A 69,708-nucleotide genomic window follows, 5' to 3' on the forward strand; every position below is an offset into this window, starting at 1 on the left:
AAAGGTTATGAAGTTACAAATATTGCACCGTAAGAGATAGTTCTAATTGGCCTGTCCCTCCCTGAGGACAAATTTACATGGAAATTTCTCAGAATTAACCCTTACAAATTAACCTCTTACAGGAGTCACAGTGGCCAGATGAAAGATTATGACCACACACATAAGTGAATATGAAAGCCATAAATGGCAGAGGCTAATTCCTAATAAAAAGTTATGGACTTTTTAGCTTCTCTAACATCTCCTGTCTCAGTGCATTGACCCTTTTTTATAGATATGGACAACCTCAGCACAGTGGCATGATACCATAACTCTGCTTTTACAGGTTGGAATGTCATAGTATCTGCTCCAGAGAGATAAACTTACTTCTTCAAGGTCAGGGGTAGGTGTTGTTATACCTAGATCATCTTCCTTCCATGTCTAGATTTTAGTCTGAAAGCTACTTTGGTGCCTGCAGAGGCACTGGAGCAGACACAAGTGTCCCAGAACACAAATCCTGCTCCATTTCTGCTGTTTTCCCCTTCTGCTTACAAAGGAGGCTTGACATTGGCAGAGAAAGTTAAAATGTTTCCAGTACACAAGTGCCCAAACTAAGGGCCAGAACATTTGGGATCAACAAACCTGTGCCAATTTACATGAGCTGTGGATTTGGCACCTACTGTCTACCAACACAAAAGGTGCAGAGATATTCCATGGCACCTCTGATCACTGGACTGATTGCTTAATTGTCATGTTCCTCTCTCTGGTAAGGGCCCCTGTGCCAATTAAGGAGACTCAACTGTGTTCTTCAGAAATTATTAAAATAAAAACCCAAAAAAAAAAAAAAACAAAACCCAAATCAAAACCTAAAACTCGGGCAAAACATCAGTGTGCCTCCTATGTGTTTATTTATTCATTAAATGTATCTCTTTGTTAGATATAGTATTTGCTAATGGAAGCAGATAAAACTTTACATTCCCTTTTTATACTTTCAGTTTGATTTGCAGTCAATGGGGGAATGGCAAACTTGGATTGAGAGGGGATATCGGAAGCCAAGGAAACAACTTGCACACAGTTCATTTTATTCCATTGCTTAAAGCAACTCTGTTTGATAAAAGAGCCATTAAATATGGAAAACTGCACACAACATGCTCAGTGCATTGTGCTGAATAAAAGAGCAACACGGTGCCTCTCACATAGATCCAAACTGGGTTTTTTTTTTCTCTGGCTCTGTCAAAAGAGCAAAAGATCAGCACATTTCAGGATCAGTCCAGACACCAGAGTCAAGCCCAATCATAACTCTAACTACTAATAAACCTGAACTGCCTGTAAAATTGCTGATCAGAATTCCTCTCAAATCTGTAGATGCTCAGTCTGGGATTAACCCCAACTTCAGACCAAAACCTACAGATAGGTTGACTTAAGATCAAACACTTAGGCAAGTAGTGATATTTTCATTGCTGTAATAATATACTGAGGGAGTTCATGCTGGGAAGACTAATTAGTATCCAGTGCCATAAACCTCCAATGAGCACTGAAAACACGAGGGAGCTCAGCAGAAGATGCTCACAAAGAGCAGAGGGGCTGAGGGAAGGGTGTGGTGGCTGCTCAGAAGAAATGCACACTGCAAAAAATCCACAAGCCAAATGCTGCAGGAGTGGGAGCAGGAGGCTACAACAACACCCCATGACAGAGGCCAAAACACCAGATCATGCTCACTGAGAACCACATTTATGCTCTCCAGGATTCTGGTTCTGTACCCTTCCCTGGTACAGAATTAATTCCCTGGGTTATTTGAATTAATGCTTTGTTTCCCAGGACTTTGTTCCACAATGTTACTCAGCTCACATTTGAAATGTAACTTGGAAGACAATACAGATCATAGAATGTACCATGAAAAGAGAACTCAGGCATGCTTAATTTGCCCAGCCAGAGCATCTGTATTTTCATTCTTTCCCTTTTTTCACCCTGCCTCCTGCTCATCCTCCTCCTTTAATGCACCTCTCATCATCTGGGTCACCAGAAAAATTCATATTCACTATTTGCTGTCTTCTTCAAGGCTTGAATCAAGCAGCTAATGCTGTAGCTCCTAAGAAAACTTAGGTTCCTTGCCACCAAGAGCCTAGCCTAGAGTTGCTTTACTCTACAGTTAACACACAGAAAAAGCTAAATCTTGAGTAAAATAAAGCTGCAGGCCTGCAGTCCCAGCTATGGACAATTGAATTGCTGAGGATTTTTCCAGCCAAAAAAATGACATCTGACTTTTTTTGCCACCAACTACTTTTATGCCAATAGTCATTGTACTTTGTTCAGTCAGCAATGGGAGGAAAATGCAAGTTCTCTTAATATTTCATGGACTCTACACTAAAGGAATTCAGTTACTTTGCATCTTATTTTGAAGGTAGTGTTTTTGAAAACTGCTGCCTTCCTTAGGCAATATTATTTTCCCACAAATCCAGCCATATGAGAAGATATTCAAATTTTGTACTTTCTGGCTGTAATAAATTCATTGTAAATATATTGTACAGAAGTTACTCTGGATCATTTAATTAAGATAAATCTGTTAATTCTTATAATAAAACTTAACACAGAAATTCTACTGGATTTTTTAAATCCTTACCAAGACTGATACAACTGTAAGAGCTTTTTGGAACAGATGGTTGGTTCTTGTGTGTGGTGCTTTACTTTCCTTTTTTACTTTTTAAATTTACAGCACATACTGTTAACACTTGACCTGACATATTCCTTTGAATAATTATTCTGGTATCCTTAAAGCAAAGGAAAAAAAAAAAAATCTGAGATTTTTATCCCTCTTAACAAGCTAAATGTAATTTAAGAAAATAAGAAATGTCAAACTTGCTTGTAAATAACATTAAGCATGATAAGCTTGGGTGTTTTCCTCCAAAAGCTCTGGTTCTGCCTTCTGTACGTGTTACCTCTTTAGGTGGGTGACTTTAGCAAATAAAGAGCTGAACCCATGTGGCACAGAGCAATCTCAGTAACCCTGAGCAATTTAATTCCTTCGTGGAGTTTCTCAGTGCATCACAGGACTGGATCCTCAGTTCTGTTTCAGCTGCTACCCAAGGGAGTAAGTGATGGCACTCCCTGACTGAGGGACAACTACTGAAGTGTGCAAGTATTACAAGGTACAGAATGCAAAAGACATTTTTAAGCAATGTTGTGAAATGTTTATAGCTGCACTTCCTGCCCTGAAGTATTTCAGGACTTGGTGTTACCAACAGAGAGTCCAATGGAGGGGGGGAAAAAAAAGGGAAAGGACAATGTCATGTACATCTCCAACATTTAACAAAGCTCTTCACATACTGCCAGGCAACTGCAAGTATTTCAGTCAGCTGCTTTCTTTGCAGACCCTGTGCTCAGATTTTAGAGAGGTATCATTCTCTTTCCTTCCTTTTGGCTGTGAGGAGCATAAAACTCTGATTTTACAAGAGTGCTGAACTGTTCCTCCAACTCACGGCCAAGCAGAGTTATAGGAACTCACTTGGTATGAGCATACCCAGGGAGGGCTCAAACAAAGGTCCATGAAATTCCTTTTGCCCTTCTAGATCTGAAAAGAATAAGCATTACTGAATATCATCTTAGCTGTCTCTTCAAGTGTAGCTTTCAGGGGTGTGGCTAGAGGTGATTTACTGTCATGTAATATTAAAAAAAAATTAGAAGCAAATGGGAAAAAAAGTCATGAAATGAATACATAGTGACAAAATGGGTCTATACAGGTGAAATGTGTCTTCACCTTTTGAGCTTCACTCAGGCTTGAGATTATTGTGAGATTTCATCCTTGTAGTTACATAGCAATATATCAAAAGATACATATATATATATATATATATATATAAAAGGTAACACTGCTCCTATCCAGGAAGTTCTGACATCAGTCTCTTAGCTCTCAAGAAGAAAAAACAAAACAGGCTCTAAATTATCAACTTCTCCTAAACTTACATTCTCAGCTAAGATAAGAGGTTCAAAAAACAAGCTTGAAAAATCTAAGCATCCTCTCTTTTGAGATTACCAATTTAAATATTGTGTGCATGCCACAGGCAATTGTTTTTTTCTGTGAGGATCTACAGTACTTGTCATTACTTACAGTGCAGAGTTAATACTTACTATTTTCTGTCACTTTAGCACGATCATCTTAACTGAAATTGTAAATATTTTGAATCAATGTAAAATTAATGCATCTTTGCTATATTTTACTTGTATGTCTGTGAGTATATGTGCATATAAATATATTCCCATACGCACAAAAACATTAACAGAGAATTAAGGTTGCCTACATTCATTTCTTACATCTAACCCACATAAAAAGAGCAGTGCTAGGCAATCTCATGCTAACTGGAAATCTGGATCTACAGCCTTCAAGGATTATTAATAATAAAGTTGAGATGAGCAACCAGAGTTCATCTCAGAACACATCTTTCAGCATGTAAACATCTAGATGCATTCACCTCTAAAAAAATAAATTAAAAAAAAATAAAAACAAGTATTTTGAAGTTTTCATCAACATACTGTCCTGGATAGGTTTCCAAGGGGGCTGGAGGAAGACTGTCCCTTCACTGGAAGTGAATGTTGTGGTGTGCATCCTGTTCAACCAACAAACTGTCTTCATCTACCCACAAGACCCCACCCTCAGTGATACAGTCAACTCTCCTTGCAATAATATTCAGGCACACCATCTTAATTTTCACCTCAGCTACATTAATATCTGTTACCAACCCAGGCTTTAGAAAAATACAGAGCTGATTTATACTTTAGTAGAGAAATTAAAGATCAAAAAGATTTATTAGGGTTACTCTACCCTCCCCCCTACCAGTGCATAATCATTCCCCACCGTATATTTTTTATGGTAATTAGACACTCAGGGCTCAATCCTACAGAATGTTAAGTGTTCTGGCCCAGTCCAGCAGAGAGATTAGATGTGTAAACGCCTGAGCAATCCCTCAAAAGTTAGCTATGAACAGGTGAACCATCCTCTTTATTTAAACATGTGCTGAATTATTTTCCAGAGGTTCAGCATGCTGTGGAACGGACCTAAAGCTTTGTTTATGCCACCTCTGTTTCTCTAAAGTGTCCCACTGCTACCATTACAGCAGTGACTCTAGGAGCAAGCCAAGGTGTTGGCCTCCTGCTTTTAGGAGCAACTGATGTTGATTTTCACTTAACAAGTTTTGATTAACATTGTGGTACTGCCTAAAGAGTGATCACCTTTGAGCCATTTCGAGCAGAACTCCAAGAGCCTTCATCAAACCCTTGAAATAAGAAACGTGTGTGTGTGTGCAAATGTGTGTCCAAAGCACAACTTGCACTTAATCCAGTGATATGCTCTAGGTAAATTACACAAAGTGTGCTGCAAAAGTGGGGCTGGGGGGCTGCCCCACAGAAAAAGAGAGCAGAGATGCAAGGGTAGCCCAGTTCCAGGAAGGAAGACAACCAACACTTCATTGTACACTACAGATACCCACACCCTCATCCTTCCATACCTTCCTTCTTCCTTCTTGATACAGTGAGAACCTACACAAAGCCCCTGTGCATGGTACCAACAGTTTTATAAAGTTCCATACTCTCCAGTCTTGGGTGTGTGTTGGTAGAAAGGGACTGAATCAATATGTTAAAAGTGATTTAAGCATATGCTTAAATGTCAAAATGTATTTAAATGCCTTTAGATTATTTATATTATAGATACAGAGGAAACATATTCTATCTCAACAAGAACCTTCTAATATTTTAAATAAACACATGAAACATACGGCTGACTCTCTGCAGATGTGCACCAAGTTTATAATCTTTAATTTTCATTCCAAACACATTAATGTTTTTTACTTCAAAATGACCTGGGTAAACTGTGAAATTTGCTTAAGCTATTAGGAGTAAATCTGTCACACTGACAATTTCAAGCAGCGTCCTTATTGCTAAAAGGGCATATACTGTAAGTTACAGGCTTAATGGCTATTGCTTTTTGCCCTGATGTGCACAAGTCCTTTACCTTCCCATTTATTTATTTCCTGATAAGCAATCAATGTACAAAAATAGAAAAGCCAAATGGATTAAGAGACTGGTCCTATCCTGATCTCGGTCTAACAAAAAGGGGGTTGTTGTCATGAGTTGAATCAAATCTACTCTTAGAGGATTTTATCGCTGGAGATTGAGCAGATCAGTGTGAAACAGCACCAGAACAAGTACAGCTCACCTTATTCCTGAAGGTTAGAAGTCCCACATTCTACTTAAGTCATTGACATGGACATATGGAGGGCACTGGAAATTTATGTGCATCTTCTGTACTACACAAACATTTAACTGCCTAGCCCTGTAGCTGTGGCCTGAAACCCTGTCCTTTTGACACTCACATGTCAGCTTTCCTTTATCCTCAAAAACAAAACTACTCATGAACATAAAGGCAAGTGCACGTATGAGTGTTTGCAGGAGAGCTTTACCCACGTGGACTTGCTACAATTGACTTTATCAGGTCACCAAATAAATCTGACTCTTTCCTTCTCCAGCTATTACATGAAATCACATTAGCGAAAATAGAAAATATAATCCTGTAAACCACAAGACACAGTGAACTGAGAGGTTTCAGAATTCTCTCTTCATCTGAGAAAAACAGCCACGTTTCTCCCCTTATATTCTAACTGTAACATGAGAGGAATTTCCCAGCCCTTGTACCATGGGAAGGAACAAAAGTCCTGTACCTCTGAAAGCAGTCCATTCTTAAAGAATGCTCTATAGTAGAACCCATAGGAACTACAGAGAGTATTCAAAAAGAGTGGTGAAAGTGGGAACTATTTTAGAGAGAGCAAGTGATTAGGGGTCTATCACACATAAACCAGGCAAATTTAGACAAAGACCAGGAAAAGATGCCTAACAATGAAGTGTACTGGAGTGCCAGCAGGGGAAGGCGTGGATGAGATAATCAGCTGTGTCACTTAAAGCTGCACAAAACAAAGTACTTGTGGTGCACTGGCTAGAATAATTCTGCATTATCACAGGGAGGGTTAAACAACTATTGACCCAACAGCTCTCCACGCTATTTCTCTGATTCTAAGCATCACATGTTCTGTAGGTGGAGAGGGAAGGGTCACTGCTGCAGGAAAAAAATTAACATGTGCCATGAAGTGTCAGATGTTACTGTACATACTATACACAACTGAAAATCCTGTGAGGAGAATAAATGCAGGGCGAATTTGTGGGTGACCTTCTACTTTTACATGTCATAGCAGACATAATGGGTTTTTACTCAAATAAGTGTTTTGTTTGAAATTAGTGGCTGGCGGCCTGATTTAGTTCTCAAATAAAGAAAGTCACACCCTCGAAAGGCAGACTTTGTAAGTCATTCCTCATCAGGCCTCATAAAGATGCCTTTTATAAAATGGAAGGGTTTCAAAAGAGAATGCAGGGGAGGTGAAATCATTAATAAATTACAAGGAGGAGAGAGAACCAAAACACGAGGCCAAAGAGTTATAAAGGAAACCCGATCACGCCGAGCGTAGAGCCCGTCAGAGACAGGCAGCTGCAGCCAGACTGGAGCACTGCACAGGCACTCTTCCCTGCCTTGCAGAGACAGACATCCTCTGTGACTGCTTTGCCTGGCTGCTGGGGCCATTGATAAGCACATGAAACCTGGGAAGTTGAAGCCAGCTGAAGCTCTCAGGACGGCTCAGGAGTCAGGCTGTCTGTCCATTCCAACCCGCGGCGCGAGCACCCAGGGTTTAATCTAAACAAGGGACTTATGACTGCAAGTATATCACTGTATTGGCGTATCATATTGACTTTCTGATAATGTTCTAAGCCAGTCGGGTAAGAAAGAGAAAGTGCCACCGGGTACAAATTGTGGCATCAATTCTCTGCCAGACTGATCAATTGAATTTATATATTACCTCCAGCTACGTACTTAAAATCTATAGTTTCGCTCCCTCCAGTGCACAGCTCACAGTTTAAGTAATTGCAAATACAAATGAATTTTAAAAGGATTTAGCAGGCTTTAAATTAAAAATGTGTGAACATTGTTATTTTAAGCACTCTAAATTATTTACTAATATAACCCAGCTGATTCACTTTTCTCTTCTTTTCGTCTTAGCTTGATTTTTTTGATCCCTGGAGCCTCAGCGGAGCTTAACATACCAATAAACTGCAACCAGCAAAATAATGCTCTATTTTACCTAACTAAAAGAAGACTTCAAATTCAGCCTGCAGAACAACAGGCTGCAAAATGTCAGCAGTACAAGGACTTGTTAAATCCTGCATTAGAAACGGGCAAGTAGTCAAGAGATATAAACATGCAGTTGAAATAAAATATGAATCTGAGATCAAAAAAGTTAAGACAGTGTTTAGGGGGATCTGTTTTACTGTGATGATGCAATGAGGTGACAGGGCTACAGAAAATACTTAGCACAATACCTGGAAGGACTCTTGCTGAGTCTCATTTACCTTAATCAAACATTGCAGCTGTTTTCTGTTTTAACCACATCTTTAAAATACTCGAGTTGCGAGTGTCAAATCAAAATTATAAATTAGGTCATTTGAACTCGTGCTAAAACTCTGAGCATCCTCTTGCACTTTTCCACATTTTTTGGCTTCAGTCTAAAAATTATAAAAAATTATTTATAAACTTCTTCAGAGACAACAAGTGAGAGGTTTGATGCAGTAAAAAGCATCTGAATACAGAAATGATGGCATGTGACTTCAGTTTGCCTACTTAACCAGGTCCAGTGCTGCATTATGGTTTATGCCTCCTTGACATGCCACTACTGATAAATGAACTACAGAATTTGGTAAGAATAATCTGTAAGAAACCCAAAAAATTCATCTGCAATATTAGGTTCCCAGTTTACAAAGTACTGTCTATTCCCTGAACAGAAAAACATGATAAAATTCTGTTCTTCATCTTGCTGGGAAAAGGTATAGGTAATTCTATATGTTTGTCACTGTTACTTTATTTTTTTTATTCAATTTGTTGAGTGAGAGAAAGAAACAGAAGCTAATGTGTAAGGATTATAGCACAATACATAAAAATATAATGTTGGGAATTTGAAAATAATTGAAGAAAGGCTATTATTGTTTTGAAGGAAATAAAGTTATGTTCTCATTATTGGGATAAATATACAGTCACAAAATAAATGTTTGTCCTCATTACTATTGGGGTTTTTTTTATTGTTAAAGTTATGATATGAGGTAATTTGAGATTATTTTCTTCCCAAATTATGCTACAGTCTTTATTCAGGTATATCATCACAGTCAACAGTAATGTAGCTAGAACCTGTCAAAATTACTTTTATAGTTGGCTTAAGTCCTGTTTTAAGACTTCTGTAATTGTGGTTTGCTTTTAAAAATTCTGAAGTAGGGGGATATGCTTTGCCTGCTAATGTTTATTCTTAGAAACCTTGCCACAAGTCCAGATTTAATTCTTCTCACCATTGAATTCCTGAATTTGTCTGAATCACTATAGAGATGAATTTGTTAGATTTCAATAACGGTCAGCACTTTCAAATATCCCATAAAATATTGGATGGTCATAATTCCAGCTTGAGGAATTGAGGCCTTACCAAAAAATACACAGTACGACATTTCCTCCCCAAATTCTAATTTTCTTTGAATGTGGACGATGGATTCCCTGCTGAAAGACAAGGAAATCCTATTACCTCACCAATGTTTCCATACTCTACCCTTATATCAGTATAAAAAAGTTTAGAGGGGCTGCTTTTTCAGATTGCTGTCGTCAGCTTTCTACCTTTGTTCTGCTCTCCAGGTCCCTCCAGGACTAAGTCACAAGAAGTAAAGGGAATAGAAATACTCAGAATCTGCAAGACTGGCAGGAGAGAGTTAAGTGAATGCTTTTTAGGGCTTGAAGCCTCAAGTTTAGGGTTTGCTCTTGCTTTCCTGAGTGATTCCATCATGTGTGAGGAATACCTTTAAGGTTAATGGGATTCTGGAATCAATAAAAATGACTTACTAATGGTTTGGGGAAGTTTTTGTACTACAGGGTGTGAATTTACAAGGTTATTAGCTATTCTGCAACAGCTCTCCCTTTCTGCAGTGAGGCACCACTTTCAAAATGGAGTGAGGTACCTACATGAAGGCTGAGAAGAGGAAGATGCTGTGGGGTGCTTGAGTGCTCTGGATTTTCACCCCAGCCTAATTACTACTCACAGGGTTCCCAGTGGACACAGGTTAGAGTATGTGAGACCAGTGCTGTAAATCGTAGGACAGTTTCTCATGATTTGTAATAAGGTGTGACATGCCTGCAAATTTATGTAAATATCAATTCAAATAATTAAGACAGTTAATTTGAAAGATTTTACTGAAGAAATGAGCTCCAGGACATTGGGTCAGGTTTTTTTTTTTTACCCCCAATACTCCGAGCTGGAATAACAGATAATTTTTTCCTATTAATGAGACTTCATCTTGACCATGGTTCTTGAAATAAAAAGCTGCAATTGCTCAGTGGATCCATCCCAGAGACCAAACCAAAGGAAGGGTTCAGGCAGCCCAGTGTTGTCCTGAAGAGGCAGTGCCCAGCAGAACCATGTATTGCTGTCATGTAAACGTTCTCTGCACCATGGCAGAACCAGCTTGCACTGGAGAAAACACTGCCCTCCTTAGAGATCCTGCTCCCCCTGACTCAACTCCACCCTCATCTCTGTAAAACATAGTATAGGTTAAAAGTGATGACTTCATCCAGTTAACCTGCTGATATGGAAACAATTCACTGTGCTTTAGACTTTAAAATTCTCCTCCTTTTTCACCGCAAGAATCATCTCAGCATTGCTCCTTCAGACGTAAAATAATTCATCTGTGTTTTCCTTACAACAAAGAATTCGCTCAGAGAAAATGTTGAGGAAGCAGCCTGATCTGTCTGGTATTAAAGACTTATTTGACAAAACAAATTTGCAATAAACACTCAGAAAACAGGAGCCATGCCAGTTAGAATGATAGAAAATCATGTCGAAGAGATAAATGGATCATTAAAGGGAAGGTACTTGAATTTTCATTACAGATCACTACACAATCACTAAAGGTTTCTGAACTTGTCTGCCTTGTTGATCTTGTGTGCTCCTCCTACCTCTAACTATTATGCCTAATATCCATATTTTCGCATACCTTTTGAAACCTATATATTTCACCTTCTGAAGGTATCATTAAGAACTCTTTGTAACTATCAGAATTCATGAATTTTGATATGCATTGGCCTGAACAGTACAAAAAACTGTTTAGTGAGTAATAATGTGAACACCATACCTAATGATTCAGAACCTGCATGACATAAGTGATGGTATTTTGGTGAACATATGGATTTTAACTAGAGCTTGGCAGCACAAGACCCTTGTTTAGCTTGGGATGTTGAGGAAACTCAATCAGAGGGATGACTGAATTATTAGCTAGAATTTTTCCCTTTCTGCAGGCTTATAAGTGAAATGACATTGGAAGCCAAGAAACCTAGGGGTAAGCAGGAAGCATCTTTCCATTTCTCAGTTCTGTTAGTGCTGTAAAACTGGAAGAACATTTTTTGCTGTGCACATAATTCCTTCAGTGCAACACAGGTCTAAACACTCAAGAACCAGCTGCCATTAACTATAGATACCATAAAAAAGAAGCACAATTAACACTGATTCTCTGGCGTTTCAGATTCAAGGTAAAACACATTCATTTTTAAGAAGTGCAGAACTGGCACGATCTAGTCTTGCACAAAAAGACAAGACAGACAATCTCCAAGGTGTATATCTAGAAAGTTTCTACCTTTCTGGTGAGTTTGCATTTCTAGTGAGTGGGTTTAAGTTGCAGCAAAACTTACAGCAGCAGAGATGTCTCAATTTAATTAAGACCAAATTTTCGTCCTAATCGCTATCTTCTGTCATCATTATGAAAGCAATAGGGTAAAACAGAGATATTCTCAAGTTGTTATTGGAAATTTTCCTGCCTAGAAGAGAATCTGTCTCCCTGCCTGTTAACCCCAAGCTCATGGCTCAACTTAGGAAATAGAATAAATTACCAGAAGGTAATAGGAAACAAATTGATTCCCTAGACCAAAGAAAGCTGTAGTCTCCAGACACTCTCTTCTTACTACTTCCAGCTTTTAAAAGGGGTAGTCCTACTTTTATCCAGTCAGTTCTTTCCTTTTTACCTCTTTGTATCAGCCTGTGACAGAGATAACACAAAGAACAGCAGAAAAAATTATTTATCAGTAAATCTGGGAGATACAACTTTGCTTTTGAACCTTCTATGTAAAAAACTAAATGAATTGCAAAATCAGCCAGAGAAACATTACATGTATCATCAAAATCACATTAGATCAAAACACATTCAATTTTCTTCTTTCTGGGAAATAGAAGATTTTTTTTTTTTTTTTTTCTGAGTACAGCTGCCTTATATTGTGTGAGAAGCTCCAGCAAATCAACAACACTATCAGTAGAACCAAAAATATCCTATTTGATAGCAGTTGATCTTCAGATAAAATATTGACATTATAGCAAACAACAACACACAACCAAACAGGGCACAGGAGAGCTGGGTACATAAAAGCATTAGGCTTTGATTAACACATAAACTTTCTTCTCTCACTAGCACTGGGTTTTACACCTTTGAGTGGGAGAATGACTGAGGGGTGTGTGGGAGTCAGAGCTGGGCAGAAAATGTCCTTTCATAGCAGTGCCTCCTTCCACTGTCACATCCAGGAGCTGATCATCATGTTCAAACCTCTTCTGGGAGAGGGGGAAGTGCTAAGAAGGGGTGGGAGGCAGAGCAGAACCCTTAACTATTGGCAACTCCTAGAACATAATGATATAATGATATTATACATAGTAGTGTATGTTGAATTGGGAAAAAAAGGTATTGTCATCAAGGTGTCAGATAAATTATAACCCAGAAAATGAACTTACTGTTACCGTAATTATCTAAGCATCTTTATATTCCATCAAGGTGTTATTTCATTATTAAATCCAAAATCCTTGTTTTCTGTTAATGTTTTAGAATAAAAATGGCTGCCTCAAGATAGTGGAAAATAGTTGCTTTACATTCCCAAATTATAGCCAAATTTGTGACTGCTGTCCATGTCAGTGGTATGATTTCCATTGGGCTTGCTCCTCTTCTAAACACATCTTGCACTACAAGTCTGAAAGATGGGTCTGGCATCATCACAGAGATATTTACTTCTATTGAAAAGTAGAGGCTTGATAAGAGCCTTTAAAAAAATCAGACACATAAAAGGAGAGGTCCCTAACACAAAAATAAAGATGACAAACTTAGCTTTGCTATAGCTTTGCTCTAGAGCAATTTTGTACTCTATCAGCTTCAGGTAGACCACCTGCACAATGACAAGTAGGTGAAGCTGGTCTTTAAGGGCCTTAACTAGAAGAAAAAAAAACAACCTGGTGTTGTTGCTTAGCACATTTATGTATTCTCCAGCTATAGATCCCAAAGTGTTTATAAAGCTCCAGAAATATAATTATCCCCATTTCATAGCCGAGGAAATTGAAAGGCAAAATTAAGTAGTTTGCTGAGGGCCACACAGTGAATCATTTGAAGAGCCCAGTTGTTACTGTAAATCTCCACACCTAGGCAATGATTATGCTGCTGTGACTCAGACAAGATATTATTCTAGAACATCAATTGCTGCTGCATAACTGGTGTCATACACTGACTCCTACACACCCTTCCTTCTGTTCAGAGGCCTGATGGACTTCTTAACTTTTCTCCATTTTGCTCTGCAAGAATTCCCTCAAAAATTTCTTTTGAAGGTGCACCCAGATTTCCAGAGCTGGAATTGTTTTTCCTAAAAGAGTTAAAAGCACTGTTTAAGAATCTTAACTTAATTTTGTCAGCTAACTTTCATCCATGCTATGTAAAATAATCCCACAAATGTGTTTTTGAGAGGTAACTTTCTGTAGCCCCTTCAACAGTGGAACAGAGATACAACAGATCTGGGAGATGCCACCAAATCTGCACTGACATTGAAATTCTGAGGCACAAAAGAGTGTTATGATTTCCTGATGGCTACAGAGTAAAACATTTTGGAGAAATACATGGAACTCATTTAAGTTCTGGGCTAATCCATCATTTGTATCCGCATGCTTTGAGGTATACTGCTGCTGGTGCAGCTGTGCACTATTTCACAAGAAGATGGGAACAATTTTTGTCTAAAATTCGAGCCAACCAGAAACTGGGATAAGTATGACACCAAGTTAGCTACACTGTTTTCAATGTGATGAATGTTTATGAGCTCTATGGCTGCCCTTTTCCTCACAGCTGCCAACCTGGCTGAAGAGGAGTATGGAGGTCAGGAACACTTGTCTTAAAGACAGATGACTCCTTGATGGTGCTGAAATAAGTGATCTGCTGTTAAACACAAAAATTGGTCTGGTACTCCTCCAACTTCAGGTTTTCATTTGTGTGACTCAGGTGGGTTTGGTTAAAAGGAAGTAGACATGTCTGAACTCTGTCCACTGTCACAGGTTTTGAACATTTGCTCTTGATAACATCTGAACCCTTCCTGAACATACAAATGTTTCTAAATTTTTTGTAGAGGGTGCTGTATTTGTCATAAGGTTTTATGAATCTCCTGCTAATAGGAGCATCTACTTACATGAAGCACCTTCCATGCTAAGAAACTGAATTCTACCACAGAACTGCTGCATTTCAGTAGTCAAATCAAGTCCCTTTGAAAGAATAGCAAAAAAATTCCTACAGGGATTTGTTGAACCAAAACCCAAATGCTTTTGCTACGTTTTTATTTCAAAAATAATTTTCAAAAATTTTTCTCTATTTTTTTTTAATTTTTTTTTTTTTTTATTTTATTTTCATAGATTTATAAACACCCAGACTAGAGAAAAAAGTGACTGTGGTAGTCAAACTTGACCACTGGTATGCATAGAGAGTAGATTGTTTTCCCACAGGATCTTTTAGAAAGATGTCTGATCTTATTTTAAACCTATGGCAAGTCTACTTCTTACAGCAAAGTGTTCAAATATTTAATTATAGAAGGACATATTTTTTGCAAGCTAGAATTTGTTAAATGCATCTGAAAAGAAGAAAAATAAAGCCTGGTCTGTCAGCTCTCCATCTTTTCACACAAATACATACACAGACCTATAAGGTACATGACATCCTAAAGCTCATTTGCCACTATCTAAAGCAATGCAATATTTATTCCATATTCTTCCTAAAGGGAAGGCTCAAAAAAGCTCAAAAAAGGCTCCAAAATAAAGGCTCAAAAGTGGACACAGCCTTTCCAACGTGGGGAGCAGAAATGAGGCTGGTTTGAAGCTTCCTTTTACCCACCAAAGGTTGCATTATACCATTTTGTGGTAATAACATATGAGAACCTTTCCAAGCTTTTCTGACTCATTGTTTTCAGAGTATCCCTAATTCTTCTTCCTAAATGTTCTACTTTGCTTTTGGCTGCATTTAAAGATATTTTGCTGGTTCTTGGCTGTTAACCAGGCAATTCAAATCGGTTTATAAAATTAGATCATTCTCATAATAAAGACCATCAACATCACCATGTTTGTATCAGCCTAAGAAATGCTCTAAGGTATAAGTAAAAGGGTTTATGTTTGTTTAGTAAGATTTGTATCACCTGGTGGGGAGAGGTTTTTCCATTAGTCTTCTAAAGCAGGAAAATTAGGTGCCTACAAGCCAACGGAGCAGGGTTGATATCTCCATTTTCTACATTTTGGTAAACTGTCTAAATTTAGCATCTCTCCTTTGAGACTTTTGGGTCTAAAATAATCTAAGGCTGCTGGTATGAATATGCTCAATTTCAGCAGTTGCTGCCTTACCTCTTTCTTTGTTACAGATGGCAAACTTTCATTTCCATCCACAACATCATATGGGATGGATACATCCTCCTGTTTCATTCCAAGTGCAGAACAGAAATATTTATTAAACATTTCTGCCTTATCTGTGTCATTATTTATGATTTCCACCATCTGTATATTCAGTGGAACTATGTCTGACCTAAGATTCTTTTTGATGCTAAAATGTTTTCAAATTGCCTTCTTGTTTTCAACCATATTGGCCATTGATGTTTAACAGAATTGTTAATTTATTTTATCAGTTACTTATAAGTCTCAGTGTATAACTTATGACTGCTTTTTCCATTCTTGGTACATCACTATTTTCTGGGTTTTCACTATTTTTTTGTGGTTTAATCAGGATATTTAAATTACTGTACATTTTTGCATGCGAGTTTATGTCCTTGAACAATTCCCAGTATTCATTAATACTTACTAATTAAAATTTACATTCCTTTTCAGTTCTGCTAACAGATTCAAGCTTGGAAAAACTGGCCCTCTAAAACATCTAAGTATAACTACTTGGTGTCATATACAGTTCATACTTTTAAAGTAAACATAATCACCTTGTTTAACAGTTCTTCCTGTTTGATGGTCACTGCTGGACAATATTTATCTCTTTTTCCATCAAAATTATGTTCAGTTTTGAACTTCCTTGTGCAAGATGACTCTCCACACTTTGAGATTATCTGCTACTATTTTGGGAAGCTCTAGGGAATTCTGGTGTTGGCAAAACAAAACCTTAGAAAATATCCCTCAGTTTAAACACTTCAGTGATAGATTATTTTTTTCTCCCCACACCAAAGGGGAAAATATTGAAAGAGCAGCTCTTCTCACTGTCTCTGTGGTTGGTTTTGGTTTGTTTTTTTTCCCTGTAAGGTACACAGGAATCTGTAATTATCTTTTGACTCAGAAGTATCAAGTTCCTGTTACTAGATTATTTTTGACTCTTCAACATGCAATGTTTATTGGATGCAGTATTCCATCTCCAGTCCCTCTTCCTTATTAAGAGGGCTAAAAATATAATCAATATCTCTAAGACTCCAGCACTATGACACCTTCCCAAGTTTCAGAAATATTAACTATGTGACATTTCTCCACATATATTAATACTGCCTCTTCTCACCTATTAACAAGGTGCTTGAAAGTTCATTTAGCAACTCTTTTACAATCTAATATGTCCCTTATCACTTGTCTTTGTTGCATGTCTGGTGGGCTGGTTGTGATTCACACACACAGAGTACATACTTGCTGGATTTTTTTTATATTATTACCCAAATCCCTGCTTAGTTTAAGACCCTTCTGGCAGTTTTTCATTGACTGGGATGGCTTTTGCTGAGATGGTCAACAGGATCAGATTTTCCAATCTCTCAGGTGAGAAATCATCAACAGCCTGTCAGATGGCACCTGACAAGGTCCCAGTACCAGCCTACACCCTCTTAGCTTGAATCTCACCCAGGCTTGACTTCAAAATTTTCCACTTTCATCTAGAAAACCAGAAAAATGCCAGTTGTCCTTGAAATATCTGGCAGGCTCTTTCCAATATGTTGTCAAGAAAGACTGCATGTCATTGTCCTGTGAAGGATGCTTTCATGGGTTTTCATTCATAAAGAGGACTGAACATAGCTCAGACCAGATTCTCCTGGTCTGAACTATGTTCAGTCCTCTTTGTGAATGTTAAAAATTAACTGATGAAAGTTAGTTAAACAAAATGGAGGAATAAAACCATGTCATTTATGGCAGGTCATTGTTTAGCAGGTGAAATGATCAATTATAAATATAAAAAGTATGTCATAATTGCCACAGGAAACAGCTTGCAGGCAATTCCTAGACTGAAATATTTTGCCTAAACTATTAATCAAGTAACTTCAACTGATGAACAAAAGAACTTAACTGCACTTGAATAATTTGCAAATAAGGAAAAAGAAATAGATTTGTCAAATTAATTATTCATTATAAGTAGTTCAACCAGACCTATCCCTTTTTATCATTTACATTGGTTTTAAATTCTTAAAGTGGTTTGGGAACCTTAAAGAGTAAAATTTGCTATAAATGCTTAATGCAATGATCATTTATATATGGCACTGTAAACGTACAAACATACTTTACTTCGCACTGAATTAGGCAGTGGAGACCATAAAAGTGGTTACAATAGCTTTAAGTCTCAAAAAGAGGTTAAAAGCCTGATATTCTGATATTTTTCAGAAGCTGGATACCTGCAGTTTGAAGATTACAATTAACCCTCTCGGCAGCTTCAGGAGCCACTGGCAGTGTCTCCACCAGGGCAAGCAGCCAGCTCTGACAGGGGTGCAATGGGCACAGTCCTCAGGCTTCAGCAGGGACCTGATTTCTAGAAATGCTCATCTGCAGCTCAGTTCTGAGCCTGTTTGGTGGCCTGTTTCATTTTGTTTGGTTTTAGCACGGTTAACTTGAGGAACTTTTCAAGCTATGGCCCTATCCGGTAATACTCGGCTTGCAAGCTCAAATGGGTTGACACAGGTGGTGTGAGCACATTGCTTAGCATGATTTCAGGTAGGACCCATTTTTTCCCAAAATATCACTGTCTTCTGAGAACTGGAACACCATCAAACACATCGGAACAGCTCGGATTCTGGCATCCTTGTCCACAGTACACAGCATCAACTCCATAGGCAGCCCTGAAACCATGCAAAATCTTACACTTCAGATATTAATACAATCAAAACTGCTCGTGAAATTTAGAAAATTAAAGGTGTTTAGAGAGATCAGTGACAAATATAATTTTGAAATCTGACAGTGACTTAAATGATAAAAACATCCTAATAACATTTGCTTTTTCAGGTGGTCGGGAGCTTGTTGTTGTTTGCTTTATTTTGTTTTTTTATAGCACTGGCATTTAACAGAGAGGCTCTGATTTTAACTCTGAGTAAATCTGACATAGAATCACCCAGAGGAAATAAATACAAAGTACTATGAGGCCATGTTTACAATTACTTTTTTAAGCTCTTTCTGAATTAAGTATGCCACATCTCTGCATCAGTTCTGCTGTAGTAGGTAAGCAATGCACTATTCAAATGATTTTTAATGACCAAAGCCCCCATATTTTAGGGTTGAACATCTGTTATCTATTCAGACAGTGAGTAGTCAAGTCAGTATTTGGGTGAATAATTTGCAAATTCAATGCATAGAAGATTTGGTACCAGTGCTAAGGTTAATTCATTTTTTTCCTGGGACATTTTGTAGCCAAATGGAATCAAAATGTCCTCACACATTACTTCACACCCACCTACTTCTTTGAGAAACTAAACAGTGTTGGACAGCACTGAAGACTCTAAAGATAACATGGGATGAAACAGGAGCCATGAATAAAGCAGGAAAAAGAAGAGTGCTTTAGATGTTAGTCTACAAAATGCAGTGTTCAGCTCAGCACAGCTGAAACAAAGTAGTTAAAAAATCAACAAAGAAACTGTAAGAAAAGCTAGCACTGTTTGGATTTATTCATTATTACAACAGCAGCTCATAATCCAATCACAAAAAGAATACTGGAGCATCCAGTACATGGTGTTGGGCAGGAAGATTTCAAAAGTCTTTAGAACAAGAAGAAGCACCTTTCATCCTCAGATATTTAATCTGCAGCATATGGCTTCATGTATTTGCTGTTGTTTCTTCTAAGACCAATGCACACCTGAAGCTTTCCCACTCCTAGTTACAGAACTCTCTGATGTTTGTAATGGTCTGGCACCAGAGGAACTAACCTGGTACTTTGGATTGCTAAAGGGAGACAAGCAGAGCATGAAATAACTCACTAGTGTCTAGCAGCACTAGGCATTCAAAAGCTTAATAGGGAGTCAGGGGCTGCTTGTGTGTGTGGTCTCTTTGCTGTTTGGTCTTGTAGTTCAGCTTTACCAAATGGGATTAGTCTGGATGACTGTGGCAGGAAAGCGTGCTTCCACTTCTGCACTTATGCTAGATCAAAAAAATATTAATTAGAGTACACTGCAGCAGAGCCCAATGGAAGTTGTTCACTGTCCTTAGGATGAGATTGTAAGATTTTACCATTTGCTGATTTCAAAGTTCATTAACAGCAAAATTGGGCTGTAGGATAGTAGAAGAAACTGAGAACTCTTAAAGTCACCCTCTTCTCCCCCCACCTTTAATACAGGAAAGCAGCAAGAGATTCAGGAGCAAAAACTAAGCCTGGACCCCAGGGCTGGACTGGAAGACCAGAACACTTCCAGCCTTTGTACCTCTGCCTCTCTCTAACAGAGATTAACAAGACTCTAACCCTGACAGTCTAACTGGGGAATGAGGGGTGGGCAGGAGAAGGGAGGAGCTTTGTACCTCACCAGCATCTCTGCAAACCTCATTAAGCAGAAAAGTCCTGTTCTCTCACAGGTCACCCAGACTTTCTCAAACATTACATTTCCCACCTTTTCATTTGGGTTCCTGCTCTAAGGAATGTCCCTAGAACAGATAGACTGTCACTGATGGATAAAAGCTCTGTCATCACTGACCTTATGCACAACATCATTATTCACAGCTAACTGATCCCTGGGTATGACAAATTATTTTGTCCCAATAGAAAAATGAGACCATAACATTTTATCTAGAAAGTATGTCTAGTCCATTGATGTCTCATCATAGCTAGCACAGCATTTGATTTCAACAGGTTAAAGAATTAATGAGCCCCATATATGCTTCCTGTATACATTTTAAACATGGGATTATAAAGCTTTAGGGGTTTAGGTCAATTTACTGGCTTGGGAAAAATAAAATACTTGTTGTGACCACTGTTCTAGGCAAAACCAGCATCCCTCTACTGAGTTTGAATACATGACAAAAGCTTCTGCATATTGTCTGCTGGCTCCCAAAATGGTCAAACTCATTTTGAGCTCCTTCAAAATTATACCTCTGTTTTTACTTAAAGTTTCATAAGGAAAAGTCACACTTTTTTTTGTGGTTCTTTACCAAAGGACATCAAACATTGTCCTGTGTGTTTCTCAAAGCCTGCACAGAGCTTTGAGTCCTTCTAGTGCATGTTAATACATACTCCTGGCAGCTTCTCTTTTACTGGCTCAGTCATATAGATCCAAATTTCACAAACAGAAATCAGCTGCAGAAGAAAGGAGAGAAATGTCCTGCTTGAGACCACAGTTATTTTAACACTCTCTACCCACCTTCCTGAAAGAGAGAGGAAGTAGTAGCACAAGGCAGTACTATTATGTCTGTTAGAAGTATCTTATAATGCTCAAAGATTTCTTCTCAAAAGTGTAAAAAACTTAAAAATAATAATAGTATCGTTTCACTAAATGAACAGAACCTCTGAGAAACTTTCTTGGACAATATAATTTGGATGTTTTCAACATCGCTTATTTTATTTCACAACAAACTTAGATTTTATCACATGATTGCTTTCCCAATTATAGTGCAAAATAAAAGGCATCATCAAATAGTTTAATAGGTGCAGAGGAAAATGTAGTTTTGTACATCAAATGATGCAGAAAATAACGTGACAACAACTAAAAAGAGAAAAAAAAAAAAAATCTGTGTTGGGATAGAAAATTATTGCTATGGAGCTATTTGTCCTGTATCTCCTCAATGGAGGAAAGGGACAGAGAGCCTGCAGGTTTGATTATTATTTTTCTGATAAAGTGTACACTGGGATAAAGGGAAGATTTCCTCTTCCAAGTAGGGTCTGCAGTCCTTGCCGTGAGTGTGTAATATCAACAGTTAAAAGACAAATCACGTTTATCCGTAAAAACAGAAGTCCACGCTTAGGCTGCAGGGTAGGAGATTTAGGCAGAGGCACTGACAGTTTTTCTTTAGAAAACTGTTTGTATTTTCCCCCGCAATCTACTCAGACACATACTAATAGAATTTTAAAAGGTCTGTACACATCCACCGGTGCTCAGATGGCATGTTGATAAGCACCTCCTGGTGATTTTCAGATCTCCAGCTCCAGCATGGACCGCTGATTACCTCAGTCTGCCTGGCAATGCACAGCACTAATCTATCTCAAACCAGAGGCCCCCGAACAGCATAGGGTGGGGAGCAGTGGATCACCAGAACCCTTTTCAGAAGGCCTGCATCCAGGCCATGCAGCACAGGGATGTATTATTTATGGCCGTGCCTCTGTGTGATTACCTCCAGTTCACTGGAAGCCTCTCCAAAACAAAGGTTGCTCTAGTCCTGCTCGCCATTGGCACCAGGCCCTCCTCGCTCCTGCTCTCCCCCTCTGCTGTAAGCAGAAATAACAGCCCTCTCTCTAATTAGCTGTCTTTAAGGCAGGGCTAAGTGGGCTCAGTGGGGGGAAGAGGCTTTCCTGAGCCCCTCCAAGGCTCTCCTCAGCGCTGGCAGCCGGAGCGCGCGCGGCCTCCGAGAGGCACCGCAAAACTCGCTGGCATTATGGCCACGGGTTATCATTATCATCTTTTTTTTTTTTAAAAAAAAACCCTGATCGATCGCTCCCGACCACAATGATGCTTCAGGGCATCTCTCTCTCTGCTGGGGAGTGATTGACCATTGGGTATCATTAGAGAGGGGAGGTGAGGGGAGGGAGGGAGGCGAAGGGAAGACAGGCTGCAGTAGCAGCACCAGGCCCCGGCTCCTCCTTGCGCACGCCTCTCCCTCCCGGACACTGCTGACCTTTCACTCAGGAGCCAGCTGGAGTCAGGAGAGATTTAATTGAATGGCTTCCTCAGATGTGTCTGAGGTTTGGGTGATGGAGGAGGAGGATACAGCGCTGAGAAGAGAGGAGTGTGGGGGGGGAGAGGAATGGAAAAGAAAATGGAAAGGAAAAAGGAAAAAAAAAACCAACAACTTGGGGTGACCTTCAAAGGCTAATTGCTTGGCTCTTGCTAGGCCTCTGCTAGGCTTGCACAGAGATCTGGGCACTGGCAGGGCCAGGGCTGTCCTTCCCTGGGCACAGGCACTGTCCTGCTGCCCTGGACTCCCCTTCAGCCTCTCCCTGTGCAACCTGTGAGCCAAATCAGCCACCTCTGCCCTCCTGGGTGAGCCACACGGGCAGAACAAGGGTCATCCGAATTTTCTAGGCCTCCTCATTCGCTGGAGAAAGGTTTTGGGAGGGATGGGGGCAAGAAGCAAGCATCCTTCTGAGCGAGTGCATAAATACACAGAAATGTGCATAGATGTTTTCTTGTCTTTTTTTTTTTAGTATCACATTTCTCTTCAGGCTGAGTAGAGAAATGGCCAATAAAAAGGAAAACCACAGAGGTCCCAGCCAGAGAAAGCTAGCCACTGTCCTGGTGCTTGCCCTTTTCCAGTCACCTCCCATTTCCTCTGGTTTGGCTCCTTTGTTTGTGCACCTTGGCAGCGCTACCCACCCACCTCCTGCTCCTCCTCCTCCTCCTCCTCCTCCTCCTCCTCCTCCTCCTCTCCTCTCCCTTCCCTGCATGTCCCCCTCAATTCCTGCTCCCCCCTTTCCATTTTAACATAACTAAAAAGGAACGAATGGATCTCAGCTGAGTTAAATGGGTGACAAGGGAGATGGAAAGAAGGAAATTCATCCCTTCTTGTCTTTGAGAGCAATTTAATTAGGCCCAGGCCCCCTGTGAGTGGGTAAGGGAAAGGCTGAGGATTGGCTTGTCTGGGCTTCCTCTGAAGGCAAAAGCGGCCTTGGACACACATACAGAGAAAGGATTTTTAAAGGATCATGTAAGAAGATCAACAGATAAGCAGCTAATTTTGTGTACTTAGGGAGAAAATGAGTGCGTTCACTCCCACTGGAATAGCCAGAGTGATGGGATGAGAGGAAGGAAAACGAGGAAGAAGCAAGGAAAAAAGCTTAAGGTATTTCACCATTACTGCTGATTGCCAAAATTAAAGATTTATACTGCTTGATAGGGTACTCTGGCTATGGCTTTCACAGTGGCTGTGCATGTGTACATATATCTATATACATACATATATAGATATAGATTTTTCTTTATACAGCTCAGTTATTTCAAGAATTTTCATCAGAAAACCACTTTTAAACTAATTGGAGTCTGTGGAGAGGAAACCTCATTTTTGGTTCAAATGAATTTTCTGAAAATGTCATTTGATTCGGGAAATATGACTGATCTGCCCGATTTCTTGATAAGAAATGAAATGAGCCGTTGTCCTTCAGGATATCATAGACTTGAAATGGGGGATTTTATGGTTAATGCCATCAGATAGAAGTGTCCTACTTTGAAAGGAGAAGTCCATCAGCCCCAGGGAAAGGCTGAAGACCGAATTTCGTCTCTAAATCCACAGCTGCAGCTAGAGCTGGCACAGAGCAGTGATAGATTTTTTTATTTCCCAAGCAATAATTACAAGATCAACAGCAATAAATAACACAATGATTAATAACAACAAGTAGTTAGTTCTTTTTCAGCTCTTCATTTTAATTCATAATTTTTCCCCTCAGTGATGTGGCCAGTGCTAACCATGGAGGCTAAATTTAATCCACAATATTACAACACCTTAGCTTTTAATTATCTCACATAGAATAAACCTGTATTTGGAGATGGCTGACTTCTTAGTGCAACAGAAACAGGATCTCTTGGATGTCAGTGTAACCTTGCTAACTCCATTTTTTGTAGGGTAAAAACTAAGAAAAGACAAGATAAGTGACTTTCCCAAGGCCACAAAAGGAATTAGTCAGAGAGACAAGAAAGTCCCTCAAAGTCCTTGCTGGAGGGCTGGTACCATTAGTTAGTTTATCTTTTTCATAGCAGCATATATGCAAATAGAAATGGAGTCATACGGATAGGAAAAATGAGATCAGGGACAAGAGGAAAGGCAAAGAGAGAAAGCCAAATAAGTGTAAGTAAATGTTCAAAAGGGCTGATTCAAGCTAATATTGAAGCAGCAGGTTTTAAACAAGACATCAGGAAGAAACAAACGGAGTGGGACTCGTCAGTGACTTGGGTAGAAGGTTGTTTTACAAAAAGATTGTTTGCAGAGGTTTGACAGGCTACAAAAGGTTTGGATGCAGACTTCCAGGCTTTCCAGTGTGGGCTTGCAGTGCTGGCCCATCTGGGAGCACACCAGCTTTAGTACTCAACATGCTGCTGCCAAAGTTTATGGCAAAAGTCCTGTTGACATTGCTAGGAGTGTAGGAAGGGCTTTACAGAGCAGCAGCTGTTTTATGCCCTGCTTGATCCAGGAAAGAGGGCAGGTGCTACCACAAGTTTCCCTTCAGCTTTAGGGTGCTGCCAAGAAAAAAAAAAAAAAAATCCAGCAGGAGGAACGAGAAGCAAGGAAAACCCAAGTTCTCATATTTCAGTCAAAAAAAAATAAAAATCTAAGGAACAGGTAGACAGGATGTCTCAATTTGAAAGGGATTTATTTTACCAGCATCCTGCTAGTGGAAAAATCACCAATTCTTTTACTGACATTACTAAACTGGTTTCTTCATATACAAGTCTACTTCTCATTAGTGGGTAGACAGACCATTTCCTAAATGCACAGAATAGAAGCAGAAAGCTGATGTAGTACTCTAACCTTTTCCCTGTTAAATAGGAAAAAAAAAAAAAAAAAAGTGTCTTTCTGTGATGCATCGCTGATTATTTTCAATGCTGAAATCTAAATTATGGTAGAAACACTTTACTCTCCCCAAAACTGGATTTAAATGGACACTTTGTGTTATGCTCCTTCTCATCAGCCATGGCTCCCCCACAATGACTGCAGGTACAGATGAGACAGGAATCAGTGACCAACTGAAAGAAAAATTCCCAAATTTCTCCTTAAAGAGCAGCTTTGTCTACAAAGGATTACCCTGCCCTGCCCATGGTCTCTGCCAAGCCTGATCTGCTTCAAGTTGTCATCCACAGGAGTGATTTCTGGGGTTGCTTTTTACAGCCACTCTGAGATATCAGGTGCAAATTGAGTGGGGCAATTTCTTAGACCTGGTTCTGCTTTCTTTTCCTCTACTAGTTTTTAGTGTGTATGAAATTTTTTTTGGATAGTGTGAAAATAATCCTACATGAGAGAAAAATGCTTCAGTCTTTCTCAGTCAGGAGGAAATCATATTGCAATACATAACTCTGAATCTCAGGCATAAGTATTACAGATGGAAAAGAATTATTAGGTCATCTAGACTTGTGCAGGATTGTTCCCTACAGTATATTCCCCAGTTCTAAAACTTGTCTAGTTTTAATTGACACTGGCAATGGGCTTTCCATCATGTTCCTTGGGAGGCTGTTCCACTGCCTGAACTCAGTATTAAGAAATATTTCCTGATACTTCTCTAAAATTGCCATTGCTTAATTTTGGCTTACACCACCAATACAGCCTCTTTATACTGCATTCTGTGTTATGAGGCACAAGCTACCACTGCCTTTCCTCGACAAGACATCTCTGCTTATGTGCATTTAATGTATTCATTTCATTGGGTAGATAAATGTATATGAAATAAAGCATCCTCTAAGCACAACATACATTTGTTTTGTACAGCAACTGCTGAATAAAGAGCAGGCCTGAAAGAATTACACTGGTGGAGACTTTGATGTACGAATAGGCAGAAGAGCAGAAGAGGAGAACACATAACTCAGCCCCAGATTGCACCCTCAAGAAATCACGTTGAGATTCCCAACAGGTAAACACCTTGACAAATCCTTACTAACTTGATGAAAGCAGTTCACCAAAATATCGTAAAAGCACAGAGTGGATAACACAGGAGATGGATCAATTTCTTTCCCTACACTTCCACGGTACCCTGTTTAGCTAGAGATGGAATAATGTTCTAGTACATGTAAGAAAAATAAAAATATATCTAGGAATCTCAGGGAAAAATATGTAATTACATAGGAAATGTAATGTAGAGAACACCACTTACAATTGTAGTGCATTTTTTTTATCTTTAAAGTGCTGTACAAACACAGCTAAAGGAGTAATTGGTTTACTTTCACAGATCCCCGTGGAGCAGGTGAGTGTTATTCCCAGGTGGACATGGGGGCTCATCCTGAGAAGTGCTGAGCAGATTGCTTTCCAGAGAAGACTAAAAGTGTTTTAAATGCCACAGTGTGACAACATCTTGCACCCAGTTCTAGGTCTTGTCTGTACCAGCTCAAAATCCCTGAGGCCACACAACAAAAATCCCTGGCCTTGTATAAGTTCATGCTACCCTATAAAAACATAATGTGAAAGTTATAACTGCAAAATTTCATAGTCATAGGCATTACAGTAGGCTGTGCATCACCTCTTCTTATCCCTCTTTCCTCACATTGGGCTGGGCACCAACTGTCCTCTGACACAAACACCACACAGACACTAAATAAAACCTTGAAGGCAACATAAACTCTTGATAAGCTGTCCCATTCTGCTGATACCCACAAAAGACATGCATTTCATCTGTTCTGTAAGTATCTTGCAGTAGATCATGTTAATGACTATTAATGAACACAGGACAAAAGCTTTAACATCACAGCTCATAAGAAAATGGTGGTCAGGACCAAAAAAGTAAAAATAAAAAATAATGAAAAAGAAGTGGTGCTCAGAGCTTTGGTCCTCTGTGATCCAGCTGGATTCTCCATTGAATAACATCAGGTAAGCACATAACTGTTAATTTTGTTATTCACCTGAATTGCATTTAGTTGTTTAAAATTCTGGCATTTTTTGCCTGGTGAACTAGTCACTCAACTACTTGAAGTGACACTTGAATACAAGTCTTCTGAAAAGAATGTAGAGTCCAGGGGTAGTGGGAGAGCAGCAGCAATAGGAGGCATTCTTTGCCAGTGGGAAGAACGAAACAAATTTCCCAGCTGTATCAGTCTGTACCAATCTGAGAAGTAGGCATATGTGGAATACAGGCATTTGGGACCAAATTAAAGGCATTTTCCTTTCCATTCCACTTAGACACTTCAATTACTTCTGCTGTGATCACAGGGTAGGGGATCTCCCACCCTGTACACACAACCTGCAGCGTTCCTCTCATCCCTACAGTGCTCCCAGCCATATGCTCCTAATGTTCCACAACCTTCCCCTCAACATGCTCAAAAAAACCCAAAACACAAAACTCACTGTAAATCCAAATGTGAGAGAATGAGATTACTGCTTACTGAAATCGAAATGTGAGGAGTTACAGCAGAATTCTGAATCTTTACTGGCATCAGCAAAGAGAAAAGGAAGAAGTCAAAATCTAAAAGTGATGCCTAGGCCACCTAACTTTATCTTTTATGTGATCAACTCACAAAGTACCTTGGGAAGAAGAATTCACATGAAAAAAAAACCACTTCCACTTTCTCCTGTCTCTCCTCCATGTGAGTGACAGAAAGATCACTGTTTGGTCTCACAGGTAATTTTCCCACTTGTGAGATGCTCACTAAAGCCCCCACAACCACCACCCCTGACAGAGCTCTGCAGTACAACTGGAAATTCAAACATTGCCCATCATGACAATAATGAAATATATGGAGGGGAGGATGAGAAGGAAAGGGTGAAAAGTGGATCCCAGGCTGAATGACAGCTTCTGGAACCTCTCCTTCTCCTTGCTGGACCTGTTAAATCCACAGTTTAGTGGTGGGCCTCAGGGAGGACAGGGCACCATAGCATGAGTCCCTGTCATGATCAATAAAGCAAGGGATTGAATAGCCCCATTTGGATGCCTGGAGCAACCTGTGACCAAACCAGAGGAAAAAATAAGGAAAGAATGCATTTAACTTATCTTATAAAGAACATATTTTCAAAAATCTAATCTTCTAAGGATCTGAGTAGCTTCAGGGTTTTGTTTATATTTTTCATTTAGGAGATTCCCTTGGGTCTTTTCTTTGCCAGGAGCACAGTGGGCAAAATCAGGATCTTTGGCTTCCCCAATGTGCTCAAGAACTCTATGGATAATTTAAGCTTTCCTGCTGCAGTAAAACAGAAAGTTCATAAAAATAAATAGAGTAATACTTTGCACTCATTCCACAGGAGGCTTGTGCTTCATAAAAGCTAGTCAGTGAAACATCTCTTAGAAGTAGGTAAGGGTTGTTTTCCCATTTCACAGATGTGAAAAGGAGATACAGGATGTGTCAGGACCACCTAAGTCACTGAAGACAGTTCTTCAAAACAGTAATTTTGTTTTTTCTGGAGGTCATGACTAATTCACCTTAATGTGACATGTCACTTTGGCACACTTAAAACATGCCTAAACATATGAATATAAGTGTGTGCTCCAATGCAGTTTCTTGCTGTTAACCTCTCCTCTCAGAGATGCACACCACATCCACAGGAGAAGCAAACACAAGCCAAACCCTCAGCCATGGCAATGCAAGGACCAAGACACTGCTTGAAATTGCCAGTGAAGATGCAGCAGAACCAAGGTGGTAGACTTTGAGCTGGAGTAGCAAAGCCTTTTGTACAATTTTTATTCTGCTATTACCAGAGTGATGTTTTACATCTCTGCAACAAAAGCTGCTCTCCGTTCAAATGACTTCAGAAAATGGGACAGATGGTCCTTAAAACTGAATCCAGGGTATGCTTCTGATTTCATCCTTTGAAACTTTGATTGCTTATACAATCCAGGTCTTCCAAAATCCCATTTCCTCATTTAATCATAAGAAATTCTATCAAAAGAAAGCCTCTGAGATCATCCGTGTAATCTCAGCAATCACTGCATCAACAGCAGAAACAGAACACAACAATGTTTCTATAACTTTTCTGAAAAGCTGAGTTGCCAAGTGGCTTTTTGTTTTCTCTGCTTCCAGATATTAAATTCCAGTAACAGACAGCTAAAATATATATATTCTGAGCACTCAGTTTTGGTTACTTTTCCATACAAGCAGCCACGGTACTCAGGATGTATTATCCAACGACAGTGGGGCACTGGGGAAGAGGAGGGCCTGTATGATCTCCAGGAAGATCCAGAAAGAAAAGTATTCTTTCAAGAATAATTCAATATATGGTCAAAACTGTGGCAATAACAAGACATGGTGCAATTCCCTCCTTTTTCTTCATTCTCTTCTATTTATGATTCTCTCAATTCGATAGTGCCCAGTATTCTGCAAAAGGAAGCAGCTTGCAAAAAGAGGAAAAAGGTTTAAAAGAAATTCAGAATATGTCAATAATCAGGTTGGTTTACTTTTTTTAATTGGTACATTCTTCATCATGATGGCTACTTTACAGAGATCTCTCCCAGGAAGCTAATTTAGCCTGAATAATGGGTAGCTTAGCCTATTAGACTAATTTTCATTACTGGAGACACAGTGATATGGAACTTAAATGCCATCTAACCTTGTTTGAAACAAGTTTAAAATCTAAACCAAGAGACTTTAATCTGGTAGTTTAATCAAAGTTATCACACATTCAGGAACAAAAGATGTGAGCTGCATATCTTTTTTTTGTTACAGGTAGAAAAACATCCTTCCCTAGGTAACTGAGTATCCAACCCATAATCCATGTTTTGATGGCAGCATTCAACTCACCTGGCTTTAGATGTCTTACTTTTAGATATTTAAAATTACTTGTCTATGCTTTCTCTAAAGTCAAATGAAGCAGGCAACTCAAGAACACGATTAATGACATCACTAGTAGGATGGGGAAATTAGAATATGGGAGATTAACCTCCTTGGGAGGTGCCTCTACCCTCGTTATAAACAGAACCTAGCAGACTTAAGCCAGATGTTCCCTTAAAATTAAGTCAGACAGAACCAAGATCTCAGAGTTGTCAATACCTCATGCTTTTTAGCAATATGAAAACAATACAGAGATGCTAGACTAAAATTTCTGTGTTCCTTAAGTCCTGATCCTTTGCCTTCCACTTCCCTATTTTTATTCAGTAAGGCAATTGACATGGTGCAAAGTTCATTTTAATTTAAATAATTTTATCTCTTGGTGAGGTAATCTGACTTTAGTGGTGCACCTTTGGCCTGTTTCTCTCACTGGTTCTTTCTGCTTCTCTGACCAGCTGAGCTTCCAGTTCTTGTCCTTCAAGACCATTTTCCCCATCAGCACTGGATCCTTGCTTCTCCCTTCCAGCGTTCTCTGCAAGCTCTTTGTCCTTCTTCTGAATATTCTCCCATTTCCTGAGTCACACTGGATTTTTTTCACCTACAAAAAGCAGTCTGTCCCCTGAGTTCTATCCAATTCTGCATCCATACCTGAGCTGAGAAGGTGCTTCTTTAAATTCAATTTAAATGTGTTTTATTATCAACAGCCTGCTGGAATCAAGAAAGTTTAATCCAATCAAAATAATCCAGAAAAACAGGGGTTAGTGAAGGTAGAACTGCATATTCTTCTATGCCTTGTTAAAGAGGTTCTAGTGCTCAGTGGGAATCAAAAAGAGGAAGAAATATCAAATTATTAGAGGAAAATTCTTTTTCAAATTCAAAGATTTAGGAAGATAAATGACAGTTAGATGTTTATCACTTTAAAATGCCTTTAGGTACCCCCAAAAATGTCATCCTTTCCTACTAAATGATGCAGTTTGGTATCAAAAAAATAAAAGAAAAAAAAACAAAAAAAAGAAAAAAACACCAAAACAAAACAAAATAAATTAAAAAAAAACCAAAACCCAACCCCAAGACATTTTTAGCACTACTTTTGTTTCATTAAGCTTTTGTTCTAGCCCATGTCCATAAAAAAGCAGCAGCATTTCTGACCTTTATTTCCATCTCAGTGACAATGTTGGTAGAAAGCATGGTGGAAATCCCCAAAGAAAGCCTCAGCTCATTGCAAAACTCCAGTTGTCCAGAAATCAAGAGTGGCATCTGGGTAGCCCAGAGATTTAGGGTAGACAAAGTCAAGAACACAGAACATTATTTCTCTTAAGGATTTCCTCTCTCACTTGAAGATCATCTTCCTGTCCCTACTGCCATCAACATCTGCTTGCAGATATGTTGGTCATACCCAACATCTTTCAGGGTTCCAGCTATATTTGTCTTTAAGAATAATTCAATATTTGAATGGAATAAAACAGACTTTCTTCATCACATCAATCACTCCACTTATTCCAAAAGTGACTTCAATGAGGTTATATCAGTGTGAACCCAAAATTGGTCCCCTGGATTTAGTGCAGTCTTGTAAGACCAAAAGCAGTGAACAAAGAGCAAAATCTATCCCAGAGTTAGATTTCAAACCTCAGCCCATCCTTCAGTTGCCACTGGTCTAAGATGTGCAAACACTCAAAAAAGGCTTTATCACGTTCCCTATGATGCAAAGTGCACATTTTTTCAAAATGTCTTTGTAATCAGCAGGTTGTTCATAGGTAATTAATGATAAAATAATAAATAAATAATATATAATGATATTATAATATTATTCTTAGTAATAAATTAGTAATAAACTAGTAATAAATAATAAAATAATAATAAAATACCCCAACAACAAACAAAATCCCAAAACTTCAGTTCAGCAAACATTATCGATTGTGCAAAGACATTATGGGATGGCAAAGGGAAATATCACAGGCACAAAACCCCAATTATTATGGTTTAAAGAGCAGCACATTATAGCAGCATTCACTAATGTTTAAAGTTTACACACAAAACTGATTACCAAACGCACAAATTGGTTCCTCAGAAATACCCATTCAGGCAGCTAAGGCTATATCTTGCATTTATCTACCCTTACAACATTGCCAATCTCTCTTCTTATCGCTTCAACCACTGTAGATCTACTAAAATTTAAACCAATTTTTAAGATGACAGACATGATACATCATAACTATAGGCTGTGCTACAAATTCATACAGGTTGATCCATGTTTCTGAGGAAAGAACATTTTTTATTCTTAGCCTTACAGGGGAAATTGGTGGGATCTAGGTGCTTTTTATGTAAGCACTATGTTAAATCTTTCCAGATTTTGGCAGATCCTCTAATGTTTATAAAAGACATTCAATGGTCAATCCTAGGATATGCAAATTCTGTCTTCCCTGCAAGATGCTGTGATATTTTGATAACTACTTCATGAATAATGTATTGGTTTACTGTGCTAATTCACCAATTACCAAGATTATATTCACTCTTCTAAACTTAGTCTCTAAAGAATGTTGAAATAAGGGGTGGGATACATTCACAATACAGACATTTATGTCAGAGGGAGTTGTTTGGACTCTCCACAAGTCAAGACAGAGATAGAGACTTTTTAATGATGCATCTGGCTGGAATCACAGATGTCAGCATTACTGTGAGCCAAACCAATGTTCCTCCTTGCTGTCCACCACTCAAATCTTTCAGTACCTCCAAGAGAGAGAGACACAAAATCTGCTGCAGTTTTGGAGCCACCATTCTCTCAGACAGATTTTGCAGATGCACCTGGTTCTTCACCATGACCATTGGCTAACATCAGGTAATACTGATAATATTTGAACTAGTCAGTTACACACATGTAAAGAACCTGCATCTTAAAAGACAAATAAAATAAGTTCCTTTGCTTGGAAGAGGTTGAGGTCCTTTTTTTCCCCCTCATTTTCTGGAATATATGCACAGCATGGTGTTTCTTTGCTATCAACACCATATTGTAAGCACTGTGGAATTTAGAATGACAGCAAAATGGTTTGCATTGAGAAAATGCTGGCTGAAGTGTACTGAAGAATCTATCTGTTTTTCTCATTGCTAGATGTCTTTAAAAGTGCCTGGGATGTATTTATAGCCTTTTTTTTTTTTTTTCCTTCTTCTTCTTAAAGAGAACATATTTATTAGGTAACTGGTTATTTTTTGATTGAAAAATGATGCTTTGTCATTTTGTAGAAATATCGAAAGGGGTAGGGAAGGCAAACATCCAACCAATATTAGCTCTGAAATTCTGGGTAATTGTACAGGGCCCTGGGCAAAAACAAAACATAGATGTGCAGTAGTCATAGCACATCTTGTCTTAACTTGTCTTTGTTAGTGTAAGTGAAAAGGTTAATGCTGTTCAATTCCGTCAATGCAGAATGAGGCACTGTGGCACCTTTGAAATCTAAACTTACTCACAGCACAACAGATGTGATTCCTGAGAGAATCATGTTATTTACAAGATGGTTTAATAATATGAATGTTGATTAACCACGTGCTGGTGTATTTTATGTGTATATATATATATATATATATATATATATATATATGTAAAAGGGGGAAAAAAAAAAGCCCAACAGATTGCTTTTAGTATGCTTATCACAGGGTAAAGCTTTGCTGCTGTCTACCAGCAACATATGGTAAGGTCTCAGCCACCTACTAGCCATAAGGGCTTAATCCTACTAGCCAAGACAGATACCAGGGATGGATCCCTGCAAGAGTTTTGAATAACAGGCATGGCAGTTTAAAGGAATAAAGCTTCCTTTAAAGCAGAATAATTAATGATGACTTAAATTCAATGCCAATTAAAAATGTCAGAGGCTGCTTCTTGACTGCCTTGCACTTTGTGTAGTCAGTTAAATTCAGAACATAGTGTGTGTGAGGAAGCTGCCAAACTGCCCATGTTTGGCACAGAGCTGGCAAAGACATAACTGGTGACACAGGTGTAAGCCAGGGAAGAAGCAGATCCTCAGTTTTTTGGGCCACAGCCTCATCAAGCAAAATGCCATCCTGCTTACCTTAAATTACCTAAACCATAAATAAAAAGCCTCATAATAAAAGGGAAATAAATATTAATCATGACTATCTTTTATTTCCTTGTTAATGTCTGATTATTTCTTTCCTTTTCATTTTTCTGTTTGTCTAACCAAATGCTTTTGACCTGTCTATCCTTTAGAGCCACTGTAGAACCTCTAAGTAACACAGAGGCATTCATCTCAGGAAATACACAGCAGACAGGGATGAAATCTCTCCTGTACACACCTCACCTGCAATTAGGGACAGAAAATTGGGGTTTATTATTTAAAAGTCTAAAGGGACAGGCGTGGCCAAGCTGGTGCTCCCAGCATATCAAGCCAATGCTGTGCTGCTGACAAACTCTTTTGAGATCACTCATTTTGAGATGACCAGCTTTAGAATCAGGTGTCAGATTTCCAAAAATGGTTTCAGGTAGTGGAATCCCATTAAATTTATTCAGACCAAGGGTATCTAGAGTTGAGCACTTAAAACAGTGAACCCAAACAGTTCACACCCCAATTACACACCCAAAATCTCCAGAAAGTGAAAACTTTCCAAAATATATTTCTTTTAATTCTACCTTTGATTCCATTTTCCTGTATATTATTTCAAAGCCTTTTATTAGTAATAAGTTTATGAATCACACTGAATTAATTTTGATAAAAAAGCAAGACGTCTAAAATGCTTCCCTTTTATTTGTCTGTCAGCAAGAAAAAATTTCTTCCACAAAAATGGACCACAACCTCTTATTTTGGTGTTCTCTGTTTACATTTTTCTGGTCAGAGAAAGTCTTTGTATGGCTGGAACTCAACCTTGCAGATATACCTAAATTGCTCTTGGGACTATTATACGGTTCCCTACTCCAGGAAAGAAAGGCATCCAATCCACTAGGGAAGAACCTACATGTCCATAAAAATTGGGAGCCAAATTCTGATTATCATTTGTGTGAGTAGGCAGACAACCCAGCATGACTGATATTCATGAACACAGGTGTTCCCAGAGAGAAGCAGACCTGGCTTCTTTATCATCTGCACATACAACAAGGAAAACAAAAGAAACAGATTATCCCATAACTACAGAAAAGAACTGGTATTTGTGTTCAACATCAGAACAAAAATCGAAGTCAACTGATGCATCAGAAAACTGGAACATGTCAGGAGCACCTTTCAGACTTTCACCTTCTTTGCTCAGACATCTGTCCTCCTGTTTGCTATCAACGCCTCTCTAAAACAACTTTAATTTCTCTTGCTATTTAATACATGTCACAGCACTTGACAACACTCATGATCTGTACTAATCAAAGCCTCGGGAGCTGCTACAGCCTGAGCAGGAGTATAATCCTTAAGATTCAGTCCCCCCTCAAAAAGGGGGGAAAAAAAAATGGTGGTAGTTTGCCTGACAACAGGGTAAACAGATTATTGTGTTATTGCTGGCTGATTGCCGGAGTTATTTTGGAGCTCCATAATTCGTTTAAAGAGATTTTTGACATTTATGAAATGACTTCTATAATCAACTGACAGTGCAATATCCTATAATTGTTCAATTAAAAATGACTACTAGTGCATTCATTTATTAGTAGAATCAGATAATTGTCTTGCCACTAAAGAGTACTTCACACTTTGCGCATCAAATGAAAATGTTTGAGTATAAATCTGTGGCACAGCAGCTAAAGTCCCAGGGATTTTTCAAGTGAAGGTGTAATTATTACAGGACTCTGAAGTAAATATGGTTTCATGTGATAATCTTTAAATGGATTGCCTGTGTCTTACAAGACACACTTCTGCATAAACTGTCACATCTGGCGGGATGGACAGGTTTGCAGTGGCAGGTGAGACTCCTGTGATTTCAAACAGGGTCAGCTTAAAAATTGGCATCTAAATCACAGATTTTCCCCTTCACCCCTCCTGTTACTGCCAGGGCACTGCTCTGCTGGGGGAAGGCAGCAGGGAGTGGGTGCACAAGTAGAAGAGTTTTGCACAGGAAATTGGGCTGGAATATAAACCCATGAACTACATAGCCTCAGTCACAAGTGCACACCCTTACCCTGGGTGTGCTCCTGGGAGGCAATCAACATCTTGATGGAATATCTGGTGATTTTTAGATGTATTTGAAGTCCACTTGAGGTCACTGAGCACCTTGAAACAATTTTAGAATACAGACTTTCTCTTTAAAATTGAACATTTTAACTCACATTATCCAAACTATCTGCTAAGCAAAATCACAGATCAATTTTTCATTAAATAATAAAAAAGCTTGGTGCACCAAGTAGGTAGCAATCATATGGAAAACTGTGTAAGCAAATCACTGAAAGGCAAGAAACAGCAGCAACCCCTTCACAAATATAATGATTTTTTTTTTAATTATCTCTCTTTTTCTAACGACAACCCTCCCGAATCCTTGGCTAAAACTCACAATTTATATTCAGATAATAATAATTAAAGAAATCAAGTGCAGAGTCACCAGATGGAAGATAATACTTAATTTGTGGCTGCTACAGTACACTATTCAGTAATGTCATTTCAGAGTCTCAGCTGAGCTTAAGCCCTGTTCTCCTCTTCTGTCCCTCCCCCACCACACACCAGTTTGATGACAGAACATACCACTCCTTCACCTTGCACTTGAGCTTTTCTGTATTGCCATTGCACCCATGATCTTCAAATGCCTTAATGAACCAATAATTAACGAGTTATTTCTTGTGCCGCGGCTGCACCGAGCGTTTCTTTCCCCGCGCTATGCAAGGAGAGAGCTGTAAAGTGGGGAATTACTGCCAAATTTTTCCCTAGCAATCCCTGGATTAGGGGGAGGGTAGCTGGCTCCCATCTAGAGAGCATCAGTGGGGGAGCATCTGGAGAGCACCTCATTTTCCAGCACAGCACCAATTAAAACCAAAGCAGGGATGTGGCTCCAGCCAGGCGCCCCCTCCCTTAGCAGAGCTTCTCCAGCAGCCTGGCTGCTTCACCAGAGCCCCGTGGCACAGCCTTGGCTAGCCCCTTGTGCACTCTGATCATCAACCCATCTTCCTCCTGCTCAGAGGAGCAAAAAAAAAAAATAAAATTAAAATCAATGTGTCCTCAATATCAGATCAGCTCCCCACAAAGCTTTGCAAATGACCCACCAAGGATCCACTGCATCACCATTGACATTTTCCTCCTCATTTTATACCCCACACACCTTTGTTGTTGTTTGTTGCTGCTTCCAACCCATTTTTCTGCGCCTTGCGCGGATTCCAGAAAGACTTTTGATAAAGACAATCCTGGCAGCCGGATGATAAATATTATTTTCTTAACCTGCCTAGCTTTGTCAGCCACCTGCAACTGCAGCCTGCCACGCGTTGGAAGCAGCTCATTAACTTTCCCGCAGCTTCCCAGGAGTTTTCCTTGTTTTCTTTCACCTTGGGTGTGTGCTGCCTTCTCCGCGAACAGTTAACCACCAGAGCAGGCCGAGCGGGCCTTGGCACCGCGAGCGTAGCACGCTTCAGGCAGCCTCCCTGCTAAGGCTCAAAATCTCTCTTAAACACATTAAGCAGCCCATTTTGGATTGATAGTGCAGTAATTATTCTGCTTCACCCTAAAAACCATCCTGGGGTAATTGGCGCAGAGGAAAATTACCCAGAGTCCTCTGCCACCTGGTAGTTAAGGAACGAATCCAGGGAAAGATAAGTGAAGCAGGGAAAAAATCGGCACTTATTTGATTTTAATCTCACCACTTTGCAAGCATTTAAATTGCCTTAATCAGGTGGCTGGCTCCCAGCCTAGCTGGTAATCTGTTATCAAATTTGAAACTAGATTTTTTAAAATGTCAGTGTAGGCTGAGAATTGAAGTCTATTAACAGTTATGAGCCTCCCTCCTAAACTTCCATAATCTATGTATTAATGATCCCTTTTACAAAGCTGTCAAATATTACTTTATTATAACTATATATTAGTAACGTCAGTGGAAAAGCAGGATTTAATTATTTATTTCTCCAAGATGGGGAGGGGGGAAAAAAGCCAAACCCCACACACATACACAATGCTGACATTCTTAACACCGAAACCCGATTTTTCCGAGGCAATAACTCGAGTGTATGGAATAACCTTGATAAATGTAATTGAATTTTTCTCTGATAAGATTAACTAGTGGTAATTGTGAATGGGGAAGGTCTGACCCACTACAAATGAGATGTATGACGAGCTGAAAATAATCAATTTTTTTTTTCTTTCTCTTTCTCCCCTCCCTGCCCTCCCCACCCCCACCTCTCAAAAAAAAAAAAAAAAAAAAAAACAACAAAAAACACTGAAATTGTAATTTTGGGCCTGACAGGATGAAGCATTTATGTCTGAAATGTTTTTGTATGTGCTGATTATCTGCTATCTTCTCAGTGTGTCTAATTGTGCTGAGCTCAGTTTAAAATGAGATCAACACATTTAAACCCCAGAAGGCTTAATTAAGGGAGGGACTTAATGCTTTACAAAAAAGGGGAATATACGCCTTTTGAGAAATGCAGTATAAATTCTACCTGCAACTTCCCTGACTAGAGTACTCCAAAATTTTGTAGTTTATTAAATTGCTTTTGAAAACAAACACAAAAGACAGAACTTTAAAACTTATAATTGCTGCTGGTGGTTGAGAGCTGAGATTTTTTTTTTTTGATTTTTTTTTTCTTCATGCTTACTACTTCTTGCTTTCTCTCTTTCCATGTGCTCTTATTTCAAGCTGTCCTGACAAAGCAAGCAAAAATGCAATGTACAAAGCAGACTCGAGAACTCCAGCTTTGGAACTCTCCAGCCGCTGTGCGCTTTTCAGAGTTGAAGGCTGCATGGGAAAACACACAAGCAAATTCAGACAAAGCACTCCCCTACCTGGAATTTGTTTCTATTAAGCAGACAAACTGTTGCTGTGGAAATTAAAAAAGGGGAAGGATTAATTCTTTTTAGTTACGTGATAAAAGTCAATCAAGTATTCTTTGAAAATAATGCCACAGTTCATTTTTTTTAGTTCCTCCCTCATTATCCTGTAACTCTGACCATTGAACTTTAGTGCTGTAGATCAGCCTAAAACACCACTGACAACTGTGTATTCATATTCTCTTCATTGAATCTGTGTAGGTTCTGTGAAAGACTCTTCAGAAAACATAAAATCTACCAACAATGAAATTAATCACAAAGTACAAAAGAAAAGCAGCTGGCATGCAACTACTGAATAATGCAAAATGTGCAGATTTAAATTACATGTCACCGTTAATGTATACAATATATCTATATCTACAAACACACACACTTGTGCTATAATCAGTAAATAATTTTTCACTGTCTACAAAATAAGTATTTTAATTCACAAATAGTATATACTGAAATTGCATCAAAATTAAACACAGGATGAGTTCATCATGATTAATGTTGCTGCAGTAAACACCAGAAGGAATTAAACTCAATAGCAAACGGTTGCAATTTTAAAAGATAGTTTAAAAAAAAAAAAAAAGAGCCTTTATATGGAAGAAAGTTTTTGGTGAAACCAGTAAATCTGTGTCAATACCTCTGCATATTCTTTCTCTAATTACTCAACAGGATCAAATACAAAGGGGAAAGAAAGTTGTTTGCTTCATTTATGTGCTCGTTAGAACATGGATTATTTATAAAGGAACTACCTGCAAAACTATAGGAGAAAATCACTGGTGAAGCCACGATTTTCATGCAACATTGTGGGGAAATTATAGTCCTGGGGACTGATATTATTTTTCTTTTATCAAAAAAAATAAAAAATAATTTAAAAAATTAAATAAACTGAAATAAATTAAAAATTAAAAGAAAACTGGAGTCCTTAAGTACTTGCCTTGAATTCTGGACTTTGCCAGCTCTGAGTTGCACAGCCATATATCCTTGAGAGCAAACAAGAATCCAGTGTACTTTATTTCTCAGCTTTTGACAACCTTTATTATTTCGTTTATCTGCTATTCATAGCGAGATGTAAACATCTTACTTCCCAGTGTGATCCTCATATCAACAGTGGGTCAGTTTAAAATATTGGGAATCAATATGTTATAAAACATCAGCCAGTACTAAAAAGACAGAGGTAGAGCAAATTCATTGAATGTCAAATAAAAATAAACAAACAGAGACAGATAAAAAAAAAATGTAGCAAGATCATAAATAAAAGGACAAGGAATTAGAAATATATATTTCTAAAACAATGACTTGACAGGGAAAATGCCCCTACACTAAATACCGAGCCACTTAGAGCAGGGAAGATGAGTGCAAATGAAGATAAAGACTTTAAAACAAATCTCTTAATTTAATAGAAAATTTACATGGTAATAGAGCACATTACTATTACTGCATGGTGAGAGCAAATAATACTGATGTAAAAAACTTGGTTGGGATTCAGCTCATTGTTTCAATTTATTGGACTGGATGTTTCCAACTGGGGTAGAGGTGGGGGACAGCATTCCCAGCTTAGGGGAATTATTATTATTCCCAGCAAACAAGCATCATAGACATCTTGCAAAACAAGCAAATGAACCAGGCCTCCTGCTGTTCTTCCCCCTTCCCAGGCCTCTTTTTAGTCAATGATAAGTCTATAACCAGGACTAGCCTAAAAAAAACCCATTTTTTTTGGCAGAACCATTTTCCAACTTAAAAAAAAAAAATATTTTCATAAACAATTTTGCAGGAAAATGCTACTTTAAAAAATCATTTGTTTTCAAAGCTAGAGAAGTCCATACTAGTCCTTTCAAATTTGTGGTTATTGTTTTCAGAGAGATAGCAATATTTTGTTCATATATATAACAATTTTGATTATTTGAGAATTTCATATTAAGCCATTTTAACAGCAGATGTTTAATGAAACTATAAGAGATAAATATATTTACATGTTTTACCTGATAGGGCAACATTTTGCCATGAGCAAAATGAACTGATCAGAAATTAACCAAATTAAATTATGAACTACAATTTCACATTTTTAAAAACTTATTTCAGAAGACTCATTTTTGGTTTGTTGTGGTTTTTTTGGCTAAAAATCTGAAACGTAGAACTTTTTTATCAAACAGGAATCCTTTTTTTAACCAACCATAAATATCTTTTTCCTCATTCTCAAATAACTTTCAGTTTTCAAAATACAGCTAAAATAAACAAGAAATGAGGCTTAAAGAAAAAGGGGGATTTGCAGAAGGAAGAAAGACAAATGAGGAAGGAAGAAGGATGAAAAAGGAAGAACTGGAATTCAGAGGTTTGGGTCAGAACTTTGTACTCCCTCAACAGAGTATAAAACATCATTTCTGGGACCTTCCCTACCTGAGCCTTGTTGTCTCTACAGATCAGCACTGGTCCAATAATGCATTATATCAAAGAAGAATAAAACACACCAAGATGAAAACTCATCTCTTTTATCCCTGCAACTCCTATCAAACATTTGTCTTCTGCATCACTTCATTTATCTTAAATATTTAGTTATTAATTATAAAGTTTGAATAATTTTTCATTTATTTCATTTGGGAAAGTTTCCTTTCAATTCAAGATAATTTTTTAGGTGGCAATTTGAAATGAGAAGGGTTTTTTTGAATTAAAAAACAAACTTTGCATCAAAAAAATTAAAATGTCTCTAAAACTTGCTATTTTTTCTCCCAAATTTCATACCCCAGTTTGTCAGATTCCATTCAAATCTGCAAATAGATGCACATCATACGTTTCCTTTTCTATGATGTCGTTTCCAGCCAGAGTGGCAATGATGGCACAAAAAGTTGAGATCATCCTTCACTGGAATTGATCTCCTGCACCTCCTCTCTCATTTCTTTTGGGGGAAGTCTGCATAAAGCAGCAGCTTCACCCTAGAGCCCTCTTTATTTGGCTACCTCCTTCTTCTATCACTTAATGCAGCACTTTTTCCTTCTACACAGAAGTGTTTGCACAGAGCCAAATCTCAGCACAGCCCGTGCTGTCCTGGGCAGCAAAGGAAAATTCACACAAGTCAAGGATGGGACCAAAGCCTTTTTCACAAGGTCTTCAGCCCTGTTTTCAATGTTCTTTTGCCTGGTTTCAAGGTTATGTAACCCTTCTGGTCCTGGCCTTCACCCACCATGAAGCCAAGAGTCACTCCAGCCCATGAAGAAAAGAATGTGTTCTCCTGATTATCTGATTCCCACCTGCCCTGCTGCACTGCAGAATGGAGGACGTGGCCTCACTCATCCCATGCCACAAAACCAGCCTGGAAGAACCTCTTGTTCCTTCTGCTGCACCAGACCTGTTTTTCTGGTTTGATCCCTTCTCTCATTACCTCTGACAGTTTTGGATTTGGGCTTTTTCCAGAGGAGGAGATGGGGGTTGAAGACAGGGAGACTGTTTACAGGGTGTTGAGTCAAACACTGCAGTGTGATTATAGTCCTATGATTTTATAGCACTCCCACTGTGCATAGAAGTCCTCCATCTCATTTATTGCCACTTTTAGTAAGGCATCTTCTCCACACAGGAGATTTAAACCTGACACCAACTGGCTTCCAACCACACAAAAACAAAACAAGCTCGAGTTCTGGTGTTTTTCCTCAAGTATATTTTTATGAGATTTTTGGAAACAACAGTAAACACCAATGTGATAAAATAGCGAGTTCTTTAAATTTCACTTGTAAAGAGATGGCATTTGCTAGCCTCTGAGGAGCTGTTGGAGATGTTGCCTCCTGCTTTGGTTTGACCTGACAAGTCACAGATTGCAAAGCAGCAGCTCCACCACTTGAACTAGAAAAGAATCGTTGAGATACAAAATTGATAAAAGTGAGATCACCTTTCAGTTTTCCTGACACTAGAGGGCAAGCCCATTTTAGGTAACACTAGGCTGCATGAAGAATCTTGAAATATGTTCCCTCAATAGCAAGTAAACTGTGCCAACTCTCAGTCACTTGTGTCTCCTCATGGACTTCTCTGGCTTTCAAGGTAGAACAACTCTGCTCAAGCTGGTGGAACTAAGAGGGCTAAAGAGAGCAGTCATCAAACCCTAGACCTTAACTAAAACTCTCAGCACCCACAAGGAAGGTTCTGATACTGATGATGGAAAACAATAAGCTGCAATCTTAAGGACATTTCCCTTGTCTTTACAGATTTTTTTTTTGATTTTTTTTTAAATTTCAATATCCTGGACTCTTAGTACTTATTGCAAGAATATTGATTGCCCAGTGGTCAGCAAGACAGAGAGAGGATGGGGAGAGAGATGTGAAAAATGTGTGAGGAAATTCTTTCCCTCAAATGAACACCTCATCTCAGCATCTTTACCCACTAATACAAAATGAAAGAAAAGCCTTGTTTAACTCATGTCTCTCACTGCTTTGCAGGCTCCTCCATGGTGCCTTCCTCTTCACTGCAAAATCAGACACCACAGCTCGTTAAGTCAGACTTTGAAAGATAAGAAAGCTTATAGACTGCCTCATTTCTCTGAGGTTAACATTTCTTTAATAGAAGACAATGGTCTTGTGGTTAAGCCACAAACTTGCTGTCAGGGGACCTTGGTTACATTCCATTACACACACAGACTGCAAAGCCATATTACTTATCTTGCCTTAACTACATTTTAAAGAAGGCCAAATAAGTTTGCTTTTCCACTGGATAAGGCAAGGGTAATCAAGGCACAAAATGGATGCTGTGCTTCCTGCAAGGACAGCCTCCTAGGGATAATTTATTTTATTCACCTTTGGTGCCAAAGGTGAATAAAATAATTTCTTTTAAAATTTTCTTTAAAAAATAATTTCAAAAAAAATTAATAATTTCTTTTAAAAATTATTCCATCTTAAGATGGAATTGTAAAATTATATAAAAAAACTAACATAACAGCAAGTATTGAAAAAATATAGAGAGAAGATATAAAATCAGCCATCTATACATATATTTAGAAACTAAGTTGTACCTATTTTCCAAACATTTGGTATGCAGGCATGAAAATATATCATCCAAGAGATACCTGGGTTTAGCATAATTTTAGTCACTCCAATGGGTGATTTAGTCACTCAAATGAGTGATCTGAGGGATTTGTAGCCTACAAATCTGTCAGCTGCCAGTCTAAAAGGACACAGCTCTCCATTTTTTGCTAAGGCACATGCAGACTACTTGAAGGCATCCTTCGTGGCCTGTAGCCCTTAAAATAACACTGGACAATTGTGTTTAGACACCTGAGCCTCCCATCTTCATTTTCCCAGCAGAAATATTTGGAAAATAGGTAATCAGGAAAGCTTCCTATCAGTTCTTATTTATAAGTTACAAATCAGGACAAAATTCACCCCAATGCTGTAACTTCAGCTAAATTATCCAGAATTATACATGATGCACTAATATGTATTTCCCATGTCACACCAATTAACAATAATCATCATACAGGATAACTACTTTGCATACAATAACATTTGCAAACCTTGTCTCTTTCCAAACACAGCAGACTCAGTTTTCACTGGAATATCTCAATTTAATAGCAGCGTGCTACAGTCACTAAGACCTTAAAAACTAAAGCAGGCATAGAATAAATGTGTACAAGTACAACTGAGAACAGTGGGAGGTAATTCCACTATCTCTCTTCCGAATTGTGCAAACTACTCTGAGGAATGTTCAGTTAAGTCTTGCATAACGCTTTATCATAAATAATTACAGCTTAACTACACTTGGCAAATAAACTCACAAAGCATTTGCTATAAAGCAAAAGATCCTCTCTTGAAATTTTGCTTATTCACCAGCTAATTTCTGAAGGCCCAGCAGCTTGTCATGCACTCCTTAACAGGTTTTGTGGAACGACATGGGGTTTTCATAGCACAAAGGTTAAAAGTATGTGAAATGTAACACAAACCATTGTTAAAGCTCTCTCACTTGGAAACCACTTGACTTAACAGACTTCTCTTTAACCAAATATCAAATATATGGAATCTGACAACATATTTTGCAGGGCAGATTTTAGACTGATACAGTTTGAGACAGTAGTGGTGCTGTCATCTCTGATGAGGCTTGTAGGAAGGATTAATCAATTTGTCAACAGAGCTGCTGAGAAAAACATTTTTTCTGTTTCAGTGTAAGCTCCTCCAACTTTGTCACTCAATTCAAGAAAAGATCTCAGCACTGCTTGCAGAGCTCGTGGAGGTATATTAAAAAAAAAAATCAGATTTAAAAGTGCCTGATGAATAAAGCTTCCATAGTAATTATGGGACAATATCTTGTGCATTTCAGGATAATGATGATACTTTCCATCACTCTTTATTTTGAGTGTAGTGACTCTCTTTATCATGCTATATATTGCTGCTGCTTCTCAATATTTATTCACCATAACACCTCATCCAGAAAGCCATTTTCAGGCTGTGGTGCCTACCCCCTGCACATAGTCACTGTGAAGTCAGTGGGATGGCTTTGGGCTAGTAAAGATCTTTCACTATTGAATTAGTGCATTAGAATAAGGTCTATAATAATTGCTGCAAGCCATCACAGAAAACAATAAAACCTTAACTTTTAGGTTCTGAACCATTTGTGCACTGGTCTACTGTGGTCTTATCTCTGGATTATGATGCATTTGAGGTAATTTGTGTTTGGGGAGGGAACTGATGTCCATTTGTTGCTAACTAAATAACCAAGGTGTCAGAGAAAAATTCTACCACAGAATTACTGTAGAGAGAAGAAATCTGTGTTTGGACCAATATTGAAGTATTACAGGAGTCTGACCTTCCCACTGCTCTCCATCTTCATCTGTTTTTGTGCAACTGAGATTGCCTAGCAAGGAACAGCTGATTAGTTTGTCATAGGAATTGTATGGTTCAGATGTATTTCAGGAGAATGAATTCATCTGGATTAAAAAAGATGGATTAGACTGCTGAACTCCAGATCTCCTTGTGAGTGTATGCCATAATGGAAAAGCACCAGATCGGTATCTATTTTAGTATTTCTAGTCTAAAGAAGTAAAAAAACATAAAGCAATATTCTTGCATTATTGTAGAAATGCTGAAATTTCTCACAGAAATGGAAATTCCAGAACATCTAAGGGGCCTAAATACTGGTGCTTGACAGCTAGAAATTATGCTGAGAGTTCCTTGAGACAGATTCTATTTGCAAACTAAGTCTGTCTACACATACAAGCTCAAATAGAGTTTTGAGATCTGTAAGGTTTTTTTTCTGAAGCATCCACCCTAGATCACACATGACATGCTCTAGATGGTCTAGGTAATGTAAAAACAAAAGATAAAAGGAGCTCTCCTACCTCCTTCACCAAAAATAAAAAAAATCTGAATTGTTTCTTCTCAAGACTGATCCTTTTGCTTTCATTAGAAATTTAATTTATTGTGAATAATAGGTTTTCATTCTAACTCCTTAGAAGCTGATGCAATGCAGGCATCCCAGTCTGAAGTGCAGCTCCTAAATCCACTTCCTGTGCAAATCCAGAACAACCAATGGATTAAGCCATGCAGCCACATCAGTAACTGAAAGACAAATCACAAACAAATCATAAATCACAATTCTGGAGACCAGTTGCCTGTTCTGCCTGTGACCTGTCTGTCCAGGAGCCAGCTGACATAAAATCACCTCAGTCCATATCTGCAACCCCAAAACTGGAGCACCACTTCTGATGACACCACAGGGAAAGTGTTGGCAAGAATCCCATTTTTCTTGTTGGGGTAGATATGTGCTGAGTAAAAGCAAACACAATCTCATGTTTTTTAACAGAATAGTCACAAAAATAAACAGAAAATGTTGGTAAACCATGGCACCAACTGGGCTCCACTTTAGTGGAGGAAAAGTTTAGAGGCATTTCATTCACCTATGGATCAGATCTGTGCAAATGCCTTTACCCTCACTTCCTTTTATTGAAACCAGACTTCACCTAATAACAAATGCAGTGAGGTGCACAATAATCAATAACTATTACAAGATAGATTTGCAAACCCCTGCAAACTCATCAAAACCCAGAAAGAATCACAAATTATAAGGAAAAATAGAAACCACATTAAAAAGTATATACTTCACAGAGCACACTACAAAGACAATGGTAAACAAAAATTAAACCAGATTTGTGTGAGAAGATGAATTGTGGAAGATAAGAAAGTCTTTACAACTGTATCCCTTCAACTTTTTACACTATAATAACTAAGTTATAGCTGGTGATTCAGCCACATTTTACTCTACAATTACACATGAACAAATCCTACTTCGAATTCATGTGCATTGACACTGAGTTTAAATATTCAAAATACTCTCAGCAGTCACAGTTTTTTTACAAAAAAATCCAAAAGTATCTTTTCTGAAAAGCAGTTCACCTCTTCAAATAGCTAAATGTGGTTATGTCTGTCTGGCTTTCACTATTCAGCTCAAAAATATGTGTTTGTCACTTACAAAGTATTTGGGGATGAAAGACAATACTCTTTGGAACCAAGTTCTGTAGTTGAGGTAAAACATGGAAAATGTTAAACACCAATATTCCCTGAGCTTCCTTGCCAAAAATGACACCCTGAAACAGGTGTTTCACAATAGAACAATGATCTCTTTCATCAAAATGGGGTTTCAGAGGCACAAATTGCTGTATTCCTTGAAATCATGTTTCTGAACTTTAATATTTCCTACATCTGTGGTTTTAGGGAACTGGCCTGAGGAAAAAGAGGGAGCATATCCCTCAGTCAAGGTCATACCAAAAAAACAGATTGTGAAACTGGCTTGTGAAGATCAGTTTCCAGACTTCAACCAAGTTCCTCTACTTCTCCTAACATGGATATTCCACTTATATCTTTAAAGCATTATCAATAGAAGTATTAAGATAATCATTGATATAAAGAGTCAGAAAATGCCTGGGTTTACTCCATTTACAGAGATAGCAAGTGATTTTTCTTTTTTTCTAATGCAACAGAAAGGAGAAATTGCAATTTTATGTATTAAAAGGACATAATGCTATATATAATAATATAAAGGTATTGTCAAGTAAATATTAGGCCTTAACTGCAGAAGCAGCTTGTGCAATTCCTCAATATTGTAATTGCCAGCTTTATTTTCTTATTCCTGAGCAAAAGACTGCATCTTTGGGAAATTTACAATTTGCACTATTTATCGAGACAGTTCCAATTCCTTTTTTATTTGTTTTCCAAAAGTACCTATTTTTTACCTGTGCTGACCAGTGCAAAATCAGGCCCACTAATGTTTATAAAATACCACATTATTGTTAGATATCGAATCCAAATGCAAGCACTGCAGCTTCTAACAGATAGGAGCTTGATGGAATCTGTCTGAAGATTGCAGGTGTCCAGATTGTCTCTGCTCCTACTCTGGTAATAGCCCTTGACACAGAAGACAAAGAGCTCAGCGTTTTCTAAAACTTTCTCAAGCCTTGACATTTTAACAAGAGCATATAAATACCTCTCTTGCCTTTAATTTTCAGGTTTATTATGAGTTTAATAATTATAAACTCAGAGGAAATCCAGGCAGTTGCCTATTAACATTTAAGGTAGTGATGTACTGCATAGATTGCACGAGGATAGCATTGATGCAATGTTTTTTGGGTTTTTTTTTCCCAACAGTGCCTAGGTCTAATGTTTTATCTAGTGCATAAATAGGACACTAAATGATCCAGAAGGCTAAAGTGACTCTGGAAAACACAAGCAATCCTTCCCAGTACTTCAGCAGTGTGATAAACTAGCTGGTACCTCTTGCAGTTACCTACAAATATTTGCCAGTAAATCCTAAAATGCTTCATTAAGGAGGTAAATGTTAGTGTTGCTGTGATACAGAGGCACACATAAAAATCAGGGGGTTAGTGGCAGGTCTGGGAGTACAACCAAGAGCTGTGGAGCAGCACTCTGACCTTGGTACAGGAATACCCAGGGGGTTCTGGGCAGGAGAGACAAGCCCAATGCAGGTGGATATAATGCTGCACCTCACAAGCATTATATCTGTGCAGAACACAGCTCCCAGGTCTGGGAGGGCTGGGGGTGACATCCAGCAGGTGGTGGGGGTGAACAGACAGCAATGCCTGGCCCCTCAACACAGGTGGAACCAACCAGGTCCTCCATTTGCTGCCTCTGGCTGGGACAGGAATGGTGACTGGAGCTGCACCACCATCAGAAAGGAGCAGGGAGAAGAAATCCTTCCTGCAGAACTCCTCCCACTGGGCTCTACTGCCGCAGCACGGTGTGAGGAAGGGTGGGTGAATTGTTTTCTCATTGCTTAGCTGAGAGTAATTGCTCTTCTGACTATGTTAAAAAATGAATTTTCTTCTTCCTTAAAGATTCATAATCCTATGAGGAAGTTGCTGTGCATGTGCTTTTCTGCTGTCTGTAAACAGCACATGACAGGCTCCTGTGTAAACCAGGACTTCACATTTGGTCAAGGTCAGGAAGGTATGTACTGCATGTACCCTAACTTTTTTCTTTAACAGATATATTATTCTATTAGATGGAAATAGCACCAGGGCAATTCACCCCCTCCTGGCTTTCCTATCTATGTGTGAGCATCTTTGAGAAGTGGGATTAGAGAGAAACCTGCAGGCATATTAATAAATAAACTTCACATGCTGTTTGATATTAAGTAAACATACCACTAAATATTTCTCTAGGGGCTTGTGATCTCATAACCCATGGACTTCTAATTTGGTTACCTGTGACATGTGGTTCTTAGCCTCAGGGTTCCACAATGAATTAATTCTAAAACACTTTTTAAAGTTTAACATACTAAGATGAAATAATCAAACACGTGTTCTTGAAAAAACTCGGTTCACTTTTCTTTATAGGTAATATGAAGTGCTACTATTAAAAATAAAAAAGAGTAGAAAAGGAAAGATAACTGGGGATTTTCAGTCCAGGGACACACATTGTCCTGATATAAGTTAAGAGGATAGAACCTATCCTGAAATAAGGATTTGTCTCTGGATCAGAGAAATCTCTCTTCCCAGAATCCGTTTCCTTTGTTGTTATAACAAAAAGAGTTTCATTTTAGGAAAGCATGTATTTACCCACATATTCATATATACAAATATTCTTAGTCCTTTCACTCTATCTGTTTTCCCCATTTATCCCTCATTATAGAGGATGAAATTTACTATTGAAAAATAGTTAATGAAAATACACTTTAAAGTTTTTAGGGTGAGGGTTTTGGGTTTTTTTTTTTCCTTTAAGTGAATCTTGATTTTGCAAGAGGTGTCTCTGACATCGATCAGACAGCCTGGACTGGATATTATCCAGGTTACAACTTCCCACAGTGGGCAGTGGTCTGGAACACTCACTTTTTCAGATTTTTCTTCCATATGACAAGAAGCTGTGTGGAATCCCAGGAAATGCAATTTATCTAGACCACCAAGGGGAATGGAATGTGAGACATCACCCTCAGAAATTACAATTGAATCCTAAGAGTATTGGCAATATCAAATTTTCTGAGTTTGGTTAGATTTTCCACCTAAAGATGTATTCTAAATTTCCCTATTCTGATCAATTTTGCTTCAGAGTTACCAAATTCATTTTTTCAGCCTCGGTGTCCAGTAGCTTCTTTCTCTGTCAGAGCAGAAAATTATTGCAAATTCTCTTTGCAATACAAATATTGGGAAAAAAACCCCACATATTTACCTCACTTTCAATTTAAGATTATGACTATGGAATTAATTGAAAAAGGCTTAGAAATAAAGATTTTAACTTGGAACAAGCTGTTACAGTGAGCCCATATCTTTCACATGACAAATGTAGGAACATTGATATCTACACTTGAAAAGAAAAATGGCAAAACAGGAATATCAGAATTATAGAGCTGGTAATAAAAACTTTAATAACATTTTTCAATCAGGAGCATGGTGTATAAAACAGGGTGTTTGGTCACAGACCATCATTTTTACATCCCCAAAAGGGATTTTTAAATTTATTTGAATCTAAGACTGGGCTAAAAGTTATCACACCAAAAGTATTTTGTTTCATTTGCAAAGAAAACCCAAACCAAACCAAACCAAACCAAACTAAACCAACCAAACGAACAAAAAACAAAACAAAACAGAAAACCCAACCAAAACCAGTGGATTTTTACCCAAAATAATTGATTTTTATGTGCTTTGTAATGTAACTCAAGAAAATGGCTTTTTTTAAAATAAATTAGTGTTTTATTTACTTTTGGTCCCTTTTTATGTAGGAAGCTGGTCAATGTTCAACACCCCATGAGTACTCATCACTTTGATTTGAAAAACACATTATTAACTCCAACTTTTAACACAAATCTTTGGACCACCTTTTTGGATGAAGACACTGAAAAGCAGCCTACATTTGGTTTTCTGCAGAATTTATGGGGCGCTCTGTGCTACAAACTCTATGTGCATCATCATTCTATATTTTTTCTTCCACTTTGGTGAGGCAAAGCCACTATTATCACAGTTTTTCAAATTGAAAGCTGAAGGAAACAGGCTTTGAGATAGCAAAGATCACACAGGACAGTCCAGGAATGGAAGGCAGATGCTTGATTAGCCCAGTGAATTAAGCAAAAGGCACTCCTGCTGCTAGAGAGAATGTAGCCCTATCTGAAGATAATAAACCTTTTAACAGCACATGGATTAAAATTCAGCTGTTTGTGAAGATATGTTTTCCCCAAATTTCAGGATTCAGATAGTAAGACACTCCAAAGGCTTGACATGCTGCATTCAGTTAATTTATTTATTTTTTTTTTTTAAGAAAACCTTCTCCACAAATGTAACTGGACATTTTTTTGTAGAAAAGAAGACCTGTCTAGAGCTCCAATCACTATTTAGCTTTGCTTCTGAATTTCCTGTTTCTCAAGATGGACAGTCTTCCCAAGATGAGAGAACCATGTCTTATATCTCAATAGTTTATTATTTTCTACCTCAGCCTCATAAGGAAAGTTAAAAATTTCCTCAAAAAAAAAAATAAAAAATAAATAGATGAGATATAAATGTATACATGACAGAATCAATTTTTCTTTTAGCTAAAGGGCATAATATACAGCAGTGTGTCTCCTGCTGCTGAAGGGAAATTATTGTAACATCATTCTACTGTCCTATGAATGAGAAGTATCAAAGAGCTTAAAGAAAGGGAGAGTTACCAGGGAGAGAGCAGGACAGACAAAACTGTACTTGCAGTGTGTACTGGAAGGAATTGGAAAACATGACAGATTTAGTAGTCACCTTTTGTGGACTTGGAGCACTCCTTGCTCCTCTGTCATTTGACTTAAGCTAAAAATTAAGTTCAGGCATTGACAGCCTATTTTAAAGGAATTTTGACCATAATAAAAAAGAAATTAAAAAAAAAAAAAAACAAACTCACAAAACCAACAAATAAAATAGCTTCATAACAAAACAAAGATCAGCAGTGTACTAATGAATTTCAAAACCAAACTAAACTTTGTTCTTTCTGGACATCTCTAACAATCAGGTCTACTAATGGCTCCTTTTGACCATTGCACTGCTTTCAGAGATTTTCCAGAGACAATTCACAAGAAATAAAATCTAATGAATCTCCAAAGCTGTACTTTCTTGACTTATTACATTAGCAGGACCTCTCATCTGACTGGGAATTTTGAGAGAATCACAGAATTCATTAAAGCAATTTACTGTATAATGGTGGATGGCCAAGATAGATCCCTACTAATGAAATGAACATTAATTAAATAAATTGTGGAATAGAAGTGAACTGTTTAGCTGAGTTAAAAAGCCTTGCAAACAAGCCTTGCACTGCTAGTCTGAATTCTGTTCACATTTTTCTCACATGAAATCATAATTTTTTATTTTTTTTTATTATTGTTGAATTATGTATTGGAAATGGAGCTTAGCTGGACTCATCTTTAGTATCAGCAAGGATCCAGTTCAAATACAGGGTGAGATGGCCCTCAAAATAAAACCAAAGAACAAAAAAAAAAACCAAAACCAACAAAACTAAAACAAAAACAAAACAAACAAAAAACCACCAAAACAAACAAACAAAAAAAAAAAAACAAAAAGAAAACCAACCAAAACATAGGTTTCAGAATGAGGCCTCCTTCCTGGCATCTGCAGGCTGATTTAATGACACAAATAACAAGAAACTGCAACATTACAGAAAAATATTTAAAGGAAAAGCTCATGTCCAACTCCCAAAACACACCTTAGTTTTATATTACCATTTTCCTTTTCCAATACCTTTTGCCTACAACCTAAGCATCAACCACTTATTTGGTATGACACAAAATAGGATGAAAACATTAATTAATATTTGATTTAGGTTTTGCAAGATGCCTTCAGAACTCCCAAGGATTGTGTCAACTTCAAGATGATTCCTTTTTTTTGTGCTTACCTCAATCCACTTTTGAGACAACAGCTTGGACAACATGAAAACTCAAGCTTTTTGTTCCATAGGGGCCATTTTATACTAAGCACCTGAAGGTGAAAAGAGCTTACATCTGTTAGAATGAGACTGTAGAAGTCAGAGATTTTTCCTTAGGCACCAGCATGAGGCTTAAAAAATGCATCCATAAAAGTTCCAACCCAGTGGTGGGTGGGTTTAAATGAGAAACGAGGTGGCATTACTGAAATAACAAAGGATAAAGGAAGACCAGGGTAGTGAAAACCTTAAGGTGTCCTAGACACACGTTCAACAAGGAATTCCTTGGTAGTAGGACTCAAATTCTGAAGTCCAGAAGGTTTTAGAACCCGAGCCAAGTCAATCAGCCTCGATTTTCAACGTGCTTGATGGTATCATGCATGCTCTGACTCCTTCTCCAGCAAGTTTTATTCTTCAAAAGCCTTCTCCTCTAGCCCAAAGTGGGGAAAGCAATAATGCTCAATCCTGAAACTCTTCATTAGTGCACAGGAAGTTCCTGCAAAGCAATTGACAGCTGCTTGTGCTGAAATGTGTTTTACATAGATCATCACACAAAGATGCTGGAGGAAGATGTGTGAGGCCAGCCAGACTCCACCCAGGGTTCTGCTGTCAGGGAATGATGTCAAAGAACAAAATAATGAGGTAAAGTCTTGGATTGGGTGTGATTTATAAAGCTGAAGTGAGCCTCCTTGTCTGTTCAATGGAAATAATGTCAATCCATCAAGTTTAGACGAGTCAGGATAATAGTAAAAATAAACAGGTAAATAAGAGTTTTCCATAAAAGGCCAAGCCAACTCAAATCCTCTTCTCTGAAAGAACTCAAAATTTTCCATGAAATGTGACTTTCTGCATGTTAAACTTCATATAATTGTACCTAATTTCATCTCAATCAAAATAGCACAATATTGTCTTAATCCTAATAAAGAACCTCCTGCTCATTTTTTTTTCCAATGTTTTTAGCTTAATAAAACTACTGCGAGAAGTTTATATAGAGGGTTTTGGGGTTTTTTTTCCTGACAATTATACACACATGCATAGCAGGAGACATCTTAAAGTTACCATTATCATTCAATCATACTGAAAAAAGTCAAAGTATTGCCTGTGTGCCACTAAACTCATCGCCCTCCTCCAGAGCTCCTTCCACAAGAGGATTGAGACACCAAAGTTGTAAGAGGAACTTATTCTGACACTGCCTGTTCTTTTGGATAAATAGAGGGCTCCAGAGTTGTCAATACAGCACTTTTGCTACCCACTCGATTCAGTGCAAAATAAATGAGGATATTTTTCCTCTTGCAGCATGTATTAAATCCCATTAGCATTAATGAGAGCTACACGTGAGTTTGGCGGGGAGCACGCACAAAGTGCAGAGCAGAGCAGTTTCCAAATCCTCAGCCCTCCCTTATATCTTTCAGCCATCTTTTCTCTGTGAAAACCTTACCACACAAAGCCCAAAATAAAAAGAGGTAAATCAAATTCTCGTGCGTACGCTGTGTTAGGATGATGGGCTGGGGTGGGGAGGGGGGAATCTGAGGGCCTGATGTGCAAATAATTACTGTGCTTGCATTTAGCAAAGTGCTACCAGTTAAACTCCCAGGCAGCACTAATACAGTAGGAAAGCTTTGAGTTGGCTGAGCAACTTTTCACAGCGCGCTGGTAAAATAATAAATTGTGCTATGACCGATAACATTCAATAATTTCTCTGATATATTGCTACAGCCACATTTTCTACAGTGTAAAGCTCATATTTCTCTGTCATATTAGTAATTTCCATATTGCTCTTGGAGTTGGTAGGGGAAAAGTACATCACAATAGTAACAAAAGGAAGCTGACTGTTCTTTAAAATAAAATCAAAAAAAAAATAGAGACAGAAAAATAAAAAAGGAAAGGTCAGGAATTTTTTATTTTTTATTTTTTTATAGCTTCCACAGTACACCAATGACTACAAGAAAAAAAAAGAAAAATACAGCAGCTGCTACAACATTGCTTCATTACAGGCTGAGCAGAGTAAGAGTCGTGGATCCATTTTGCCTTTTCTTGCTTGATAATATCACAAAAGCATTAATGGAATCCTTATGCTGCATTGCTATGGTATGAATTTATCTACAGAGTATTCTTTATTGGTTAGAGTACAGATATGTTATTTTTCTGTATGGAGAGGTGGAGAAAAGGGGGTTCTCTGCATCTGTTAAAGAAAATACTTTCCTTACTAATGGAATATTGGTGAGGAAAAAACAAACTTTTGTACAAATAAAAAAGTATTGATATTCAGGTTATGTTATTCAAATGAGTGAGAAATTAATTAGGAACTTTATTATGCAAAACTTTGTTGACTTGGACTTAAGTTATCCTTTCAGACTATATTAAAACTGGCAGAATGAAAGACATACTATTGTTATGGCTGGAAAAAGCATCATTACTTTAAGGGAGTTAACCTTTTGAACTAGTTATTACCTTAGGATGCCATTGTCCTCTTTTGGTTACAACACTGCAAACATTTTCTGATTATTATCAACTTAAAGTTTTATTTATTGCCATATAAAAATTTGTTGAGTAGAGGTCAAGAAAGTCCCTTCTACAAAATTCTTACGTCTGATTTTTGGAGCACGGAAAAGCTCATTAAAAAAAACCCAACAAACAACACAGAATCATTATGATCATGCTCTTGGACACACAGCTCTAGGAGGTGTTTCCACACATCAGGTTAATACTGAGAGGGAAAAGGGCTTAAATAGTTTTTAGTGTTTCAAGAACTGCAAATTTCCAGTATACAGGAGAAATTCAATGACAGGGAACATCTTATTTGCTATCATACAGTCACCATCAGTTTCTCGGGTCCCAAGTAATTTACAGAGAAACCTATCTATGATATTGCCTAAGGAAATGACAAGAATCAGTGTCAGAGCAGAACTCAAAACACACAGAAACAAGGCAGCACATGTAAATGATCACTTCAGAGGGCTGAGTCTGTAGGATGAGATCCTTTAAACCCGTGAATGAAGCCTCAAATGTCATTGCCACGACTCGTGAAAACCACAGGTTGAGAAAGTCACAAGAGGTTGATTTATTCATCCAAAAGCTTGTCTGTGTGAGATTTAAGACAAACCTTTGCTGTAACTGGCCTTTCCAAACTAAGTCAGGTGAGGACATGAAGGAGGGGCAGGAAGGAGGATGCTCTCTTGTTGGGATTGTTGAGACAGGGACAACTGAGAGACATTGCAAAAGGTGTTTTATTATCAGTCTCACGAGAGGCTGAGACATTAAAGCTGTTACATCCAACGCCATTGTATTAGAAGCTGTCTTAATTCTAATTACAATGCCTTTTCTTAATTTCTGAGCCAATCAACTACTTCTACAAAGCTTGCTAATAACATTTAAAACCAATCATTAATTTTCTCACATTAAATGACTACCACAATGCAGCTTTTCTTATCCAATCATATAACACTACACAAATTTACATTGCTACAGCTTAAGCTTCCTACTAACTCTATTACAAGTTCTGTTGCTAAACTTTAAAATTTTTCTATCTTGCTCAAAATTTTTTCTCTTATATAAAGCATATTTCTACTTGCTTAAAACATATTTCTGCTTAAACCATAAACCCACATTTTTGCTTCATGTCTGTGTAGCTTTTCTGCTCCAAATCTTCAAGGCTTTTCCAAGGTCTTAGGTTGAACTTTGTATCCATCTCTACCTCTGAGCCTCTCAGAACACCCAAGGTTCTGAGAGCTTCCTGTGCCTCCATTTCCCCCACACATACTGGAGCACAGCTGTACAACCAGCCAACCCATCCCCATCTTCCTTACATCCTGCCTCAGGCATTCCTGGGGTTGGTGGCAGGAGGGCATAGAAACAGAAGCCAGGGAGAACCGACTGCTGTTTGCATCCAGAGATCAACATCCCAGCTCCTCAACACCCTCAAAGCAGGTGAAATGATTCTCAGCACATCAGCACAAACCACGGGCCAGTTTTATCTGACGTGGGATTGCCAAGCAGAGGCAGCTTTCAGGCCAGCTCCTGTGACACCCTGGAACATTCCTGCTTGAATGATTCATGAGAGCAGCCATGGAAACAACCACTGCTTGTCTCTGCATTTCCAGATCTCTTGTGGTGACTGCAAGACATGGAGTGAATAGTGACTTCCAGAGCAACAATTTTCTGGAACAGCCTTTGCCCACAAAGCTGTGTCTGAGCTCATGAAGTAAGAACCAGCTGGCACTGGAGAATGGGACTGCAGAGATATTATGCCTGGAAACAGCTGCAGAACTTCAACCTGATGTAAATATTTCCTCTGATGTCGAGGGAAGTCTGTAGCTTAGTCTTGAGCTGTAACAACAGGGTACCAGCACGAGAACTGTGTGAGCTGTGAGAAATCCACAGCCCTGGCTATCCAACTGCTTGCCTTGGCTACCAGCTGCAGATCTCAATGCCTGGACTGCTGGAGTGGAGATGCAAGCTGCCCTCTCACAGCTCACTCTGATCTGGATCTTCCAGGTCTTGCCATTCCCTAGGAGAAAGAGGTAGTTTACATTTCTGCCCAAGTTTATTTGCCTAACTTGAAGCTTAATCCAGGGAGAAGGAATTTCTACATTGTGCAGCACGATGACCATCTACACACAGTTCACCTATAAAATAGACATTAAAAACAAATTAAAATATTTAGCTTTGTGCTAAGTCACAACTGCCTGCTGGTTTCTGCTCAGAATCCACCAGAGTAATAGGCATAACCTGTTATTAGGTAGAGGCAGCTTAAAAGCCTCTATGAATACACCCCATTTAAATTAAACTCCTATGGGGTGATCTGTGAATATTCTTTGAGGAAAGAACAATGTTCACTTTGGGCATTCCCCTGCTACAGCAGTTTATGCTGCTTGATGTGGCTTAAATTTGTGGCAGAACTTGTCCAGATTCCTTCTACATAATGAGCCAGAGAAGAGTTTCCTTGAATTGCAACCCCACCTTAAGAGTAAAAATCTAAAAATTTCTACAACTGACCAAAAATTGGGAGGTTTTTTGTTTAAGAAGGCATGCTATACAATGAGAAAAGCTTGAATTGAAAGGAAAGAGGCAGCTTGGCTTAGACTGCTTTAAAAAAAGTGATAAAATAACCAGCAGCCAATTGTCATTTCTGGCCACAGAGATTTCATTTCTATGACCAGCCAGGCCAAAAGGCTGAGGGGACTTGCCAAGCTGTGAAACTTTCATGAGCAGTTGGAAGAGGACAGGCACAATTTTGAGAGCTTCAGAGAGGGCTTTTCCATTTTGCAAATTTAGAGTAATATCTATATTACAGATGTACTTTATTTAAAATTTTAGATCTTGTGCGGGTAAGTTAAAAATTAGCTGCATTGTTAATTCAGGTTACAATGAATTTGAAGCATATTGGGAGTTAATGATGTTAATAGCTTTGTACAATGTGTTTCCTATCTATTACCTCAAGTCCTTTTTTAAAAATACATTTGCAATGATAAAAATCACCATTCAGATTTATACTGATTAAAGAAAAAACCTTACTGATAACAAACTTGAGCAGACAATCCAAATTAATTGTTGGTTTGATTAAAATGCAGCGTGTATATGATAACTACCAGCTCCTATGGTTACACTGTGATTCTCAAGCAACACAGATGTGATAAGTGCTCATTTTTAATCTGGTAGAGTTTGCATGTGCACCAGCATCGTGTTGGAAGAGAACATATGTTGGAATAGATTAAAAAACCAACCACTGCCCCAGGATTCCCAATAACCGAGGAGGATGGGGGTCATTGAAGGAAACAAGAGAATACTGAGGAAAAAAAGATGTTCTAGTACTGTCAGCCTAGTTTTGCATCTGTCCAAGTAACACTGACATCATTTCAATGTGTGCAGAGACATAGCAATTGAGAGGAAAGAGGAACAAGAGTTTGAAAACTAGTATGAGATTTTATGAGGTGTATACCAAACCTTTTTAGGAGAAAATACCTATAAGGACTTAGAGGTAAGTACTGAGAATATTCTGGATACATCAGACATACACCTGTATGAATAAAATACTACATATTCCCATAATTAAAGACTACATTATAGTGTATAAACAAAAGAGGACCAAATTAAGATTCCACTTCAATTCTAGTGTTTCCATTATATACATTAATAAAATCAATCACTGTAATTCCTGTATATATATATATAATATATATATATTATATGTATGTGTATATATATATATTATATGTATGTGTGTGTGTGTATATATATATTATATGTATGTATGTATGTATGTATGTGTATATATATATATATATATATATAATATGTATATATATATATACAAATATAACAACTCACCACAACCTTGTAATAAAAAAATGGACTTCCAGGAGAAAAGCCTTGAATCAAACAAGATTGTCAATAAAACACCCCACAGCTATGCAACTTCAGAGAAGCAAACTGTGGTTTACCTTCTCCAAAGAATTACCCAAAGCACTTTTCTCTTTAAGCTCTTCTGCTTGAGAGCAACCTCAAGGTTACAACAAGCATTTCCTAAGCTCAAGAGAGCACTGGAAATCCTCATGGGATTTCCATGGAGCATTTGGCATTGCCAAGACTCACACATTCAGTGAAACACTGCTTCAGTTTTTCCCTTCAGTTCTCACAATGATATCCAGCAACCACATTTCACATCACCAACTCACGTCTAGTGTGTTTTAGCATTATTTTTTCAGCCCTGCCCAGGGCAAAATAATTTCAAAAGTCATCCTTTGTTCCCTTGTTTTTATACAGCCAATGCTTTTGCCAAACTCAAAATGCAATGTTAATGGCAATCTTTGTGTAGGGAACTGTGATGTGCCTCCAACTTCTTCCTTAAAAATCTCAGTTCTAGAAGAGAGACTGAGACAATAATAAAGAAACTGTCGCTAAGAGAAATGACTTTTGGGAGCTTTATGATAAGATTTCTTATGGGACAGTACTTGTGCAATAACACAAAGCCAGTCCAATTAACCCTTTAATAATTTCATGTAAGAAAACTATTATTTCCTGGATCATGCATTGTACACATCTGCTTACAAAGGGATGTGAAGAGTAACACAACCAACAGACAGATTTTTAGAAAGATTTCACCTGGCCTGATGCTGAGAGCAGCACAATATACTTTATTTTTTACCTATAGATTTAAGCTATTTCATCTATGTCTAATAGATAACCTAATAAATAAAAATAAACCAAACCAAACAAACAAGCCACACAATGCTTGTCCAAATTGAAGCCAAATACCACCTACATGGGCTAAGATCTCAAACTGAAAAAATCTTTGCTTCAGCCAAATGAAACAAGGGCAACATACCCTGAAAAAACTCTCACAGATTTTGGCACTAGAGATAAAGAGGACACTTCAGCATGGCACTTTGGCCACTGTTTTATCATCCCATCAGTCCTACCCTTTTATTAATATTCATAGAAGATATATAATAGCCTTATTTTCCCTTTAGAAGAAAGCAACAGATGAAGATACAAGAAAGAGCATCTTCTGTTGGTCCTTTTAGGCCCAGTCTACAAAGAAAAATCCTTGTCAGCTGCTGTCCCTCGTTTCTACTGCAAATCTCTATGTGCTATAGAGCCATCAGAAACAAAAATAGTACAAGAAGTCATCAAACATTTGGCCATGAAGCATTACAGCATCAAGAGACTGTTGTCTTGCATTTTCAGCTTCAACCCAGAATATTTTTAACAGCTTTCAGAATGAGGATATTGCCAACCCTTCAGCAGTTAAAAAAAAATAAAATAAAAGAAGAAAACAGATAAGACAAACAAGAACTGTTTCAGCAGGGTGAAAAAGATATTTTTTTTTAAATTCAAAGTCAGAATTTGAGGTGTGAAGCAATTTCTCTCCCTGCTTTCTGAGTCCATAAGAAGAAACAGAAGCAGCCAAGGTGAACATGTAGCTGGGAATCCTGTTCACTAATAACTATTACCTAGGTAACAAAATTTTTACAATCCAGATTCTTGTTCTCTAGGAACCTTTAATTGATTCCAGCTTTCTAATTAATCTGAAAGATGTAACCCAAGGTAGCAAACTGGTAAGAAATGCAGAAAAACCCAATTAGGAGCAACTCTAACAAGGATAGGGGGTAAGGATAGGGGCTCAGCTACATCAAATATGTTAATGCAGTTACTGCATGATAATAATATAAGTTTGGATATGTTGTTTGTACCAGCTGCCTTTTGGGTTGTTTTTTTTTAATTATTTTTTTCTGTTTGGAGTGGGGGACTTTCTTGGTTCCATTTTTTTTGCAAACAGGTGCTGAAAACCAAAATATCAGTGGCCAAAACAAGCAGAGTTGCTGAAGAGGAAATAAGAAAAAAAAAAAAAATTGAAATAAAAAAGGTATGATGTATTAAAAACCACAAGGCTAGGAACCAAGAACCTTTGTGATGCTTTTACCTTAAAGATCAGAATGGGAGCTACACTTTGGGTCTTAGGTGAAATGAGTTTGACAGATTAGGTCTGATTACCAGCTGTCAGTGAACTCCATCAAAACACAGCACACACATCCACAGCTTACTACAACTGTTTTCTGCTCCAGACAATTTCCCTCTGGAGCCAACATGATGATAAATGAACTCCTGTCCCCAGGGACAAGTGTCCCTCAATGAGGCAAAACAATACACACTCAAACAGTGACACTGCTCTTCTCCTCTGCTCCAACAGCACCAGAAGCCTCTCTTCCCCAGGAGTTAAATTGGGCACTACACCAACCAGGGCATTACTAGGGCAGGGGTTAGGCAGGGGAGGAAACTCCTGGAAATCCTGAAGTCCTAGAAATTTTTTATTAATAGAAAAAAAAAAAATATTTAAATTAAACTAAACCTTCACACTTCTTTCAAACAGGGGGATTCTTCTCTCTCTTCTGTCTGTTGACTTGTCCTGATTCCTGACCAAAAGACAGGAAATTTCCTGACAAAAGGCAGCATTTCTTGTGAAAGTAAGGCATAAAGCACTTTCTAAGAAGATAATTTATCTCACTTTTCCTGCTTTTCTTTCCATTGTTTTGCCTCTTTATCTTCCAACCCCTCCCCTTCATCTTACTTTTGTTATTCACCACAATTTTCTGAAATGAAACCAAGCCTTAGCCATCCTACTGATGCTTGCCCTATCTCTCACTAGATCACACCAGAATATCCTGCAATTCCCTTCCTTAAAATTGATTCCATTAGGAACAATTCTCTCACAAGTTTTCTGTTGAGCATATTTGCTAGTGGGTATTTTGAAAGAGTAACCACTTTAAACACAAAGCCATCAGTTCTGTAGTATTTTTCAACTTGTCTTATCTAAATGACACTGCTTTGCATTCAAAGTGTAATCCATGATCAAAAAAGTCAAAAGCCACAGTAATGAGATTTAAAAAACAGGATTTCTCTCTAAAACAAAGTATCATCTGCACAAACACCTCAGAGAATCCCCCAAGAAATCCCTAGGATTGTTGAAATGTTTCTTGAATGCCATTAACATCCAACACCTTCACACTTGCAAATATCCATTTCTGGATAAAAGCTAGACAAATTTTTATGAACTGTGAAAGAAACACACTATCAAGAGAAGGACAGCTCATGCTTCATGTCCATACTTGCACCTATAGCCAGAAATTTGTTAGCAGAGGTTCAGTAACTGGGTCCCTTGTGAAAGTGATCCTTACAAAGTTGTTTTCATTTCTCCAGCCATTGTATCAAGCAATGAACAGATGACAACACGTTTGAGCTGCTGAAAATAAAGAATTCACTCAAATCTGTCTGCAGACCCTGAGAAAGCACTCCTCACTCTTAACCTCTTGCCAACACGTAGCAAAATTACGCTGACTCTGGATGCCACCAGTGGCACAGTCCAGAGAAACTTCAGCCCTGCTCTGTGATTTCCTCACACAAGGCTCTCCACGAATTTCCTTCTTCCCTAAGATTTTTTCCAAGCTATATGCAATTTTCATTGGTGAAAAAGCATCATTTTACAAGCCTACAAGTATGGCTCACACTAGCAGAGGCGAGTGCAGAGTCTCCAACTAGTTAGTAGCCTTTTCTGCCTCCTTAAGTACATTCCCCAAATATAATTGTTTCAGAGAGTCCCAACAGGATAACTGTGGTTACACAGCTTTTGCAAATGAAACCCACAGGTTATGCAAACGAAACCCTCCCTGTAGCTCAGCTCATTTCTGCTCACCCACAGACTAAAGCAGAGAGCTCTTCCCCCAAGGTGGCTCTGCTCATCTCCAGTTCTGAATAAATCACTATGCAAACAGCCCCAGGGCAGCATTTTACCCTTTGCACCAAAAGAAGAGAGAAAAGGATGCCAGAGCTTGAAGCAGACTGAAAGACACACTTCACCAACTACTAATATTATATATACTATTACTATATACTATATATACTAGTCTAATATCACTAACAAGTGATAGACCAAGTTTGATAAGAAAAGGATACATCATGACTTAAAATAAAGGTACCTTTAAAATAGGTTACACTATAGCACTATGGTTAAAATGTTTCCTGTTCAGGTAATCATCCAAGTCTTCAGTTCCCAAGCAATGCCTTCTGGATCCTTCTTTTCATGTAATGAGATAAACACTGAATTTGAATCTTCCTATTAAGAACCACGCCATTACATAAACTTTCCATTTATACAGGACAGCAATTCCTGTCTCAGCACAGTGCCTGCTTTTTATCCTCTTTTAGTTTGATCAAATCCTCAACAACCTCACCTTTCCCACTAAGGCATCGTGACACCCATCCTGCATTGTCACAATCTTTCATCAACTGAGCTTCAAAGGACAGAATCCAGATGTTTGTGCCCAACATTTTCTCTGCCTTATTACAGCACAATTCCTGCATGGGTGAAGGTTTGATTTTGACTTTCCTCCTCACGCCATAACTCAGGGCACGTTCGTTACTGAAGTTTTAAGTTTGGCCTGATAATTTAAACAGGTGTTGGAGGCATAAAGCTGACCTCTAATTAATAATGAAAGCCAGAATTCTGGATGGAGATAAGGACAGCATGAGTTTGGCAGCCCACAATGGAAAAAGGCATCAGCAGAGCAAACAGACTATGACAGGGCTCAGGATTAGCAGTGCAAGTGTTTTCTCAGCATTCAGTGACACAGGAGGTTGTATTATCCAAAAAAGACACTAGCCCAGACACACAGGTGATGGTCACTGATATACACAACATATTTTGTAACTCTTAAACAGGAATGACATCACACATCACCCTGCTAAAGATCAGCTGCTTGCTTCAGCCCAAGTCTGAAGAATCAGCTTGACTGGGACAAAAGGAGAGCTGTAAACGTTGTGCACACTCACATGTGAATTATTGAGTGCCTTCACTGAGAGCAGTCTCTTCAGGCACAGTGTACAAGGCTGGGCTGGCAAACAGAGGCAGGACACACAGACTCACTGGCCTAGAAAGAGGGGCTCCCTCCATGGCAGTCAGTGGCAACAGTTTGAGAAGGAACCTTTGAAAAATTCCACCTGAGGACAACAGGACCTGGCAGCTGGCAGCCCTGGTAGTCAAGTCAGTGGGGGGAAAGGCTTGCCCAGCCATGTCAGACCCTTGCCAAGCTGTGTGGGGCTGAGGCTCCAGACAAATCTTTCAGCACACTGGCCATAATTAATGCAGAAAAGGCCCCTTGCCCTGTAGCAGCCCAAGAGGGGCTGATAGGGAAGCGCTGATATTGCCCAAGTTTTATTCCTGGTTTATTTAGTTCCATGCATTATGAAATTAGGTACTTGCAAGAGCTCAAGATATAAAATATATTATTTCAGTCTTTGCAGGAGCCGTGAAAGACCCCAAAGCATTTGTTTGTTGATAAAAAACAATGTATAAACAAGTACAATCTTCACTGAGCTTTTTTTTTTTTTAATGGTACAAATACCATTATTTTCTGGAGACTGACACAAGAGATTCCATCAACAGAAGATCAGAAGTTGGTGTTGCATTAAAAATCCTACCTTTTGTAGGCATGTCTTCAGGAGCTGTAGGAATATGCATCCTGTGGCAAGATGTTCTGTCAGTGAGTATCCAGATTTTAGCTTAAGCAGCTAGCTAGGAATGCAGACATCCTATACAGGTGAAGGTATGCAGGTAAAGGTATGGAGAGTGTTTTCAGTGAATGAAAAAGAATGGAAACCTACCTGAAAAGGTCCCAGTCATTCTCAGAAGAAACCATCCCCTCTCAACTGACTATGCAGGAGGTTTATCTCTGAGACACCTGCCACCAGATGCTCAGGCCCTGGTTAACCTCACCTAGACAAAGCCACCTGACAGTGTAATCTCCATTGTAGGCAAGGGGGAGAGTTAGACTTCAAGGTGCACCTATGTACTCGTGTCCTACTGTGCACCAGTTCTTCTCTTTGAAGACCAAAGAAATTCAGACAATTCATTTAATTCAGACACACAAGTGTTGAGCTCGAGACGTCGGGCAGAACCAGCCCCACGCTTACCACTTCATGGGATGAATCTCTCCACTTCCTCCAAACACTTCAGCTTTTCTTGGCTAACCAAGAAAAAGGTTAAAAAAGGTGCACTGCAAACAATGCTATCAGTTTTTCCCTTTCAGAAATGCACTGCCAGAATTGATCCCCTCGCTGTGCACCCAGCTGGGCACACTTTCCTCAGCCCTCAGATGCCAGCATTGACTCAGAGTCTGCCAAACAGCCCAGCCACAGCTTTGCTGTCGTGGTGGAAGGCTTGGCCTCTCTCCTGTGTTCTTTCCAGGCATCCATGTAAGAGACTTAGAATGGATGTTGGGGATTAGATGTACATAATACCCCCAAAAGGGCAGAACAGAAAGGAATAGATGAATGCAACTAACCACATTGCACCAGGGCAGGCCGAAAATATTCACCTCAACAGACAAAACCAGGAGCAGCAGAGTGTGGGTGATTTGTGGCTATGCAGCAGCTCAGCAGAAGTGATCTAAATCACCATGATTTAGATGTTCTTGATATCTAATCTCACGTTGTACTGAGGACATTACAGTGCAACTCCAAGCATCCAATTCTAATTTAGCCACAGTTGTACACATTAACTTCTCTACAACTCTGCTTCTGTTCTCCTGCTGCCAAGCCTCGTGTCCCTTCCCAATACACCATTATGAGGGTCTGCTTTTTTCTCTTTTAAAATCACAAATCAGACACAAAAGCCTGCTGAATCAAGGGACTCTCTTTAAAGAAGGCAATAGATTTTGAGTCTCTGGAGTATTTTGGGATCACGTTTTCCAGCTTTCCTCCACAGCAATGAGGACCACAAATATACATTAAAAAGAAAAAAAAAAAAAATAAGGCAAGAGAAAGAAAATTAGAGTGGATTTGCTTGCCTCCAGCATCTGGCTCTTGAAGAAAAACATACATGACCACCATTTTTTCATTATCCCCCACTCACATGATTCTTACCACCCTGTATTGGATGGACAGTCTCACTAGATGATTCACAGAGCTCCCTGTCTGCTAAGCCTATTTGGGGCCATATAATTTCACCCTTTGATTATAAATACTGGTTTTATGTAAGGATGTGGGCACACTTACCAGGTCATCATTTCTTTTGGGAGGTTGTGAATTGCAAGCTGTAGTCAGCAACAAACTCTGCCTGATGCTCTGCTAGTTAAGTAATGCTTAAATAAGAACGATATCAAAGTGATAAATACAAGCCCTCTTTGCTTTGCTCTTTTCATGGCCTCGGTCTACATTTTATGTCAAAAAGTACTGTGAAGTATTGTAGATAGTGCTGATAATGAAAACTAAAGCTATGGCTGCCTAACATTCTCATTATAACTTCTTATTTTCAGTCATTTATAACTTTGCCAAAAACAATGCCTCAAGCTGGTTTAAAGGAGGAGGGGATCAGTAATTAAGTTAATCTGTTCCTGAGAGCATCAAGGAAAACTAGTCCTTAACATGATATTTAGAGAAAAGAAAAAAAAAATAAATTCCAGTGATTTCTTTGAAGCATCCATACATTTCACTGTTCCAAAACTGGTGTTCATAAGTTTGTAAAGGACTGTCCTAAAATAAAGCAAGTTTCTTTTTCACAAAGTCATAAAGGAAAAAAAACCAAAACAAACAAACAAACAAAAATAATATAAAACCAAAACAAAAATAAACCCAAAAATCTAAATCAGCAAACAACCACCAAGAAAACTTTGAAATTATTTACAAGAAGGAAAGGTCACAGCCAGTGGGGAACATGCTCCAGGACCATGATCCAGACATCTGTATTTTGTGTTAGCTCAGTTGCACTGAGCAGGGTCATCCATCCATCCCTAATTCCTCAGCAAAGGGAGCAAACAGCAAATTGGAGGAAGAAGGGGTGGGTTAAACAATGAAGTGCTTGAGGGGCAGTAACATTCTAAAACACAAAACTCTGGAGTCTCTGTTCCTCTTTCCCAGCTGCTCTCTTCACACACTGGTATGGAATTTGAGTGAATCCATGCAGGACCCACTGTTTTTTGTTCTCTGGGTGCACCCTTGGCATGCTGAGCTCCCTCTCCCTGCCAGGGCCAGGCTGCAGCAGCACCTCTCTGCTTTCCTGACCACAAACTCCACGCTCAGGAAGCTGGGGAGAAGCTGCAGCACCCTGTCATCGTGACAGGTTGTGTCAGCATGCCAAGGAATCACACACAGAATCACCAGGTTGGAAGAGATCTTCAAGATCTTCAAGTCCAGCACAACAGTAACACCACAACTAAATCATGGCACCAAGTACCATATCCAGACTTGTTTTAAACACATCCAGGGATGGTGACTCCACCCCTCCCCAGGCAGACCATTCCAGTACTTTATCACCCTTTCTGTAAAAACCTTTTTCCTAATATCCGACCCATGGCACAGCTTGAGGCTGTGTCCTCTCGCTCTGTCAGTGGCTGCCTGGTGAAAGGGACCAACCCCACCTGACTACAGCCACCTTTCAGGGAGTGATAAGGCCACCTTTTAGTCTCCTTTTCTGCAGGTTAAACCCAGGGAGATGTGTGGTAATGCAGGTGGGACGTGCCTTTCCCAGGCTGACATCACTCCCCCCGATGCCCTGTCCTTGCTTTGGGGTTTGACTGCCTGCACTGGGGGATCAGTTCCCTGCGGCCACTAACACAGAGCAATGCTTATAGTTTCTAGAGTGAGGAGCTGATCCCTTTCTCAGAGGTAACTGAGGATTTTTTCAGGCTACTTGAGGTTTGTGCAGGTTGTTTTGGGGTGTTACACCCCTCACCTCTGCAGCTGTGCCAAGCTGGCTGCAGGCAGCCCCTCTCCAGCCGCCTCTCAGACTGCCTGTGGCACCTCCTCACCCTCAGCCACCCAGTGCACAAACCAGCCCTGCAAAACACCAGGAAACCAAAGCTGCTTCTCCTCTTACAGTCCCAAGACACGCTCATCTTCCCCTCAGTGAGTTCTGGTCACACAGGGAGCGTGCCTCCTCCAAAAGCCAGCTTGCTCCTGACAAAGCACACCTCCTGCCATGGACTGCCCACCTCTCTCCTCAACACTGCAGCACCAGCTCTGCACTTACACTTCTCTCCACTTCCAAATTCACAGCAAGAAAAACAACCCCCAAATCACATCAACTGGACCTGAACAGAGCTTAAATTAATTAATGGGTAGTTCCAGCTACTCAACCCACACCTTCCAATCCAAGGGCCTCAGATGAGGTACTTCACAAGCATCCCTCTGCTCTGCTGAAGAAAAGCTAGAAAGGGTCTCATAATAGATTTAATTCACACTGGACTTAGACCCAAAAATCCCTTTCCCACCAAGAATCTCAGCTCCCTGTTAATGTAGGTATTGATATGGATCCCCAGAGCTTATTTCACTCTTGTCTCATCACCAGCCTCACCCTCATAGCCAATTCCACTTTTGTCTGAGCCCTCAGGTGACACCCCTGAGAGGAAGGTTTCAGCATGTTTTCAGGTTCAGGAAGTTTGTGCTGATTTCCTCTACATCTTTATCTGAAGTTTTTAATATTCTCATACCAAGATTCTCATTTGTCCTTCTGTAATTTTTATCATCTCGATGCTCAGTTGCTGTGAGCTTTCATTTTTTGGCAACATTGATAAAGGGCTTGTGTTGTAAAAACAAGTTTTATTCCCCTTATAGTTGCAGAAGTAGGGCAAGCATGATTTAAATGCAAGAAATACTATATTAATTGTTTCTTTTGGTGAGCTGCAAGTAAGCATAGGAAACATCTATCTGGGTATTTATGCTGGAGCAGCTGAGCAACTAC

The 69,708-nt window shown here is 38.7% G+C and overlaps 1 long non-coding RNA gene across 1 annotated transcript; it reads left to right on the forward strand.

Moving 5' to 3' along the window:
• The first annotated feature begins 21,903 nt into the window (after positions 1-21,903).
• LOC111928546 (uncharacterized) lies at positions 21,904-58,110 on the forward strand. Its single transcript, XR_002864172.2, has 6 exons — positions 21,904-21,995; positions 23,472-23,564; positions 26,196-26,337; positions 49,424-49,535; positions 54,021-54,119; positions 55,397-58,110. It is a non-coding gene; the product is annotated as an uncharacterized LOC111928546 (long non-coding RNA).
• The last annotated feature ends 11,598 nt before the right edge of the window (positions 58,111-69,708 follow it).

This window comes from Cyanistes caeruleus, chromosome 4, assembly GCF_971803275.1.
Source record: "Cyanistes caeruleus chromosome 4, bCyaCae1.hap1.1, whole genome shotgun sequence".
Taxonomy (NCBI): domain Eukaryota; kingdom Metazoa; phylum Chordata; class Aves; order Passeriformes; family Paridae; genus Cyanistes; species Cyanistes caeruleus.